The sequence below is a fragment of the Rattus norvegicus genome, chromosome 9 (assembly GCF_036323735.1).
Source record: "Rattus norvegicus strain BN/NHsdMcwi chromosome 9, GRCr8, whole genome shotgun sequence".
Classification (NCBI taxonomy): domain Eukaryota; kingdom Metazoa; phylum Chordata; class Mammalia; order Rodentia; family Muridae; genus Rattus; species Rattus norvegicus.
Genome location: NC_086027.1, coordinates 4,470,263 through 4,542,351, shown reverse-complemented (window position 1 = coordinate 4,542,351; position 72,089 = coordinate 4,470,263). Strand labels below are relative to the sequence as shown.

Here is a 72,089-nt window from a genome sequence, read left to right as displayed (position 1 = left end):
AGATTCAATGCAATCCCCATCAAAATACCAATCCAATTCTTCAAAGAGTTAGACAGAACAATTTGCAAATTCATCTGGAATAACAAAAAACCCAGGATAGCTAAAGCTATCTTCAACAATAAAAGGACTTCAGGGGGAATCACTATCCCTGAACTCAAGCAGTATTACAGAGCAATAGTGATAAAAACTGCATGGTATTGGTACAGAAACAGACAGATAGACCAATGGAATAGAATTGAAGACCCAGAAATGAACCCACACACCTATGGTCACTTGATTTTTGACAAAGGAGCCAAAACCATCCAATGGAAAAAAGATAGCATTTTCAGCAAATGGTGCTGGTTCAACTGGAGGGCAACATGTAGAAGAATGCAGATCGATCCATCCTTATCACCCTGTACAAAGCTTAAGTCCAAGTGGATCAAGGACCTCCACATCAAACCAGACACACTCAAACTAATAGAAGAAAAACTAGGGAAGCATCTGGAACACATGGGCACTGGAAAAAATTTCCTGAACAAAACACCAATGGCTTATGCTCTAAGATCAAGAATTGACAAATGGGATCTCATAAAACTGCAAAGCTTCTGTAAGGCAAAGGACACTGTGGTTAGGACAAAACGGCAACCAACAGATTGGGAAAAGATCTTTACCAATCCTACAACAGATAGAGGCCTTATATCCAAAATATACAAAGAACTCAAGAAGTTAGACCGCAGGGAAACAAATAACCCTATTAAAAATGGGGTTCAGAGCTAAACAAAGAATTCACAGCTGAGGAATGCCGAATGGCTGAGAAACACCTAAAGAAATGTTCAACATCTTTAGTCATAAGGGAAATGCAAATCAAAACAACCCTGAGATTTCACCTCACACCAGTGCGATTGGCTAAGATCAAAAACTCAGGTGACAGCAGATGCTGGCGAGGATGTGGAGAAAGAGGAACACTCCTCCATTGTTGGTGGGATTGCAGACTGGTAAAACCATTCTGGAAATCAGTCTGGAGGTTCCTCAGAAAATTGGACATTGAACTGCCTGAGGATCCAGCTATACCTCTCTTGGGCATATACCCAAAAGAATTTTATTGAGTATTTTTGCGTCGATATTCATAAGGGAAATTGGTCTGAAGTTCTCTTTCTTTGTTGTGTCTTTGTGTGGTTTAGGTATAAGAGTAATTGTGGCTTCGTAGAAGGAATTCGGTAGGGCTCCATCTGTTTCAATTTTGTGGAATAGTTTGGATAATATTGGTATGAGGTCTTCTATGAAGGTTTGATAGAATTCTGCACTAAACCCGCCTGACCTGGACTCTTTTTGGTTGGGAGACCTTTAATGACTGCTTCTATTTCCTTAGGAGTTATGGGGTTGTTTAACTGGTTTATCTGTTCCTGATTTAACTTCGATACCTGGTATCTGTCTAGGAAATTGTCCATTTCCTGAAGATTTTCAAATTTTGTTGAATATAGGTTTTTATAGTAAGATCTGATGATTTTTTGAATTTCCTCTGAATCTGTAGTTATGTCTCCCTTTTCATTTCTGATTTTGTTAATTTGGACGCACTCTCTGTGTCCTCTCGTTAGTCTGGCTATGGGTTTATCTATCTTGTTGATTTTCTCAAAGAACCAACTTTTGGTTCTGTTGATTCTTTCTATGGTCCTTTTTGTTTCTACTTGGTTGATTTCAGCTCTGAGTTTGATTATTTCCTGCCTTCTACTCCTCCTGGGTGTATTTGCTTCTTTTTGTTCTAGAGCTTTTAGGTGTGCTGTCAAGCTGCTGACATATGCTCTTTCCTGTTTCTTTCTGCAGGCACTCAGCGCTATGAGTTTTCCTCTTAGCACAGCTTTCATTGTGTCCCATAAGTTTGAGTATGTTGTATCTTCATTTTCATTAAATTCTAAAAAGTTTTTAATTTCTTTCTTTATTTCTTCCTTGACCAGGTTATCATTGAGTACAGCATTGTTCAATTTCCACGTATATGTGGGCATTCTTCCCTTATTGTTATTGAAGACCAGTTTTAGGCCGTGGTGGTCCGATAGCACGCATGGGATTATTTCTATCTTTCTGTACCTGTTGAGGCCCATTTTTTGACCAATTATATGGTCAGTTTTGGAGAAAGTACCATGAGGAGCTGAGAAGAAGGTATATCCTTTTGCTTTAGGATAGAATGTTCTATAAATATCCGTTAAGTCCATTTGGCTCATGACTTCTCTTAGTCTGTCGACATCACTGTTTAATTTCTGTTTCCATGATCTGTCCATTGATGAGAGTGGTGTGTTGAAATCTCCCACTATTATTGTGTGAGGTGCAATGTGTGCTTTGAGCTTTAGTAAGGTTTCTTTTACGTATGTAGGTGCCCTTGTATTTGGGGCATAGATATTTAGGATTGAGAGTTCATCTTGGTGGATTTTTCCTTTGATGAATATGAAGTGTCCTTCCTTATCTTTTTTGATGACTTTTAGTTGGAAATTGATTTTATTTGATATTAGAATGGCTACTCCAGCTTGCTTCTTCTGACCATTTGCTTGGAAAGTTGTTTTCCAGCCTTTCACTCTGAGGTAGTGTCTGTCTTTGTCTCTGAGGTGTGTTTCCTGTAGGCAGCAGAATGCAGGGTCCTCGTTGCGTATCCAGTTTGTTAATCTATGTCTTTTTATTGGGGAGTTGAGGCCATTGATATTGAGAGATATTAAGGAATAGTGATTATTGCTTCCCTTTATATTCATATTTGGATGTGAGGTTATGTTTGTGTGCTTTCATTCTCTTTGTTTTGTTGCCAAGACGATTAGTTTCTTGCTTCTTCTAGGGTATAGCTTGCCTCCTTATGTTGGGCTTTACCATTTATTATCCTTTGTAGTGCTGGATTTGTAGAAAGATATTGTGTAAATTTGGTTTTGTCATGGAATATCTTGGTTTCTCCATCAATGTTAATTGAGAGTTTTGCTGGATACAGTAACCTGGGCTGGCATTTGTGTTCTCTTAGGGTCTGGATGACATCAGTCCAGGATCTTCTGGCCTTCATAGTTTCTGGCGAGAAGTCTGGTGCACACACTGTATTCTTGAAAGGCATTAAGCCAGATTGGAGGACTGTATATCAAGAGTCTTGACTTGAAGATGTCCTGAGAATTTATATTCAGATCCTAGGCAGACCCCTCAGATGTGGTAAAATTTGGAGATTCTTAGCTAATCCACACAGCTGTACAGATAAGGCCTGCAGGCCTGCAGGAACCCATTAGAAGCCAGTTGGCTCCTTTCTCACCTACAAAACTGTAGTCAGAGTGACCTCAAAGATGTGGGATGTTGGTGCCCATCTAACAAACAAGCTGCAGACCCAGGAAGGCAAGGAGAAACCATACGAGAGCAATTTTCTATTCTCTAAGCCCAAGCTGAGAGGAAGCCTTAGGGGACAGAAAAATTGAGCGCTCCAGTATCCCAGGGTGTTACTGCCAATTCCTTCCTATTCACAACATTATCAAATTTCCAGATCTGAGTCAGGAGTTGAGATACTAGAGTGGGCATTTGTCTCACCTATAAATACCTGCCAATTACCTCTGTGGGAGAATACCCCTCTGGAAAAGCTGTCTAGTTTAGAGGCTTTAGAACACAGTGTAATGGCTGAGCGTGCGCTCCAGTGTCTTTGTATACTGCAGCAAGTTTCTTACCTTTCCCCACAGCACTGTGGATCAACTCTCAGGCCAGTGTTCTACCATGAAGCTAGTCTCAGCAGTCTCTTTGCATTTTATAAATTTTAAGATATAGTCTCACTAACTGGCCTTTAGATAACTGTATAACATAGGCAAGCCTTGAATTTGAAGTCCTCTGGACTCAGTCTCCCAAGTGCTTGGAATTACAAGCCTAGCCTACCAGCAACCTATCTCCTACATTCTATTTGTGTGTGTGTGTGTGTGTGTGTGTGTGTGTGTGTGTGTGTGTGTGTGTGAATTATTTCAACTGAGCTTAGGGATCACAAAAGGCAGGGAGCTAAGGGGAATCCAAGCAAGATCCTGATGATGACATATCTTTGCAAGGGTTGTCTCTCTACAGTCCAGTCCCACTATGTGTAATATGCGCCCAAGTGGCCATACTTTGTGTTGCTTTAACTGCCAAGGTGAACATACCCAAGCAATGTTGGTTCCTTCTGATAGTCACCCAACAGCAAGGAAACATTCCAGCAACTGTCAGTCAAAAAGTCTTCATGGTGTCAGTGAGCTTGGGACAAAGAGTATGGGGCTTAGTGGGTATTTCCTGGTTCCAAGATGTTAGTTATGCTGTCCAACTGAGCCTCAAAGAGGTGCCCACAAGGTGTGTCCTGATACTTGCTGATAGTTTCAGGGTGGCAAGAGGCCAGAACCCTAGCCTAAGGTAAGAGCTCAGATTATACAGCCAAGTTTGAATTAATCAGGATTAAGCTCCACGGATGCCAACTCTGGAATCTTTGTCACAAATAAGCATCTTCATGTGCACTTTAGAAACAAAAGAAAACACCCATTTTCTCAGATGGATCATCACTTGGCCTGATAGCTCTAGAAAAACACATTTTAGCGCAGTCACAAACCTACGTCCAGTTGATGCCTAAAAGAAACTGAGCTGGATCACTTGGGACTCCCAAGCCTGCCTCATCGGCATCTTCCTGCACTTTGTGTGTTCTTCGTGGGAGTTTCATTTGCCTGGGAAAGTCTCTGCTTGGAGCCAGCTCTGAAGCTGTCCTTACAGGAAGAGAAAATTAAGGTCATTTAACACATACTTGGGCCGAAAAGACACTTTTGCTTATTTCCAGAAAAAGAAAAAGTTTTAGACTCTGCTAAAACAGAAATAAATTTGATTTATATACCTCAAAATATGCTTTTATCTGAATCCCTTTTCTTATTTGCAGAGAGATTAAATTTTGGCTGAGGTGAGGAACAAGAAAGGGCTGAACCTTGAGACAACACTTCAGGGAGTGTACAACCCCGGGCTATCGAACAACAACTCAGAAAAAAAAAAATGGGTCCTTGACACTAACCCCTGGACTATTTTCTTTGGTTTACAGCTTACAGGTATTGCCCACTACAGTATGCCAGATGGGTGGGGATCTAGGTGGCAAGGGTTTTAAGAGCTTTAGATGTCCTGACTACGTGGGGATTTTAATGTATTTCCCTATGTCGTGGCTATTAACACAGAAATGAAGGCTTAAATAGCTGGAGTTACTGGGTGGAAATCAGGCCAAAATGGAAAGGAACTGAACTTTAGATGGTCTACAGGGCAATTTTTGGGATAAATGCTCTGAGCTACAGGCTGCCTGTGTATATGAAATTGCCTAGAGTGTGTTATCATATAAAGGAAACATGGGGCAGCAAATATGAAAATTGGGTAATTCAAGAGAACTCATTGCAATTGGGATGTGGAGGGACTAGAGATAAAGATGAAATCTTAAACATCGACCTTATTCACTGACGACAACAACATAAAACATGGTTTAATCACTGACAGATGAGAGTAAATGAAAAAATAAGAAATTGATTGATCAAAGTTATCCTACCAAGATATTTCCATGTCTTAGTCACATAAAACCCGTTTTTATGGACACCTGACTTTTATCTTATCCAAAGTGTCACACAGATTTTTACTGAGCTCTGTATTTTAAAATTACAACTCTTCATTTTGATCAGACTTTGTTGGATACATAAATTAGCCAACATGCATAGCGTCTTGCTGTTAAAGACAAGTTGTGTTAATGAAAACATAACCTGAAACCGAAGTCATATTTTTTGGAGGGAAAAGACATTGGTAGAAATGGCTGTCTTATTGATATTAAAAACAGTTGACATATTCTGCAAGGATGCTGAAATTTAACTTTTGTATGTTTTTTTATTATACCCAGAATATCAAAGATAACAGAATTTATTCATAGAATGGCAGACATGGAATTCAGTTTTCTGGTACAATTTTCTTCCCATATAAACTCATAAAAATGTGATGGGTAAACCATTAGGAATGTTTAGGCCGCCCTTGATGTATGCCCACACAGAGAGAACAGAGATTGCACATGTTTATGCCTTTTACATCTTTACACTATTAATAAGGAAACAGCATGATTACCAATCAGAAAAGACTCCAGAATGCTGCTTGTAAAGTGTGCTATTCTGAAGATTTATATCTGAGTCTAGGGAGCAATGTGAAGCATTGGTATTGTAAGGAGCTCAGTTCAAAACTCTCTGTATTTAGTAAAAGCCTGAGAGGGTGAAATATTGTTTTTTTTCCCTGTGTCAGAAGTACATATACTATAGTTAACTTTTGATCTGTGTGCTGGGAAGAATATTTGGAGCTGGCTACCAAATATTTGGTAACAAACTGAAAAGCAATTGTGAACATTTCTGAGAAATTGTCATATCATAATTGGAGGTGTGTCGTTATCTGTCTAGGGCCTGGATGGGTTATCTTCAAACTACCTTCCCTGGGGTGAGGTACTGTGTGTTAGCTTCTCTAGTACCCTCCACCCTATCAGTGCTAATCTGTCTTTTTATGCTCTGAGAGTGTTTCCCAGCCATATAAAAACATCAAATAAATCCTTAAGAGGAAATGTTTCATATTATCACGAGATGCTTCTACCATCCCCTAATAGTTGGTCTTTCAAAAGTAAATGACTAGTGAGAACATATTTTCTCACATATAACTATAGCCTGTATTCATTTTGAAAGTTTTCCAAGCAATCTTTACGTAGGGTTTTATAATCAGCTCCACCACCTCTCATCTAATATAAAGCTCAACACTGCAGTGTTAACCTACCTTCAACCAGAACATGTCTAAAATGACATATGCCAGCCATGACACATTCCGCTGCAAGTATCAGTGGTTAGGGTTTTGTCTCACTTGTCACAAAGTATGAAAGTAGAGAAGCCAAAACTGGTAGGGCAGATAAAAAGGGTGTTGGGACTCTGGCTTCTCCCATTTAAGCCCAGACCCTTTCTTAAACATGCAGCTTGCTTCTTTGTGTCGGTAAGATCCCTGTGAAACTCCAAGCATGAGAGACAATCAAGCATGAGGAAATGGGATGAGGGAAGAGTAAAGAGATGTCAGCCCTGCCCTAGCTTCGCTTGGATAGAAGGTCCTGGACCACCCAGAGCTGTGAGGACATCTGTGAAATTGTATGTGAACATAAAATCCAAAATTAAGTCAGATTTCATCTGAAAAAGAATATGTTAGGAAGGTAAGGAAGGAAGTTAATCACAAAGTTTATTTTCTAGTTTTCATTGTTTTCTTCGCATGCCTACAGCTCTGGCAACCACAGGACTCACTGGCTATGTCAGGTCATTGAAATTGAATCGCTAAGTTCAATGCCTCAGTCGCAGTGGTTATGTTTAGATGCTCAACAGCCATCCATGACAAGGGCTATATTTCATAAGGCTCACCCAGAACCTTCTGTAATGACACAAATGCCTTAGCCTTCAGTCCCATATGCCTTTGTCAAGGCTATTGTTTTTGCCTTTGTCTTTAACAGATAAAAATGCAAAGTGAAGATTCATCATGTCAACATACTTGGAGATGGTCATTTGATGATCAAATGCATCTTTGCTATAGTTTCTTCTAATGGCTAAGGTTAGAAAAACAGAGTTGAGAGAAGACTTAATAAGGGAAATGCCACACTACCACCCAAAAAACCCCCATAGACACCAGTGGGCAGTCTGTGGTAACATACTGTACATTCTGGTACAGTGTATAGTACATTCTATAATCAAAGCACCCAGGAAACTGAAACAGGTACATCGAGAGTTCAAGCCTGGACTATAGCGCACATCCTTTCCTCAAAAATAAAACAGACAAAAACTAATACTAATGACTTGCTCAATCTAAAGAGTCAATGAGCAAAGAGCATGAGACTAAGAAGAAGAAGAGTGTGGACAAAGATAGTAATTGCGGTTACTGGAATAGGCAGTGAGAGCCTAGCTCCACGGGCCCTCTGAGGAACACAAAGTGCCTGGCAGAATGATCTGTTCACAGTGCAGAAGGCTGGCATACTTGTGTACTAATTCCCACATTCTGTCAGCTGAGGCTTGCCTCTGGGGCATTAACCTACTTTCTACCTGGTCTCTAGGCGCTGGTGGAATGAGCTACCATAGCTTTAAGAAATCTCTCAGGCATGAAAATGGGTGAAATGCTGGTTTCCTGAAGCTCATAAGGGCAATTGCCAGGGTGCACAGTATATTCATCAAAGCTGCAGGAGATATGAGAGTCTAGGATATGTCACATAGCAAAACAAGATCCTTTACTGAGCCTCTCTACCCTGTGTCATTGACCAATTTTTTAAGGTGTGTAAAGGAATGTCACCCTACTCTATCCAATTACCAGAAAAGTTGTGACTTTACCAAAAGACACACAGCCCTTGTCAACTAGTATTATTCTTTAAAGTTCTCCTTCTCCACGACTGGGATCCAGTTCTTAAATCATTAGTTAAAATTAAAAGAGAAGCCACTAAATTGATGTCCTTTCAAAGTACATGTTATACCAGTGTCTTAGTCAGTGTTCTGTTGCTATGAAGAGACACTGTGACCATGGCAAATCTTATAAAAGAAAGTATTTAATTGAAGATGGCTTATAGTTCAGTTTAGGCCATTGTTATCATGGGAGTAGGCATGCTAACCTACAGGCAGACATGGTGCTGGAGAAGGAACTAACAATTTTTCATCTAGAACCTCTGGCAAGAGAGAAAGAGAAAGGGGGGAGGGAGGGAGGGGGGAGAGAGGGAGGGAAGGACAGGGAGAGAAAGGAGGAGGGAGAGAGAGAGAGAGAGAGAGAGAGAGAGAGAGAGAGAGAGAGAGAGAGAGAGAGATTGACCTGATATTGGGTTTCTGAAATTTCAAAGCCCACTTCAGTGACGTATTTCCTCCAACAAGGCTACACCTACACCAACAAGAACACACTTCCCAATAGTGCTATTCCCTATTGACCAAACAGTCAAATATATAAGCCTATAGGGGGTCATTCCTATTCAAACACATTCTCCTCCCTGGTGCCCATCGGCTTATAGACATATCATCACACAAAAATGCACCCAGTCTAACTTCAAAAGTCCCCGTAGTCTATCACAGTCTAAACACTGTTTAAAAGTTCAGTTTAAAGTCTCTGAGACTCATGCCAGTCTCTCAACTGTAAGCCCTGTCAAATAAAAATAGAAAAGCAGATCACGTCCTTCCAACATACAGTGTCATTGAATATACATAACCATTCCAAAAGGGAGGAAACACGGCAGACTGAGGAACTACTGAGCCAAAGCAAGGCCTAAAACCAGCTGAGCAAACCCTAAACTCTGTGTCTCCATGTCTGATGTCAAAGCACTCTTCAGACCTTTTCAGCTTTTTTAACTACAGAATACTTCTCTCTCTTGGGCTGGCTTCACTCCCTGCTATCAGCTCTCCATGGCAGGTAGCCCATGACTCTGGAATCCCCAACATATTGGTGTCTCCAGCAAAATCTAGGTTTGATCTTTACAGCCTCACACAATGGCCTCTCTGGGCCTCCATGCAGTAAAGCCCCTGCCACACACCTGACCTCAGAGGTTTTTCTTAGTCATGGAGGGAGATTCCATAACCCCTTTCTTGTATCCTTGACTCTAAGCACAGAATTGCATGACCAAAGCTGTGAAATTCTTCTTCTTGCTGGGGCTGAAACATAGTTCTTTGTTCAATTTCATTTTCATTACATTTCATATTTTTACCAGCTTTCTGTTTTCTGTTTATAGACAGGAGTCCTGCCATCCATCTGCCTCAGCCCAGAAATTCACCATTAAAGAGCTACATCATGGTATTAAGGCCTTGTAACCCTGGAGTGTTCTATGAAACCAACCCCCTTAGAAAACATACTCCCCATGCCTGTGCCCATCTTGACTGAGTGGAACTGACTTGAGATGCCCTCATAATATTGTACTATTATGGTAGAGCGTACCAAAGATCTAAGTTTATGATGGGACCTCACGGCCCGTCAGAAGGCATGGAGCTTCATGAGAACTCCTCACTTATCTCATTCCTCATCTCATCCTTCCCCAAGGGCAAGATTCCTAGCTGAAGACAGCAGAAAGAAAATCTCACTGTTTTCCTTGGAGCCAAGAAGGGATTTGAAAAAGACTACTAGTTTATCCATTGTTTCAATATTTAGTGGACATGTGCTAAGTGCTAGTTGTGTACTAACTTCAGGATACATGGTGATCACTAAGACAGACGAGGTTCAGTTCAAAGATAAGGGAAATTAATACTCAATTTCTAAACCAAAGATTGTTTTAAAAAATTTTATTGTGGGTGTGTGGTGTGGTGGCATGTGTGTGTGTGTGTGTGTGTGTGTGTGTGTGTGTGTGTGTGCATGTTCACATGTGTATGGGCTCACATATGTGTAAGTGTGCACGTGGAGCCCAGAGCTTAATATAGGGTATCATGTTCAATCATTCCCCACTTTACTTACTGAAACAGGCTCTCTCACTGAACCGGAGCTCACCAGTTTGGCTAGTATAGTGAGCCAGTTTGCCCTAGGATTCCCTGTCCCTACTTCTCAAACATGGGAATGGCAGGCAGGTCACCACAAAAGAAAAGTATGATGTATTTTGGCCTGTCTGAGGAAAGGAAAGAAGCTGTAAGGGAAACAAGGGAGAAAACAGAGGAAAGGTGGGATAAGGGAAGAAAGAACATCCTAGGACCAAGGGAATTTATCCGAATGCAGGTGGAGTGTAGTGTCCCAGTGAAGGATAAATTTGGAAATGAAGGCAGTAAGTGCTCATCCATCTTGGCTCTCAATTCCAGACTAAAATGCCACAATCTCAGTCTTCATTTGAACTTGGATGATTCCCAAGCGCCCCTCTTCTTATCAATAACAACAGTATTATGTGAGTCATATCCTGTGTGACTCATAAAGGGCTTTCACGCTGCATTACTATTAACAATACTATTAAAAATCAAGATAATATCATTTAGGGGCAATGCTAGGAGCTTTGAGTGGATTAGCTCAGTTAATTCTCAGCACAACATTTATAGCAAAAGAAATTATATCCTATTTCCAAACAAGGAAAGCCACGCTGAGGCAGGTTAGGGTCAACCAAAGGCTGCACAGCTAACATAGGCATACCTTATATCCCAAACTCAACTCCATGCTCTAAGCCACAGAGTCTTTGTGTGTGGTTCTGTATGGTCTGCATAGATGTCCATGTGTCTGTATGTATGGACATGTGTATAAATGTGCAAGTAGAGGCCAGTGAATGTTGACAGGGTTTCTCAATGAACCAAGAGTTCACCAGTTTGTAGCTGGCCAACTTTCCACAGGTTCCTCTGTCTTCACCAGCTTGCCACAGCATCCTCTGTCTCCGTTTGCCAAGCACTGGGATGACAGACAGCCACTACATTTCTTTATGGACGCTAGGGGTCTGAACACCAATGCCCATGCTTGTATAGCAATTTATCTACTAAGCCATCTCCTCAACCTAAACCATAGATTCTTAAACATGTTGGACTTAAAGTTTGCAACCTTATTTGTGGTCACAAAACCAAATGTGGGGATCACAAAGCATTTGGCAACTGTCAAGTTTCTGAATGCACCATGAACAAAAAATAATTAACTCAAAAATCACACATAGAATGATTTGTGGGATTTCTGCAATTTGCCTCTGCTGCATCGCACAACTTCAGTGCAACCTTGGCAATCAACACATATGGGTACCTTGTCTTGCACAAGTCATTGTACTGCAAACCACCAATGAGTGCTGCTTGAAACACCCTAGCTCAGACTCCAGACTATATACCATTAATGTGAATTATGGTGTTTTTTACTATACACACAAGATGTCCTATTCTTATAGAAAGGTGTGGTTTTATTATGGAAAACAAATTTTTAATATGTTCCTACCATGATCCATAGCACATGAATATCATACTTTTTTGAATTGGATTATGTTAGCATGCTTGGTTGATTTTTAAAATTGTTTAAATTTCTTACTTTAAGGACAGAATTTCTAACAATTTTAAAGTATTGGTAAACATATTTCTGCTCTTATATATTTTATGTTTCATACTTATATGCAGGGATATTCTCAGCAGTGGCAATTTCAAAATCAAAATCTCAATAAACTCTTAAAAACAATGATGTTTTGTGCCCTTGTCTTAGTTACTGTTTTATTGCTATGAGGAGATACCATGACCAAGGTAACCTGTAGAACAAGAGTTTATTATGACTGACGGTTTCAGAGGGTGAGTCCATGACTATCACCCAGGGCAAGGCAGCAGGCAGGCAAAGTACTGTAGCAATAGCTAAGAGTTTACATCTTTATTTGCAAGTTGGAGGCCAAGATAAAGCTAACTGGGAATGGCATGGGCTTTTCAAACTTCAAAGTCAACTCCACAGGGAACATCTCCTCCAACAAGGCCACACCTGCTGTTGCTTCCCATGTAATGTCCACTGGCAAGGAACCAAGCAATCAATGAGCCCAAGGAACTATTCTCATTCAAATCACCATTGCCCAACAGTATCAAATATTATCACTAGAGAGCTGGTCCATACATTTTAAATAGTTAATATCTGGGTCCACCCTGTTGCCTTTTTAAAATCGCAGCACTTAGGAAGCAAAGACTGATGAGTTTTAGGGCAGCTAGAGCTGTACAATAAGACCCTGCCTAAAATAAATTAATATCTATCTTTATGGATGAACTGAAATTTCCCAAGTCAGAGGAGCTTTCCTGAGAGATTCCAAGAGTCATTTAAGAAGTCCTTACTCTTTCCTCCCTCTTCTTGCATGCACCATGCAACCTCTCCTTCCTTTCTTTTCTTCTGTTCTTTCTTCTGTCCACTATAAATGTTTATATTTTTTTCCCTAGGGAAAAGGTTGATGCTTTTCAACAGATTCATGAGAAAATCTGTGAGTTAATTTTTTTCAGCGTTCAGTTGAGTCACCAAGAGTTTTAGAAATGAGACCTTCAAAGGCTGTGCAGCTCCTGCCTCTGCAGCCGAGGCATGGCCCAGGAACATGCGAGAAATACAAAGCTCTACCAGCTGAACTCAGTCCTCAAGTAGAGCCCAGTAGTCTGGGTTTTAACAAAGTTCTCTAGCTCTGAACTATGCTCCTGTTTGCGAACCAACAGATTGCCCTAGCAAAGTCAAAATATTGCCAACAAAACAGAACTGCTTGGTTCAGCATTTCAAAAAAGGAGAGCAATCTAAACAGACCCTTGAAGTCACCATCTTAACATGGCCCATGACTGTCAACCAGGGCTTTTAAAACTGAACATCTACGTTTACCCGAGATCTGAAATTAAAGGGCATTCCACATTTGGCTTTCTTGTGTCTGCACATTGAGCTCTCATTTAAAGCGTGCAGTCTGATTGTTAACAGCCATCCAGGGTAAACCCCTCTGCAGACGCCACGCTGTGAAACGTGTACTAGAGGCCACCATCTGGCCTGTTCTTTTTTAGTGACACAAGTGACAAAATGGTCAAACATAAAAATTCAAAGCTTCAGAACTAGAATTTTCCTCTAGCAAACCGGCTCTCACGTGTCTGCCCATCTCAGCCTGTCTACACTCATGTTTCTGGTCCAGAGCTGAAATGAGCTCCCTACCCTACCCTCAAACACACACACACACACACACACACACATACACACACACACACACACACACACCCTTCCTCACTCTCTCCTCTCAACCATTTGTTTGTTTCAGAACCATTTCATTCTGGCTCTGAAATCATTGTTATTTTGACAGGTAAAAGTGAGATCCTCAGAGCTCTTGGTTTTAGGGCTCTGGCTTTAAATGAAATCATGAGGATTTGAGAGAGTGCTATTATTTTCTTTTAGTATTTAGGACTGCTTGGGGAGAAATAGCCTTTTCTATACCCTCAGGCTATTTGAGGACCGCCCTGTCCTCAGCTTGGAGGATCTCATTCAAAACGATGCAGGAACCTACAGATGAACGCACAGCTAACCAGCTGCCCAGTTCAACCATAACTTCACAGCACTGTCTTCCAGCTCAAGGCCCCATGCAGGGTTTTTCATTGTCTACCCCACTCCTGTGGCAATTCCAGAAGTTTCACATAAACCTACCCTACACCTGCATAATTTAATAATTATTATATCAATATTTAATTACCCTCCACCTGCATAATTTAAATCAATTTTTTTTACTTGTTTTTGCCATTTGGAGCTCGGGGTGTTTGAAGCAGGTGTGTTAGTGTTGAATATGGCATTTCCTGGAAGAATCCCTCTATAGTATTCACAGGACCTCACTGCCTGCAAACAGAAAGGAAAGATTGCATTGTGGAACTGGCTCAGTTAGCCTTGGTCTGTCGAGGACCTTTTCTGTGCTTCATGCTATGTGCTTGTCTACGGCTCTCTGGAAAAAGCAGACTGCTCCACTTACATTCACTGTCCCGTAACCTCCTTCTTCATGTCTTTAGGCTCTTGAAATGCCATTTTCTCTAGAAGTGTACTAAAATTAGCATTTCCAACGAAAGTCCACTATAAGCAAGTTGCCTCTAATAGAAGGAATAATAATAGTAAATGGCACTCCATACTAAGTGTATGATATAGACTAACTCATAAGGAAAAACTTTATGAAAATTTAATATCATCCCCATTTTATAGAGGAGAAAACCAAGCCAAGAGAGGTGAGGCTTCTTGCCCTAAGTTGCCTGGTGATGCTAGGAATCAAACCCAAACAATATTGGTATAATGGTCTTAACCGTAATGCCGGCTGCTTCACTAAAGGGCTCGATGTGCTTCCTGGTCCACTCTCCCAGCATCTTCAGTTTAAATCTCCAAGGCAGTACCAAGGAACCCAAACAGACTTCAAGATCTGGTTCTCACCAGAACTGGATCCACCTATCAATCAGCTTAGTACCACTGACCAAAACTCCAAACTTCTGGGTTTTGTTTGTCAATACCTGGCCCTATTCTTGTTGTTGTTTGAAACCTCTCTCTAAACAAATTTAGGGGTAATACAAATAATATTCCCAAGTATTCCACCTGCTTTACCAAGTCACACACTCAGAAGGAGGCTTGACCTTGACCCATCCTGAGGAGGCCTCCCAGCAAGAGCCTTGTGATCCTGCTAGTAATGCCTGTAGGATTTGAAGGAGGAGAGAAGAGACCCAGAGGAGGGCAGCAGAAGCCAAAGAGAGAAAAGACAAGAACTAGGGAACACTCACATCACAGCCTGCCATGTGCACCTCATCGTGCCACCCAGGAGCCCTACATGTGACTTTGCCAGGAGAAGCAACTTAGTATTGGGGGGAAATGCTGACTCTAGGAAGTAATTTCTATGTTTAGAATAAGATGAGAAGGGACCCCCCTCTCATCTTTAAAATTTTTCTCATCTTTAAAAATTACAAGTTGAAATGAAATACAGCTCATTTATTAACATCTGAAACAAGAACGAATGTTGCCCACACACTAAGTACCTTCAAAGTTATGTATCAAATGAACAACAAAAATCTAATGTGTTTGACTTCCTTGACAAAAGCAAGGAAAACAAAGTTCTTTCACAGTCTGCAAGCGATACCACGTGAGCCTGTTATAAAGTCATCCCTGAGTTTTAAGGGGCACACATGCTTAAGCTCCATTAGCTTCCTGATAAAGCCATTTCTAACCAGACCGAAGAGAGATGCTGGGATATCTGAGTCAGACAAGCACAGCTTGCTGATCAGCACTGGACACCAACACACAGAGTTAAAAGAGGCCTTCTCTTTTTGCCTCTCAGAATGGGAGCTTTCCCTTTGTCTAGAAAGGTCTTCAGTCAGATAAATCCTCTTTCTTTCACCTGTCTCCAGTCAGATCCTAAGGCCAGCCTCACTCATCAGCTCCCTAATCCTCTGGGCAGCACCCTTTCTTGCCTGTACTGGGATCAGTTCTCTTCCTGAGACTCTGCACAGACTTGCTTCCCTGCTTGCAGTTAGAGAAGAGGCCAGAAACTTGCACCCCATATTTCACTCCCCAACTCTACAAGGCATGATCAAACCCCTAGGACAAATTGCTGAGGGCTCCAAGTCCCAATTTCCCAGTCTTTCAATGGGCTGGCTCAGTGGACATCTTCTCAGCCACACCCCAAAGCCCTAATGATAACTGACAGGAGATGAGAGATGAATGAAGCCGTGCTTTTGAAAAGCTTGGCACTCTTCAGTGGAGACACACTGCTTAATTACAAGAAAATGTATTCATGGGTCAAAGAGTCCCTCCCCGCCCCACCCCACCGCACCCCCATTTTTAATGAAAAAATTTTGGAAGTGCTACAAACTGAAGCTTGCGTATACATTCTGCACCTGTGGCAGGAGAAATGTTTATCTAAATAGAACACACTGAAGTGTGGTTAGAACAAGGGAAGAAATGAAAAGAGAGATTGCTATCAGCCTTGTTTACACTTAAAGGAGGGAGGATGTTAAGAGAGAGGGAGGGGGTGAGGAACCATAGAGGGAGGGGAAGGGGCAGTGTCATGGAAAGAAAACAGGAAACAGGAGTCGAGGTTTAAACTTAGACAATATTGTGAGCCACACAGCATCCTGGCCCAGCTTCACCCTGTCTTTCTGTTATCTGGACTGAATACACTCTACTTCACACGCCTGAGAGACTAGAGCTACCAAGGGCACAGCTTCAGTCATGGAGGGCACCAGAGCTAGTTTACCACAGGGATAGGAACACAGCCCCATTTCTGCTACCCTTGGAGAGGTCCTCCCACTGTGTTACCCTGACTGTGTATCCTAAACCAGGCTGGGACAGAAGCCTACTAATTACTAAGTTAATTGATTTCAAGTACATAAAGTGCTGGTGTTATTGGCATTTTCAAGTGTGAGATCTTCAAGGTCACCTTTAAGACAAATTATACTTCTTTCTGTAGTGATCGTGTTTATCATAATATACGTTAGTTCTTTCTTGACTTATAGAACACTGTGGTATGGGTCAGATATTTCTGCCTTCTAGGAGTTTATAGTCTTCCTTGAGGGAGCAGAACTTAGATTACCAAAGCTTGAGACATAATATAGGCCAGATGAGGACTTGGGGATGGTGATGAAGCGTCCAAGGACTAGCTGAAAGATGTTGGAAGGGACTACCCCAAGGTTGGGGTGGGTGGACTTACACCAGCCCACACTAGTGAATTCAGAGAGGAAAATAAAAATGTGTGACCAACATTCAGAGCTCCATAAAGCACAACATGGATGGGATATTTGGGCATTGGGACAGTGAGTTCACCAGTCTTGTTATTGCAGAAAATGGGATACATGGATAAGAAGAACTCAGGTCAGGACCAGGGATGGCAAAGTGGAATAGAGAGTTTATCCTTGAGTTAAGAAAAGTCATTGTGACTTTGTCTAGGGCACAATCAATGTCAGAATCAATGTAGTTATGGTGTTCTATCAAAAGGAAAAGCAGTAAAAAGACCTTCTCAGATTGGCAGTGTCCCTGAAGAGGTTAAATATGACTGTCTAATTTATTGTGTCACCAATGAACTTTTATCAATACAAATGGGGAAAGTGACTTCGGATACTTTCAGACCAAATATAAAAGCACCCTCCTGATTAGGAGTCATGGTCATTGAAAAGTAGGGTAAAGTCCAGTTCTATAGGCCCATCTTCTCCAACCCCTTCCCCCAGACAAGATTTGGATCCAAAGGAGAATCTAGAATTGGCAGAGAGTAATGAAAAATAATGTGTGGAAGGTGGGGGCGGAAGCCAGAATTAGCACTACTCTAAGTTGGCCCAGTCAACAGCCACCATGCTCCCCCAGCACCAACTGCTGTCTCCCAGTAGAGCTGAGAGGAAATCCACAGACACATGTGGCTGCTTGTTCCAGCCTGGTTGACAGTTCACCAGGGACAGCTGAAGTCCTTGCGCAACCACAACTGTCACTTGAAAAGAGGAGGAAGAGCACCTGGGGGCTCAGCCTTAAAATAAGGCCTCAGAACCCTCAGATAAACCCGCCTGTGTATAGCTTGTTGCTTCATAAATTTTTATTATTCTTGACATTGGACTTCCACATTTCTGCAGTATGGGAAGCAAACCTTTGAGTTGAGTGTGATTTACCACAACTGTTTCATCTTTGTTGTGTTTTGAGTACTGTGTGTGTACCTCTGTGTGTGTGTGTGTGTGTGTGTGTGTGTGTATGTGTGTGTGTGTGTGTGTGTGTGTGGATGCGAGTGCAAGTTTATAAGTGTAAGGTGCACAAAACCTTCGAGGGAAAACTAAATAAGTAGTTCATCTGTATCTGGAGCAGGAAAGTCTATCAATTAGAGTTTACTTTTGAACAAGTCAAGGTATCATTGGTTCCTCCCTTAAAATGCTCGTCTTCTTGCTCACCCACCTTTTGCTCACTTACGTGCCCCCTCTCTAGGAGCATTCTACTCTATATCAACCAAAATCTTGGTCTATGAAGTTCCTTTTCTGTCTTTCAGCCTAACCCAGCCCTTGCCCACATCATGCTAACCCATATGGCATGCCTCCATAGAGCAGCTAAATATATCTCCATAATGCCACCAAATTCCTACCCTCTGTCCAAGCTTTGCCAGACATAGAAAGAAAGAGAGAGAGAGAGAGAGAGAGAGAGAGAGAGAGAGAGAGAAGAAAAGAAAAGTTCCAGCTCTTAGGGAACTCATCCATTAGAAGAAATCTCCTAGGCACTAGCCTAGGAGAAAACCACCAGACACCTAATGGGATAGATGTGTCAAACATCTGCCTTTTTACTGAAAGGACTGCCTTACACATCTGATCTCACTAGTGTCAAGCTGTTGCTGAATAATCATTGAAAGACAAGCCAGGAACAAACAAACAGCAGGCTAGTCAGCAGCCTATGAAGTGACATTCCCTAAAGGTCTCACCTACCCAAGTTCAGAGTCAACTGGGTTCCCATACTTTAGAGTGTAAAATCGAAAACGAGAGCTGGAGAGATGGCTAAAGCAGTTAGGAGACTTGACTGCTCTTCCAGAGGTTCTGAGTTCAATTCCCAGCAACCACATGGTGGCTCACAACTATGCATAAAGGGATCCAATGCCCTCTTCTGGCATGTTTGAAAACAGCTACAATGTACTTATATACATAAAATAAATAAATAATTCTTTAAATAAAGTAATCTAAAATAGATAATACATTAGTAATACGACATGGTGGTAATCAGTGAGGGTCAAAAATAAATAATTGTGGGCTGGAGAGATGGCTCAGCAGTTAAGAGCACCCGACTACTCTTCCAGAGGTCCTGAGTTCAATTCCCAGCAACCACATGGTGGCTCACAACCATCTGTAAAGAGATCCGATGCCCTCTTCTGGTGTATCTGAAGACAGCTACAGTGTACTTATATATAATAAATGAATAAATCTTTAAAAAAAATAAAGAATTGTGATACCAGAGAGGGCAGCCTGGGGTAGCCAGCAGCAGCCTCAGAAAAGTGTCTGCTGTGTGCCATGTGGCAGCTACAGCCTTATTACTTACTATATTAGTTTTGTGTTTGACTGCTTGCTTATTTTCTTGTCTTATGGTTTTGTTTTTGTTTTTGTTTTTGTTTTGAGACATGGTCTCATGTAGCCCAGGCTGAGCTCAAACTTGTTGTGTACCTAAGGCTTACCCTTCCACTCCTACACTACATACAAAAACAGAGCTTGTAGGGATACTTTACATTCTAACCATGAAACAGAGCTTTCTAGATATGTAGGTCAACCAGACTCTGCATTTCTACAAGGTTCTACACTACAACTTGAGGAACACTTTATTTTACTTTATATTACTTATATTTGCAGTCTATAATTATTTCATCAACATTTTTCGACCTGCTATCTGTGTCACTCAACATGATTGTAGTTTCCATAAAGGCAAGGACTGTGCCTGAGCTTGGTGTCCTTACCTCTTTGTCTCCAGATCTTAAACATGCTAATCAAATGAGGAATTGTGCCTAAGTTCACACTTATTAAACAGTAGAGTCAGAATCCTTTACTAGGGACCATGGCATACACCAGCAATTCCAGCACCCATGAAGTCCTGTCTTTAAAAAAAATTGCTTCCCAGGATTCCAAAGGCCAGTAGGTGGCTACCTACTGCTATTTGAGGTCCTCATTCTTCAGTGTCTGGAGCTGTTGGAAGCTGAGGACTTTCAACTGAGACTCTCAAAACAATGTCAACTACATCAGAATGGGTGTGGGTTACTACTAAGGAGGAGCCCAGTCTGAGACCAAAAGGCATGTGACATGGGACAAGTGACCCCCTTCAGAAGAAACCAAGATCTCCTTGCCAAAGATCTGCCTGGTGCCATATTCAATAATATGCCTGCCATATTCAATAAGGGTCATTAATTTTTTTCTAAGAAGTTTAACGAGTCCTTGTTACCCCACAATTAAAGCAATCAAATGAGGAGGAGCCATCAGAACTTCCAAGGAGCCTGGTGTCAAGTCAGCATCTGTGATCCTAACACTTGGGAGGCCTAGGCAGGAGGAGGAAGAGTCCAAGGCCAACCTGGCAAACATAGGAAGACCTTGTTTGTAAATAAATGAACAAATAAATATTCCAAGAATAAGAAGTGATTTTAATATGAAGCATAAGAAAGTAGCCTACAGAAGTAGCCTACCATACAAAATTTTAAAGTCAATTTGTGGTATAACTTAAAAAATCACTAGGCACCCAGAATATATATAACAGATAATTAACAGAGCATAAGGCACCAGAAACAAATGTCTAAAAATCAAAACTGAAGTATAAAGAAGAATGAATGTTTTTCTCTTATTGAAGGATGAATAAGCATTTGCATTTTAGCCATAAAATGTGCAATACATTTTATGAAATCTAGCTGTGTTATCTCTGCATTAGGAAGTAGAAAAAGTCTCTTCAAATATTATCAAGGTTTTGGTGGGAGAAGTCTTTAGATCATTTAAAAATTGATCCTGTTCGATGAACCTAAAGGCAGAGCTCCTAAGCTGGGAGGTGGGGGTGGGAGGGGGAGGAACCCCAGTAAACGTAAGACTAAATCTCTATCCAGTGTTAATTTCACTGTCCATTAAGGAATGCATTACCTCAAGAGTCCATGGGACTTCATCAATCTTCTACCTTCAGCATGTCTGGGAGAATGCACAAGTATCTTGAGTTTCTTAAGGAGTGCATGTGCAGATGTGTGCACTGGCTGTGCCTGTGAGGGCGAGACCACCGTAGCAGGGGCTAGCCCACGCTGTGTGTACTGGCTGGTTTTGTGTGTCAACTGGAAACAATCTGGAGTTATCACAGAGAAAGGCATCTTGAGGAAATGACTCCATGAGGCCCAGCTTAAGGCATTTTCTCAATTAGTGATCAAGGGGTGAAGGGCCCCTTGTGGGTGGTGCCATCTCTGGGCTTGTAGTCTTGGGTTCTATAAGAGAGCAAGCTGAGAAAGCCAGGGGAAGCAAGCCAGTAGGTCACATCCCTCTGTGGCCTCTGCACCAGCTCCTGTTTCCTGTCCTGCTTGAGTTCCAGTCCTGACTTCCTTTGGTGATGAACAGCAATGTGGAAGTGTAAGCTGAATAAACCCTTTCCTCCCCAGCTTGCTTCTTGGTCATGATGTTTGTGCAGGAATAGAAGCCCTGACTAAGACACTGTGTCTTGTTTGAGAGCAGGGTTTCCTATGTGCTGCTGTGTGTGCCAGGCTGTATGGGCTTGAGCTTCAGGAAATTCTCACTTCACCATAGGAACGCTGGGGTGGCAGATACTACCACAGACAGCTTTATATGGATCTGAGGCAGTGAACCTAGCTCCTCACTCTTAGGCAACAAGCATTTTATCCATGGAGCCCTTCTCCCCAGCTCTGATGGTTAAACATATCAACTCAGTCTTACTGAAAAACACATAGAAAATTAAAACATACCCCTGAGAATGTCTGTGAAGAAATTCCAGCGATCACTAACTAAGGGGTGGGGGTGGGTCTCAATTTCAATGTGAATGACATCATACAGGCTGGGTACTTAGAAGAAAGAAAGAAATGGGGAGAGCCAGCCAACAATGTAGGAATTCTCCCTCTCCCCCTCCCTCTCCCCCTCCCTCTCCCCCTCCCCCTCCCCCTCCCGCTTCCCCTCCTCCCTCGCCTCTGCCTCTGCCTCTGCCTCTGCCTCTGCCTCTGCCTCTGCCTCTGCCTCTGCCTCTGCCTCTGCCTCTGCCTCCGCCTCCGCCTCCGCCTCCCTCTCCCTCTCCCTCTCCCTCTCCCTCTCCCTCTCCCTCTCCCTCTCCCTCTCCCTCTCCCTCTCCCTCTCCCTCTCCTGTCCTTTCCTCTCCCATACTCCTCTCCTTCCCAGGTACTATGAGGTACTCTTCTCCCCTCCGATACACCCTCCCTGCCATCCCGGCCATGATTGATTGCAGCAGTCTCTGAAGCTGTGAGCCAATGAATCCTTCCTCCCTCAAGTTACATCCTGCATTCTGTCACAGCGATGGGAAAACTTGAGCAACACAGCAGTACATGTGTCCAGAGATTAGAAGAAACATTGCCCGAAGCTTCAGTAGCAAAGAAAATTACATGGAGACCTCATGTAATAGTACCCCAAAGACAGATGCAGACAGGAAGACCTGCCTTCTCACTATTTGTCCGTGTCTCAGAAGAAAGCTCAGATCTGTAGAAAAGGATCCACCATGCCACGAAGTAATGCTGGCAATGACTAACAGCAAGCTAGAAATTACCAGCCACAGAGCAGGAAGAAGATGGGAAACTGCTCCAGATCACAAAAGTGAGCAGACATGGGTGATATAATTGAATCCTTCCTGGACAAGAAGCTTGGAAATCAAAATTCAGAGGTCAGAGAAGTACCAGAGACAGGCGTGCTGTCCCCATGAAGATTCAAGTACTCTTTGCGTATTCCTCCCAGAAAAGTAAAGACAACAGCCTCTATTTCTTCCTTTGATCCTCTAATCCTGAGAAAGGAGCCGCAGCTGACATTCCGGCATGGTTTAGTCAACTGGACACTTCTAGATCCCTAGAAAAGCTGGCTTTTCCTGAAGCGACATGAATATTCCAGGAAAACGTAACCTACAATGTGTTTCAGCAGAACCTCCCAGGTTTTTGAGGACTGCCCCAAAGAAAATCAGACTTAATGAGAATTTGTATGCAATAAGGAGAAGCAGGCACCTCTTTGGGTATTGGGTGGATACATTCTAAGTTTTACAAAAACAACTAGAAGCCTAACTGAGTTCCAAGGAATCCAGCTTGATGGTCATGTGGAGTATTCTCACACAAACGTACCCCCAAACAGAACTTGGCCAAAACTCTACCCATGTTAAAGCCCTCCTGAAAAATTGACCTCGAGAAAACAGCTGAGTGTTGCAACTAGAAGAAGCTCTGCTCATTTTGGTTGCTCTAAGCTGAACTCCAGCATTTGACTTAGGATAGCATATGAGTAAGACGGGCATCTCAGGCTGGGGTTGCAGTGCAGTGGGTGGAGAGCATGCCTAGTATGGGCAAAGCCCTGGGTTCGAGTCCAAGCACTGTACAAATCAGTGTGGGGGCATGTGCTATAATCCCAGCACTCAGGAGGAAGGGGCAGGAGTATTAGAGCATCCACCTGTATCAGTAAGGAGTCTCTCAGGAGACATCCATATCAGGATCCTGTCAGCAAGCACTTCTTGCCATCCACAATAGTGTCTGGGTTTGGTGTCTGTATATGGGATGGATCCTTTGGTGGGGCAGTCTCTGGATGGCCTTTGCTTTAGTCTCTGTTCCACACTATATCTCCGTATTTCCTCCCATGAATATTTTGTTCCCTCTTCTAAGAAGGACTGAAACATCCACATTTTGGTCTTCCTTCTTCTTGAGCTTTGTGTGGTCTGGACTCTATTTTGGGTATTCCAAGCTTCTGGGCTAATATCTATTTATCACTGAGTGCATAAGATGTGTGTTCTTTTGTGACTGGGTTACCTCACTCAGGGTGATATTTTCTAGTGCCATCCATTTGCCTAAGAATTTCATGAAGTCATTGTTTTTAATAACTGAGTGGTATATCACTGTAAAATGTACCACATTTTTGTATATATTCCTCTGTTGAAGGGCATCTGGGTTCTTTCCAGCTTCTGGCTATTATAAATAAGCCTACTATGAACATAGAGGAACACGTGTCCTTGTTATATGTTGGAACATCTTTTGAGTATATGCCCAGAAGTGGTGTAACTGAAGCATGTTTCCAAGGGCTGTGGCTGCTCATAGCCATGGGATCTCCAACTGCATGCCAGAGTAACGGAGAGACTTTGACAGCCCAGGTTATCACAGTGCCTGCTGTTGCCACTCAGCTCTCCTATATGTTTTTCCACTGGAGTTATGAGCTGCCTGTCCTTCTGTCCTGTGGTATTCAAAACAAACTTTCCTTCTGCAGTGTGCACAGAGTGAGGAGACAGCCTGTCAGCCTCTGCTCATTAACCTAAGGACCATGTGACCAGTGAGGTGGCCATCTTGTGATTTGGTCTGCATTATTTGTTGGAAAAATGCCACAAGAAGATCACACTGGGATTTAGAAGTTTCTGGCTAATACTTAGCCAGGTAGCCTTTTGTGGCCAGATTGGTCTACAAAGAGAAACAGCATTTTGGAAAAGTGAAATACCTTTGTAACCTAACATGCAATTGGTTCAATAAAGACTTCAAATTTCAAAAAAAAAAAAAAAAAAAAAAAAAGAAGTGGTGTAACTGGGTCCTCAGATAGTACTACGTCCAACTTTCTGAGGAACTGCCAGACAGATTTCCAAAATGGTTGTACCAACGTGCAATCCCCACTGACAACTGAGGAGTGTTTTTCTTTCTCCACATCCTCACCAGCATCTGCTGTCATCTGAGATTTTGATCTTAGCCATTCTGACTGGTGTGAGGTAGAATCTCAAAGTTGTTTTGCTTTGATTTGCATTTCCCTGATGACTAAGGATGTGGAACATTTCTTTAGGTATTTCATGACCATTTGATATTCCTCAGTTGAGAATTCTTTGTTTAACTCTGAATCTCATTTTTTAATAGGATTATTTGGCTCTCTAGAGTCTAACTTCTTGAGTTCTTTGTATATTTTGGATATTAGCCCTCTATCAGATATAGGATTGGTAAAGATCTTTTCCCAATTTGTTGGTTGCCATTTTGTCCTAATGACAGTGTCCTTTGCCTTACAGAAACTTTGCAGCTTTATGAACATAAGTTATTGGTGCCCTGTGTTCAAGGCTTTTACCCACTTTTCTTCTATTAGTTTCAGTGTATCTGGTTTTATGTGGAGGTCCTTGATTCACTTGGACTTGAACTTTAAACAAGGAGATAAGAATAGATCGATTTGCATTCTTCTACATGCTGACAACCAATTGAACCAGCACCATATGTGGAAAATACTCTTTTTTTCCATTGGATACTTTTAGTTACTTTGTCAAAGATCAAGTGACCATAGGTGTGTGGGTTCATTTCTGGGTCTTCAATTCTATTTCATTGATCTCCCTGCCTGTCTCTATACCAATACATGCAGTTTTCATCACTATTGCTCTGTGATACAGCTTGGGGTCAGGGATTGTGATTCCAGAGAAATTCTTTTATTGTTGAGAATAGTTTTCACTGTCCTGGGTTTTTTTTTATTATTCCCAAATGAATTTGCAAATTGCTCCTTCTAACTCTATGAAGAATTGAGTTGGAATCTTGATGGAGATTGCATCGAATCAATAGATTGTTTTCGGCAAAATGGCCACTTTTGCTATATTAATCCTGCCGATCCATGAGCATGGAGAATTTCCTTCTTCTGAGATCTTCTTCAATTTCTTTCTTCAGAGACTTGAAGTTCTTGCCATACAGATCTTTCACTTGCTTGCTTAGAGTCACACCAAGGTATTTTATATTATTTGTGACTATTATGAAGGGTGTCGTTTCCCTAATTTCTTGCTTATTCTGTTTATCCTTTAAGTAGCAGAAGGCTACTGATTGGTTTGAGTCAATGCTATATTCAGCTAAAGTTTCTCAGCTGTGGGAGTTCTCTGGTGGAATTTTTGGGGTCCCTATCATATCATCTTCAAATAGTGATATTTTGACTTCTTCCTTTCCAATTTGTATCCCTTTGACCTCTTTTTGTTGTCTAATTGCTCTGGCTAGAACTTCAAGAACTATATTGAATAGGTAGGGAGAGAGTAGGCAGCCTTGTCTAGTCCCTGATTTTAGTGGGATTGCTTCAAGTTTCTCTCCATTTAGTTTGACTTTGGCTACTGATTTGCTGTATATGGCTTTTAGTATGTTTAGTTATGGGCCTTGAATTCCTGATCTTTCCTGAGACTTTTACCATGAAGCAGTGTTGAATGTTGTCAAATGTTTTCTCAGCATCTAATGGGATGAGCATCTGGGCTTTTTTTTTTTTTTTGAGTTTGTTTATATACTGGATTATATTGATGGATTCCCATATATTGAACCATCCTGAAACCCTGGGATGAAGCCTACTTGATCATCATAGATGATCATTTTGATGTGTTCTTGGATTCTGTGTGTGAGGATTTTATTGTGGTATTTTTGCATTGATATTCATAAGAAAAATTGGTCTAAAGTTCTCTTTTTTTGTTGTGTATTTGTTTCGTTTAGGTATAAATGTAACTGTGGCTTCATAGAATGAATTTGGTAGTGTTCCTTCTGTTTCAATTTTGTGGAATAATTTAAGAGTATTGGTATTCGGTCTTCTTTGAAGGTCTGATAGAATTCTGTACTAAATCCATCTGGTCCTGGAATTTTTTGTTTGGGAGTCTTTTAATGACTGCTTCTATTTCTTTAGGGGTTATAAGACTGTTTACATGTTTTTCTTTGATCCTGATTTAACTTTAGTACCTGGTATCTGTCTAGAAATTTGTCCATTTCCTCCAGATTTTCCAGTTTTGTTGACTTTTGTAATAGTAGGCTTTTGTAAATGTAGGCTTTTGTAATAGTATGTGATGATTTTTTTAATTTCCACAGTTTATGTTGTTAGGTCCCCCTTTTCGTTTCTGATTTTGTTAATTTGGATACTGTCTCTGTGCCCTCTGGTTATTCTAGCTAAGCATTTATCTGTCTTACTGATTTTCTCAAAGAATCAGCTCCTACTTTTGTTGATTCTTTGTATAGTTCTTTTTTTTTCTACTTTGTTGATTTCAACCCTGAGTTTGATTGTTTCCTGCTGTCTACTGCTCTTGGGTGTATTTGTTTTTTGTTTTGTTTTGTTTGTTCTAGAGTTTTCAAGTATGCTGTTAGGCTGCTAATGTATGCTCTCTTCAATTTCTTTCTGGAGGCACTCAGAGCTATGAGTTTTCCTCTTAGCACTGCTTTCATTGTGTCCCATAAGTTTGGGTATGTTGTGCTTTCATTATCATTAAATTCTAAAAAGTCTTAAATTTCTTCCTTTATTTCTTCCCTGACCAAGTTATCATTGAGTAGAGCATTGTTCAGCTTCCATGTGTATGTGGACTTTCTGTTATTTTTATTGTAATTGAAGACCAGCCTTAGTCCAGGGTGATCTGATAGGATGCATGGGATTACTTCAGTCTTCTTGAATCCATTGAGGCCTGTTTTGTGACCAGTTATATGGTCAATTTTGGAGAAGTTACGATGAAGTTCTGAGAAGAAGGTATGTTCTTTTGTTTTAGGATGAGATGTTCTATAGATGTGTCAAATCCATTTGGTTCATAACTTCTGTTAGTTTCACTGTGTCTCTGTTCAGTTTCTGTTTCCATGATCTGTCCATTGATGAGAGTGGGATGTTGAAATCTCCCACTATTATTGTGTGAGGTACAAAGTGTGCTTTGAGCTTTAGTAAGGTTTCTTTTATGAATGTGGGTGTCCTTGCATTTGGAGCATAGATAATCATTATTGAGAGTTCATTCTGGTAAATTTTTCCTTATCTTTTTAAACAACTTTTGGTTGAAAGTCAATTTATTCAATATTAGAATGGCTATTCCAGGTTGTTTCTTGGGGCCATTTGCTTGGAAATTTTTTCCAGCCTGTTATTCTGAGGTAGTGTCTGTCTTCATCACTGAGGTGTGTTTCCTGTAGGCAACAAAATGCTGGGTCCTGTTTAAAGTATCCAGTGTGTTAGTCTATGTGGTATTATTGGGGAATTGAGTCCATTGATGTAGAGAGGTATTAAGTGAAAGTGATTGTTGTTTCCTGTTATTTTTGTTCTTAAAGGTGGAATTGTGTCTGTGTGGCTATATTCTTTTGGATTAGTTGAAAGATTACCTTCTTGCTTTTTCCATGTGGAGTTTCCCTCCTTTTGTTGTAATTTCTATCTATTATCGTTTGTGGGGCTGGATTTGTGGAAATATGTTATATAAATTTGGTTTTCTCCTAGAATATCTTGGTTTCTCCATCTATTGTAATTGAGAGTTTTATTGGATATAGCCTGGGTTGGCATTTGTGTTATCTTAGGGTCTGTATAACATCTGCCCAGGATCTTCTAGCTTTTGTAGTCTCTGTTGAGAAGTCTGGTGTAATTCTGATGGATCTGCCTTTGTATGTTACTTGATTTTTTTTCCCTTACGGCTTTAATATTCTCTCTTTGTTTAGTACATTTGGTGTTTTGACTATTATTTGACAGGAGGAATTGTTTTTGTAGTCCAAACTATTTGGTGTTCTGTGGGCTTCTTGTATGTTCATGGGCCTCTTTTTCTTTAGGTTAGGGAAGTTTTCTTCTATAATTTTGTTGAAGATATTTGCTGGCCCTATAAGTTGGGAATCTTATCTCTCTTCCATACCTATTATCCTTATGTGTCCTGGATTTCCTTGATGTTTTATTTTAGGAGCTTTTTGCATTTTGCACTTTCTTTGACTGTTGGGTCAATATTTTCTATGGTATCTTCTGCTCATGAGATTCTGTCTTCAATCTCTTGTATTCTTTTGTGACGCTTGCTTCTATGACTCCTAATCTCTTTCCTAGGTCTTCTATATCCAGGGTTGTCTCCCTTTATGATTTTTTTTATTGTTTCTATTTCCATTTTTAGATCCTGGATAGTTTTGTTCAATTCCTTCGCCTGTTTGGTTGTTTTCCTGTATTCTTTAAGGGATTTTTGTGTTTCCCCTTTCAGGGCTTCTACCTGTTTGCCTGTGTTCTCCTGCGCTTCTTTAAGGAGGTTATTTATGTCCATCTTAAAGTCCTCTAACATCATCATGAGTTGTGATTTTTAAATCAGAATCTTGCTTTTCCAGTATGTTGGGCTATCCAGGACTTTCTGTAGTGGGAGAGCTGGGTTTTAATGGTGCTAAGTACCCTTTGTTTCTGTTGCTTAGTTTCTTGCACTTGCCTCTCAACATATGGTTATCTCTGGTGTTAGTTGGCCTTGCTGTCTCTGACTGGAACCTGTCCCTCTTGTGAACCTGTGAGCCCTGTGATCTTAGGTATGTCAGCACTCCTGGAAGAACAATTCTGTCTGGGCAGGTTTCTGTGTGGAGAGCTGTGTCACAGAGCTAGTTCTAGGTCACTGATGGAAACCTGAAGGATTCTGTCCCTGTTTGCTCTGCAGTTTCTGTGCCCTGTGGTCTCTTGGCAGGTCCCCCTTTGGCCAGTTATTGTAGAAAAAGCATTGGTCTCTCCTGTGAATTTAGGAGTGACAGCACTCCTGGGAGATCAGCTCTCTCCAGGCTGGATTTGTGTAAAGAGCTGTACTACAGGATTAACTTTGTGGTGCAATTGGAGACCAGAAGGATCTCCCCTATGGTTTTTCTTAGCTTCATTCTCTAAAGATTCTTGATTTGTCTTACAGAAAATTTGATGGTTAGAGAAACGTGCTTAAGAAATCATAAGTGTTTGCCTATAACCTTGATACCCAGAAATAATTAGTCTTTCTGTCATGAGAGTCTCTGCCAGCTCACTGAGGGTACAGTTTCCTATGCCATGTTTTCCCAATCTTACCTTCAGATCAATGTTCTCCGTGTAATGAAAACTCCTTCCTGAAAATCCCTTTGAATGGCTGCATTGTCTTCCACTTCCACTAACCTGTAATAGGGATGAGGGTGGGACAAAATTCTATTCTTTCCAGGAGCTTCCTATAATGCCATTGTACAACAGCAGCAGTGTTATTAAAACATGCCACAAAAGGGTCAAGGTTCAAGCCACCAGCCTAGGTGTCCAGATTCCTAGGTGAATGTTTCTGTATGATTTCTCGGGAACTTCAAAAATCCTGGACTTTTCAGATTTATTTATTTTTATGTATATGAGTACACTGTCAGGGAGTACACCAGAAGAGGGCATCAGATCCCATTACAGACAGTTGTGAGCCACCATGTGTTTGCTGGGGATTGAACTCAGGACCTCTGGAAGAGTAGCCAGTGCCCTTGACTGCTGAGCCATCTCTCCAGCTCCAAGAACTTTCCAAAAGCAAATGATTTGAATTTTCCAATTTTTACAAGAGCCCTCTCATTTCCCCCTCAGAAAAGTCTTGTTTTAGAAAATATCAGAAAATATGGGATTGTGGACAAACATGGCCTTCCTGCCAATCATTAATAAAGCCATTAACTTTTTCTTTAAGTGTTCTGAGAAATCAAAAAGTAATTAGGGAAGGGTGTCTATCAATAGACAGACAGGTGCTCTGCAAATCCTGGACACCCAGGAGCAGATCCATCTCTGCTGTAGCTCTTGTAGCAGTCAGACGTCATGTTAATTTTTTTCAGTTTTTTTAGTCGTCTCTGTCTGGGCATCTGTGCCATAACTCCTGTGTTTGCTATTAAACTTTGCTGTGCTTCGGTTTGGGGTCCCGTCTCCTTCCACCAGCCACGGAGACCAAACAGAAAATACCTTGAAATGCAAACAGTACTGAGTTATCACAACTGTTGCTTTTTATTAGCTGTAAAGACAAAAGGCTCTATTTATGCAGAGCAGATAGGACATAAATAATAATAAAATGCTAAAACTGTAAAACCTCTTACATAATATTAGTTTAATTCTAATAAACAGTAGGTTTAGGTCTTGGCTCCACAAGAGCAAACATGGTATATTTTGTTTCCATCCAATATTTATACCCAAAAAACATTTTATACAGGAAATAAAATAGTGATAAAAAATTACAGTCTTTGAATATTGGGCTTTGACTAGTCCCCTGCTGCCCTTCCTCGTATGTTTCAGTAAAATACAGTACATCTTGCTGTTTTATTCCACTCTTTGTGGTCCATGCAAAATGCTATCTTCCAGCTGCCCAGCATAAATGAAGAACCAGAGAGACACCAACAGATTAGGCCGGGTCTGGACTTTGCCTATTACTGCTAAATTATGATTGTATTGCAATTATTTTTAGATGTTGTGATTATTTGCACACATTGTCATTGTTTCTGCAAAATTCTAGGGGTGATGCTAGTCAGAGAGAGGGCCGCAAAGCGGCTCCTCCAGTCTCAGGCACAGTTAGGTGCTCAGCTTTTTTTTTTTTTTCTGAAGAAGCAACTTTTTCTCCTGAAATTATTGAAATCCACTGGCGAGGGAAACACAGATAACCAGGTTTGCTGTAGCTTTGATCAAGGTTCATCATTACACTGTTTTTAGAAGGCTCTTTGACCTAACGAATTTTGTCACAAACCAAAGAGAGGAATATTATTTTGTCATAAACAAGACAGTGTGGGACAGGAACACAAGCCACATTTCACTGTGGCATAAATTAGAGCCGGGCAAACCAGCTGCAACGCACAGGAGTTAAAGAAAGCAGAACAGCACAGGGTGTGACATTATAGTAACACGGAGGGCTGCGACATGGCTCAGGTAGTAAGGCGTTTTTCCCGTAGGATTTGAAGGATCAGTGTTGAGATTCACAGCACAGATATCAAAAGCCAGATCTTCAGGGAAAGCAGAGACAGGAAGTACCCTGGGTTTTCTGGCCAGCAAGTATGGGGAAATTAATGTGTTCAAGAGAAAATCTATCTACACAAGTTAACATGGAGAATATTGAGGAAGATTCCTGAAGTCAAACCCAAGATGGCTGTCCCCTTCAAGCACCTGCACGTGCAGAAACACAAACACAATTGTATAGAACACACACACACACACACACACACACATTAAGGCATGAAAATATGTTTGCTACATTTAAATATTGCCTTTAAAGTTAACTGATAAAACAGAATGAATAGCACCTGGAAAATGAAAGAATTAGGTTTCAACCAGAATCCTAGACTGCGTAAAACAAGTCTGATATAGATAGATAGATAGATAGATAGATAGATAGATAGATAGATAGATAGATAGATAGATAGATTAGAAAACCAGAACGATTATGTGTGAATCCCTGAGGCTGAGCCCACTGCACAACTCCAGAGGAAGCCCTTTCTGTTGATAATACAGTGGATGGGGCCATAATTAAATCTCACTAATTTTGTGCCTCCTGTTCTGAAATGTGTAATTGTAAAAGAAGACAGAGCAAAACTCACTTTTCAAGAAACTAATGCATAATAGTTTGTTACATTGATACATTATAATGTAATAACGTCACTGGGCCAAAGTGAACTGACAGGTATATATTAAGTCTGGTATGATGAAGTCTAATGGTTTTACAAGTGGGAAATTCCATTTCTGCATTAGAGGAGCCTCCCCACAGTTGAAATGCGGGGAGAATTTTGCTTATGCAAGCAACTTTCAAAAGCTTCAGAAACATTCGTTGCGAATAGAATCTGGTCATGCCCGGTCATTTTCCGGGCATAAAGGTGGCTGCATCCTCTAGCCCTGGCCACTGTTAAAGTAGAAGGTAACAAAATGGCAATCTCTTTAAAAACATAGCTCACTTCTGCTACCCTCTCATCTCACATGGGGGTGGACATATTCCGTCACAGGGAGAATCTCATCTTTAGCATGATGTTCTAATGCTAACTTGGATGTTAGCCAGAGTGGGCACATTTGGCAAGTTTGCATTTGGGCTACATGGTGAAAATTCCCGAATCTAAAATAACAGGGTTGGTAGAACCAGGTCTCTTGTTTCTCTCGGTCCAGGCCCGCTTCCTGCCCTCCCTACCCTACAGGCCTCCTGCAATGGCCAGGAGAGAGACTTGTGGCTCATCTGACATTTTGAAACTCCCAACTCCTCTTGTTTTCCTAGCTACCCCAACTAACATCCAACCTCCAGCCACGAAAGGAAAACATCGTTTTTCCCTCTTTGTGACCATAACTAAAGCATCGATTTTGCCACCTGCTAGAGCTATCCAAACATTGAACCCTGTCACATCTGATGGACGTAACAGCCAGTGCTCCCCACGCACTGACACATGTTGGAGATGGGCTCCCGGCTATGCCTGTAACCACCTCTGCTTCCTCAACCTGTACGCACTTGCCTGGAAATTCCAGGGGCAGCTCCCGGTTTGCTTCTTCAGGGACCAATCGGCTTACCAAATCAGGCAGGCCACACCCTTTCTCGTACGTCTTCACCTTTGCTTACTGCCAAATTCACACTGTTGTACGCACGGCGAGGAAAACACGTGAACACGCCACACAGATTTGAACGCTCAGCTTGTGTTGAAAGTAAGACTTCCCCCACAGCTCAGAGAAGCTGCCACTGGCATATTCGAGGCACAAGGAATTGCTGGGATTCTCAGGGTTAAGGTACAAGCAAATGATGAGTATTCTCCATATATATCACATCAGATTTATGATCTGGATGTATAGTAGGGGTGGCTGGGAAGCCCAGACCTTTATTTATAGCCAGGGTTTTTTCTTCTGCTTCTGCTCCATACCCGTCCCTTTGGATCAAAGGGAGAATTCCAAGCAGACTGAAAAAAAAAACAATGGTAAATGTTTGCATTACTGACAGTCACACTGGTGCCATGGGTGGATTCAAAGTGGACTGGGCTCTATAAACAAAATAAAAAGATGGTTTCCAAATGAAAATATGTTTTAAAAAAACCATACTAGGGGATGATGCTTCAGAGACGCAGTCTGGTTAGTTGTAAAATGACTTTAAATTGGGCCTTAAAAAGGATTGCTAAATCTTGACACATATATGAGCAGCTTATTATCATGCAATTGTGCAGTAGTCGCTTGATCTAGTTACTGATTCGTCACATATGAATAAATGATTAATTACCAGAAAGGCTAAAACAGAGGAGAGAGCAGAGAGAGAAGAGAGCTGAAGCTCGCCCTGCAAGAGGGGCTTAAACACGTTTATTGCCCTTTAAGTGCATTTCATTAAGGCCAATTAAGGACTTTCATGTCTTATTAGAAAAATGAAGTAGATTTATGATGTTTTCGTAGGTTGTAAATGCCGGGGCTAGCAGATACAAAACCGAGCTGAAATGTGGTAGTTAAGAGCTAAGAAAATATATACAAATGCTCAGAGAAAGCAAATATTTAATGACAGTTCCACACAAAGGCGATCTTTAAATAAAAGAAAGGACACCATTTTTATTCTCTCTCGTCTATCACTATAAACTCAGGAATTTTCAAAATAGAAGAGTTTTTTTCCTGGGTAGTTTCGGAACCTACTTTGGGGTGAGAGGAGAAAGACTGAGGCCAACCTTTAAATGTCCTCACGGCCCCTCTGAAAAGCCAAAGCGCATGCGTGGAAAAGTACACTTCCCGTCACAGTGAGAAATACGTTCTTTAAACGTATTTTAAAGAGTGGGACATCTCTTCAGCTCCGACAGGCATTAATAATCCACAGCAAGCAAACTTCACTGGTGAGCACATGAGCCATGAGCTTCCCTCCCCACTTTGCTCATCCAATCAGCCCATGGCAGAATGCTTGATGCACATCCTGGATCTCCTTCTTCCGATTTCAAGGAAAAAATACCACTGATCGTCCTTTCCATACCATTTTAACCATGGGGTCTATTCTCTTACTTAGAGCCATTCCTTTACACACACACACACACACACACACACACACACACACACACACTTCCTCAAGTCATGCAGTTTTTCAAATGCAAGAGCTTTCGTTTGCAGACATCTGGTAACGCACACATTTTACCTTGCACATCATGATGTGCGACTGTTTATCATCTGTCCTCTTGGATAAATAATTTAAAACCATGTGAAACTTCTTCAAGAAAATATCAGCGAAGAGATACAGTCACAACTTCTTAAGCTCAAATTTCTCCTACTATCAAAAAAAAAGAATATTGGCAAGTGAGTAGATTATGTGTTGTCATTTTTTTTTCCAAAAGATGTGTTACACAGCACAGGAAAGATGTCCAAACCTTACTAACAGCTCTGCAGTGTGCACACAACTATTAAGTAAACGTGGCATTTTGCTTGTTGAAAACTTATTTACTGCCATGAAAAGACTGAACATGGAGTTTCTGGGCTTCTTCAGGAGCAAATTCTTCTGCTGAACAACCTTAAAATGGGGTTCCTGCAGGATCCAGGGCAGGAAAGCAAACTAACCATGGCGTTACCAGAGAAGACGAAACGGCGCGGAATGTGTTTATGAAAGGGAGAGGTTGGGACACCAAAGGGAACTCCTACGGGCTTGTTGTCGTCAAAAACTAAGGGCAAGCACACAGACAGACAGAATATTAATTCCAATGTCCTCAATGTGACTCTATTTTGTTCTGTGAATTTGATTTTCCAAATAATGACCTGGATGGAGACCTAACGCAACCAGCCACGAGTCTGACCAGACTCTGCAAAGAATTTTATTGAACTGAAACGTGGTGAACATCTGTCCTTAGTGATTTATCCCAAACAGCAGATATGTTATAAAATGAGCGCATTGCATCTGCAGCTATAAAAGAGAGACAGAACAGCCTTCTAGTTAATATCTAATCAAACTTCAAGACGCCTTATGAGGCACAAGGGTTGTGCCGACTCATTCCCAAGCACCTTTCTCTAGAATACTGGATGGGCCGTCAGACGTTCTAAAATGCTGAATTAAATGTGGGCTGCTGGGTTTGTTATTTTTCCACATCAACAGATGTCCCTTGATTTGGGTTTTCACAACATAAAATATAAACCAGGCCAGGGTGCACATTCTTATTATTGGATGAGTGACTGCTATCTAGTGGAAACTTCGCTAGGTCAGGACTGGACAAATAGCTATCTTGTCAGGCACAATAGACTATTCTGGGAGAACTGCTGCTGAAAATGAGGGTGGGGGTTGGTCGAGTTCCAATGTTTACAAAGAACCCTAGAATACAGGTTCCTTTCCACACAGGAATTTTAGCCAGCATCAATGAAAATGACTCCCACACAGTCCGATGTCTGCACATTGCAACTCACACACCAAGTTTCCACAAACAGTGCGCTCTGAGATTGTCCAATAAAACCACACATGTTTATTGCACTTAGTCAATAATCTATAGTTAAAGAGTCCATTAAATCAGGGAATCGAACTTGTAAATGATGCATTGGTAATTCCTTCTAGACCCATGTCAAGGGAAAAACAAGTCTGAATTATTAGCAGTTAGAGCAAAATGAGGTGTTACTGTGTGGGAGAGAAATGGATTCTGTTGGGTTGTAGACCTACATCTGTTGAATCCACAGAGAGAAAGGACAGTAGTGAACTGCCAGTGCCCGTCATTCTTCCATGCTGTTGATGCTTTGAGAGGCTATAGGTGCAATGTCACAGAGCATGTCACGTGAGGCTTGGCAGTGCCACCTTTGTGGTACACAGTTTTAGGCCAGCGTGGTGACTTTGAGGAGGCAAATCTGAATCAATACTCAGGTGTTCGAAGGTAACTACAAGTTCTCAGGTGCTAAAAGCCATGGATACTGACTTCTAACTTTCAGACATTGCTGTGGCACTAGTTTTTAAAATTGGTAAGAAAAAAAATGTTTTCTTTTTGTGTAGTATGGATTGAATGAGCCTATCCTCTACTCTCAAGCTCCATCTCCACCCTTGGGAAATAGTAAAAGCTCCAGAGGTTTGTTTTTTGCCAGGTTCCTGGCTTAACCAGAAAACTAGAATGTTCTTGAATAATAGACACAAGACCCTGTGGCAGTGGTCGGCTGAGAGGAGTATTTATTCTCTAAGCACCTAACTCCCTTTTCCAGACCCTGTTAGCCTGTCTCTGCCGCTCCTCTAATATGACCCTTGACTTGTAGGCTCTTAGCCCATTCTTCACATTTCTTAACATTCTCATAGGTCTCAGTTCAGAGAATAATGAACTAGAAAGAAATCAGAAATAAGAGATGCTCTACTTGGAAACTGCGAGCCGCTTAAAAATTGATTATACCACAATATTCTGTATATTTGATGATCTTATGTTTAACCCATTGTACCGGAACTCAGAAAACTGACTCAGGGATGTGACAAGTCCTGCCATCATTTGGTTTTATAAATAAAGTTTTATTGGAACACAGTCCCAGTCATTCATTTACAGATGAGTGTCCATTTCAAAAGGCACAGTGTTTGCAGTCCTTTACAGAACACCTGTACTAGCCTCTCCTAGCCCTTAAGACTTTCAGGTGGGTTGGTGAGTGACTGAAGTTTCATTCAAGGATGACTGATCCTGCCAGTGTGCTTTGCATCTGCTAATATTGTCTGCATGAGTTATCGACAGCCCATTTTCAAGGGGAAGGGGTGACCAGAGATCTAAATATTTAGTGAGCTCTTTCTCCAACATGTTTATTTTGTCAGCCACCTCAGGAATACATTTTTTGAGGAATGATATGTGAAGACTGCATTTCAGCTTAAGTTTTCTAAAACAATTTGTCCAGACAGATAAACCTGAAGTCTTCCCTGAACTTGATTCCCTGAACAGACATCTAGTCTCCATATACTTTGTCTGAAACCTGAGTCCCAAGAGTCTCAAGGATATGTTTTACTTCCTTAGCAGCAAAAAAGGACGAAACAATGAGATTAAAAACACAGGTCTCTATGTCAGTGGGCGCTATCCTTGCTCCAGACTATAGGAAAACCTAACACCAGTGAGTATACATTTAGATTTTCATTCTGTGCAGTATACTACGCCATGCATTTGTACTTTAACACTCACAGTAACCCCACAAGACAGGTCACTGCTCTCCCATTTTATAGGTGAGCAAACAGGATTAAAGCGGTATAGGAATGTACTTGACCTCATGAAGTAAGAAACAGCGTGACCAGAAATCAAATCAGGTTTATATGAGGTGGAGGACTTTTTTTTTTTAGACTCGTGAAGCTGGAGAGATGATCATTGGGAGAAATTACTTTTCCAGATGTAGAAATTGAGAAAAAAAGATCATTAAAAAAATTATTCATTTGGATAGGATGACAGAGTCAGGATTGGGTGTGAGACATTCAAATCCCAATGGATCATTTCAACACTGCTGCACGGGCAAAGCACCTTCTATCAACTGTAGTTCACCTCGTCATGTGTGTGTGTGTGTGTGTGTGTGTGTGTGTGTGTGTGTTGTGTGTGTATGTATGTATGTATGTATGTATGTATGTATGTATGTATGTATGTATGTGTGTGTGTCTGAGTGTGTGTGTATCTGAGTGTGTGTGTGTCTGAGTGTGTGTGTGTCTGAGTATGTGTGTGTGTGTGTTAGTGGTTTGTTTTTGTGAAACTCACAATGTTTCTTCTCATTGCAAAAAACAAAGGTTTGTGTTTGAAACACAAGCTTTTGTGTTTCATTTTACATCTTCCTCAAGCCGGAAGAGTGCTCCCATGCTGTGAGCTTCCTTTCTAACAATAGCTAGAAAACCCTGCTTTGTAGCTGCACGGGCACAACATCTGAGCGGACACCCGGGGAGGAATGTGTCATAAAGGGACATTTCTCATAATCAAGGATAATTCAAAAGGGAAACAGTGACCGAACGGCTATGAGAGCAACAGAAGCCTAATCCCGAGCCCAGCTCTGCAGACGGGGCACAGGCTGCTGCAAAGCCAGGGCAGATGCCAGGGATGGGGCCAGCCACAAACAGAACAGAAGTCCAGTCCAGAGCTTGGCATCTGGGTTCTTCAGCTGCCAGCCTTGCCTCGCGAGTAGCCCCAGTGTCTGGCTCCCGTGCAGAGAACAACAGAGGAGAGGCTAAAGAGGTCCATGCTCTGTCCTGCCAGCAACAGGATGAGGCCGTGCCAAGAGAAGGCTGCAGCGCCGCGCCACTGCCAATGTGCCTTGGAACGGCTTAGATATTTTCTAAAGGGACAACAGAATTCCTGCAAAAGGAGAAGACTGGGGCCAACCCAGAGAACCATTCCTCCCATTCCCTTTTATTTTAAAACAAATGAAAGCACTATTCTTATCCACGATCTTTTCCTCTTTCACAGGTCTAACGTGGCCAGGTTTCTTTCCATTTCACTCCGGCGCATCAATACCAACCCAACCCAACGGTTCCTTTCATGTGTGTTTACTAAACTTCTGTCTTTGAGCTCCTTTTTTCTTTCTTTCTTTCTTTTTTTTTTAAACTTCAACGTTATTATTTGCTTTTAAACCATTTCCAAAAGGCATCGCCAATAGAATAAGCAGAGAACGTTGTGGGTGCAGAAAGTTGGAGGGAGGTTGAAACACTATCTTGGTAATAAGCTACCGAGCAGCCCTGGGGGTTGCATTCAAAGACTCGGGGTTCTATTTGTAAAGTATCTCCCTGCAGCTCTCCGACTAGGAAAAATGTGGGAAAATGAAGGCTACTTGTGAAAGGTCATACGCTTTTTGTTTCCTTGGCTGATAGGTGTTTTGAAATACTAAGGACTGAACCCAGGGCTTCATGAACCCTAGACAAGCACACTGCTACGGGGCACAACCCCTCTGTTACCAGGAAAATTGGGGTTCTCTTTTTGGTTCTTTTATTAACAAAATAATTTTAAACTCAAGAGCCATCGTATTAGACTTGGAAAGAAGAACAGGGTGGGCAAACCGTAAATCAGCAGCTGCCCCGAGAAGGCAATGGAAAGAGGAAGAGAGAAGGTCCTGCCTTTTGAGCTCGGGTCCAGGAAAGCAGGAGGGCGAAAAGAAGCAAAGAGAAGGAACTCAGTAAGCAGCTAAAGAAGGAAGGGTGCAGAGCTGCAGAAAGACAGAATGGTGCTTTAGTTTTTGGTCAGTTTCTGAAAATGACACAGAAAGAAGAAAAAGTAAAAGTTGCTTTTAAAAAAATATTAGAACTCAGAAAAGCAGGTAGACTCAGTGGTAAGCAATTGAGTGGAGAGGGGCTTCTAAGCATAAGTATGTTTTCAAATTAAGGCATAGCTAACTCCTCCCATCTTCCTGACATGTCTTCAGGTGTCCTGCCCAACGGATTAATTCTTAAGGGAGGAGACAATTTCACGTAATGTATCTAATCCAGTGGTTCCTAACCTTCCTAATGCTGTGGCCCCTTAGTATAGTTCCTCACATTGCTGTGGCCCCTAACCATAAAATTATTTCGTTGCTACAACATAACTGTAATTTTGCTACTGTTATGACTCATAATGTAAATATCCGTGTTTTCTGACAGTCATAGGCAACCCCTGTAGACTGGTCGTTCAGTCCCCCCCCCCCCCAATGGCTGAGAGCCAATGCTCTAATCTTTGGAGTAAATCAGAATATCAGCTCTTTACCCTAAACCAGAGGTCACGCTTAGCATCCATCCTTTTAACCGGGACCACGTAGTTTTCCCTTAATGGCCTTCACCTTTTCCTAAAGAAGGACAGTTGTGAAACTTCCCTTCCAGTGTTACCTGGGAGATGGGAGGTAGGACCCAAAGGAAGATGGACTCAAGGCTGCTAATCCCTGAGCAATGCTTCGAAACGTCAGAAGTTCTTTACCCTCTGCCTCTTCCCAGTGAACGGAGAAAGGGGAACAACAAAACCAGAGGAATATCTAGAGAGCCCTGACAGAGTCCTCGAGGAACTAGTGCTTAGGCGTGTCCGCCTGGTAAACGCAAGTACAGCAGATTCTCAGAAAGACACAGAGCACTGCAGCCATGCCGGGAGCTTCACCCTGGGATTTAGAGAATGCACAGGTTTAAGAATATGTGAGGAAAGCTTCAGGGTAAACATGAAAGTTGGTTTATTAGCTAATGTAATGAGGACCTCATTGTCCTACCTAAAAATCCAGACTAGTAGATATGAATTTATGTCAAGTTTTAAAATCTTAAATCATTCTTAACCTCTTGTGTCTTAGTACAGTTTTATGTAATTATTTGAGAATACACAAGATGGCTTGAGTTAATGAGTTACACCATTTTCCTTCGCCAACACTATGTCCTCCTGAACCTTCTTCTCCAGTCCCTTGCATCGCCATGCTATCCCTGGAACTATCCCACTTTCCTAGGTTCCCTCCAACATTGTTGTTGAGGCTTAGCCTAAGAAGTGAAAGACTTTCTTCAGGGAATTTTCTTCTCCAGTTCCTCTCTGCTATAAAAGCTCCATCACAGAGCTCAGCATTTGATTAGATCACCTTGTAATATCATGGGTCTTATGAAAGTAAGACTTATGCAGTATGGTACCCTTAGAGGAAGTTATCAGGACTTTCAGTTTTATCTTCCATAAAATCTGACCCAGCCTGGACACTTGACAACAGCCTGAAATTTTAGAAATGATTATTTGTTTTCCAAACTACAGTTACTCTCCACATAGAATTTATTTCTGTATGTGTTATTAAAATATGTTATACCACTGTCAAAACCAGTGGGTTTTTTTTGGGGGGGGGGTTGGTGTTAATTTTATCCATGGAGTGCCAACTATGTATGAGAAGTAAAGACTTCCAAAAAGAGGAACATCAGCACAAAGACTAACTCTTCGACTTGGTCCCATGTACTTACTACAGGAAAAAAACTGGACTCTGAACTATGCCCGAGTATTACTTCATAGATCACTTACAAGGTTTTTTTTTTTTTTTTCAGAGCTGGGGACCGAACCCAGGGCCTTGCACTTGCTAGGCAAGCGCTCTACCACTGAGCTAAATCCCCAACCCCTTACAAGGTTGTTTTTTAAAATATTTATTTTTTATGTGTGTGTGTATGTATGTGTGTGTGTCTGTGTGTGTGCGTGTGTGTGTGTGTGTGTGTGTGTGTGTGTGAGAGAGAGAGAGAGACATATATGTCAAAGGACAACTTGACAGAGTTTTGAAGGAACTGATTCTCTTCTACCATGTGAGTCCAGGAATTGAATTCAGGTCATCAAGTTTGACAGCAAACACCTTTGCCCATGGGACCATCTCACTGGCCCTCACAAGAGGTTCTATTTTTTAGTGACATACTAAGTCCCTTGAAATAGCCTCTTTGAGCAAAGATGCTGTACATGCTTTTTAAAGGATCCCCAAAGCCACAGTTGAGTAGAAAGTGAATTTTACTATCAAGAAAAAAATGAAGACTTTGACATTAACCGCTCGCTCAATGCTTACCTTTTCTCTGCGCCCCTTAAATGTTCAAGGGGAGTTTACTTTCTTTTGTTCTGTTTAGTTTTCCTTTACTAACAACGTCATATTAAAAGATGAAGCCACTCTCCAAATTTCAGAGCTACCAATTGGATCAAAGAGAATGAAATGGACACCAACAGAAATTGATTTAAGGACTTTCAGCAAGACAAGAGAAAGAAAATGTGTTCAGAGAAGACAGAGCATCAATGTCATTTTGTGTCAGATGTCAGCATGTCAAAAATAATTGTGTTTTGTCGCACTGTAGAAATAAAATCTCCTCTACTTTTCCTCATAAATACACATATTACATACAGAACCAGCTTCCTACAATATTCATTCTTAAAGGTAATATTTTCTTACCTAGAGTAATTTGAGTTCCTGATGTTAAAAACATATTAAAAAATTTAACTGTCCACAGTTATTCAACTAATTGCTAGGCTCAAAGGAGGCTTTTAGCTGGGGAAAAGGGGTCTCTCTCTTTTTCTTACCCAATACTTTCCTAAGCCCAGTCCTAACCTTAACACTGGCTGCTACTCAGTTGAGACATCTGCTTTATAATAGTCAAAGAAAAGACACCACTTTAAAGCACACACTGTGCTTATGCTAAGGTCTCACCACTCAGGCTTCATGCAGCCCGTTGTGCTTTGACAAGACATTTGTCTGACGTTGAATACACACAACAAAATAGCAACTCTAAGGGCCAATTTTGGAAACGCTGTTGATGCCTATACCCTGTGCCATGGGCACCCTCTCTGCCTCGCTCATTATTCCAGTCCTTACAATGAGTTTTCCAGTGAAAAACAACAATGATAAAAATGTATCCACATACTTTCACCAAGAAAACAAAATAGGGCTTTAATAAAGAAAAGTTGACTATTTCTCCAGCTGGCCCAGTATAGACTTTAGCTTTCTATGTATACTGGGAAATCAAGCTCTAGGAAAGATAAGGACAATCACACCTCTGCCAAAAATTAATATAGATTTTAATGGTATACTAAACTCATAGTTTTATACACATTGGCGATGGAATGGCTTCCACTGTTATTTCAAATCTGTGTACACAGGAGGGGAAACTTGTCTGCTGTGAATCTTCTGCTGTTCAATGCCCTGCTGGATTCTTTGGCTGCTAGTACCATTGTTCCATGAGTAGATGATGACCTCGGCAGGAACTGAAAACCAACAGGGATAAACTACATTAAAACATAAGGTGCTTCAACATTGTGTTCCAAAGGACATGTGTGCTGTAAAAGGTCAGCAAACGGAGCCACGCCTCTGCTGAACCTTCTGAAAGGCTGGTGGGAACGTCACAGACGGGGCAGAGGTTAGAATGCTGCAGGATACAGAATACAATTTATCCTGAGCTAACATTATCCCTACAGGGGACAATTCTACCCATATCTATATCTGAACTAATATCCTTGTTACTTAAAGGTAAAAACTTTTGAATGTATTCACTTAACAGCCCATTAGCTCCCACCAACCAAAAAGCCAAGGGATTTGTCACCGAGCATCTGAGACTCATAGCGAAGATTTCCTCATTTTGCTTTCACCTACCTACATGATGTTCCCCATCAGTTTATCTGAAAAGTACCTTAACTTATGGCTTTATATTTTTCTGTCTCTATGAAAATTTCACCAAACTGTTATCATGCTGGAAATGGACTTAATGTGGGTTCGTTTAAAATGTGTTCCCTGCCATGGGTCACTTCTGACTCCAGGACAAACTCTTATTCCCTTTGAGGTGAGAGCTGTTCTTTTATATCTACAGTGCATATTATTTTAAGAAAACAGCCCACTCCAGAAATTGCTAATTTAAAATAAAATCCTCTATGCTTTGTAAAGCACCTGGTCTGCCATATTAAAGAGAGAAACTTCCCATTCAGCTGAAGGTTCACTGAGTACCTATCATAGGCAGGTTTGGGTGACAACAGGACAAAAAAAGAAGGAAGGATGGTGGAAGGACACTGCAAAAAATACCACAGTCTTTTTGAAAAACTTTAATTGAGAATCCAGGCATCAGACACCCCTCAGTTACATACACAAAACATAGGACATTTAGAAATGACCCTGAAATCTATCCTGGTAAGTTGTCAACCTATGGTGCCAAGTAGCCAGTGAGTAGCTATATGGTGCTCTTCTAGAAAGCACTTTCACTGAAACGCAAAAAGTTTAATACCCTCAACTAGGTCTGATAGACACCATAAGTTAGAGTGGGTTTCATAGCAAGTTCTCAGCAAAGACAAGAAGCAGAAGCAATTCCCCAAAGGAAGTCCTCTCACACGGGGAAGTTAAATAAACCAGACTCAAGTTCCCGGAACAGAATATGTATGAGCATGTCTAATAATAGATCAACCCTCACGTGTGATCTTAGAAACTGGGAAAGTGTTTCCCCATTAAAGAGTTTTAATATTATAAAATGCATACATTAGGAAATTAACCACTAATCATCATTTTTAATTTCTTCTTAAAAGAGTGAGATTATTAACGGGAGTGTGCTGAGAGCATTATATAAACTTCTAGAGAAAATACTACCCTATATGACCCACAAAGAAGAGTTGGATGAAGAGAATACACTTACACAAAATGGGGAGCCATCTTCAGAATCATAGAGGTGTGATAGGACACCTGAGAAGTCCAGGGGTCGCATCAGCTGGTATACAGAAAGGAAGCTGAGTCCAGTTCTGCACAGGTGGGGCAGAGGATCAGGGGACTTCTTGGGTTCTACCCCCAAGATAAAACAGCCGTCACAAACCTCAAAGACAGTTGCAGGTTTGGGAGAGACAATGCTTTCTCTGTGGCTGCCTCAGCATTAGAGGGAATCCTATCCCGCTCCTGTATGACAGAGAAGGGGCCAGACACTATCTTGAGACAGAGCCGTTTGTTTGAAATTAAGCTATCTTGAGGGCCTGATTGTAGAAAACAACTGTAAGCAATGAGCATAAATATGTGATCTGCCAAGCCCCAGAGAGACAGCCTCAGAAGGCGGCTATGGAGAGCAGGAAGGCCACACGCTGACAAGATAAAAGTGAAGTGTACAAAGACAGGCAGCTATCCCAGCGCTTCCTGTTCCTGTGATTAAAACCTGACCATTAGAAACTTGGGAAAGAGTCTATTTGATTTATACTTCCAAGTCACATCTAATCACTGAAGAAAGTCAGGGCAGAAACCAAACAGAGAAACACAGCTTGATAGCTTACTCCCTGGCTCACTTTAACGGTGCAGGCTCACCTGCTTAGGAATGGTACCACCCATAATGGACTGGGACCTTCTACATCAAGACACTCCTTCACAGACACCACCACAGGCAGTGTGATCTGGGAAATTCGTTACTTGAGACTCCTTTAGATAACTCTATATTAAGCTGATGTTGAAGATAATTAAGACAGTAGCCCTGCCCTTGGTGACTGGTGGGATCTGAGAGTAGATAATATAAAACATCAAAGAAGGCATAGATAATTTATTCAAGAATATTACAGCAGAAAATCTCAAATGTAAATAAAGAAATGGATGTCCAAATACAAGGCATTTAGAATCTAAAATGGACATGGCCCAAGAAAAGCATCCCTGTGACACAATCTAATCAAGATGTCAGGAGTAAACAAAGGAAAATACTGAAAGATATAAGAAGGAACTAGTTTACATACATGGGCAAACACATCAAACCTCTCATTAGCAATCCTAAAAAATAAGAAACCATGTTGTGATATACCCTGAAGGTAAATAGATAACAACTAGGAGTCTTACAGCCACTTGAGCTAGCATTTAAAATTGACAGAGAAATGAGAACGTTTTGAAACAAACATCAAGTTAGCAATACAGGAGATTCTTAAAAGAATAATCTACATATAGGAGGAAGACAGTCTCAGTCATGAGAACACTGGAAAGTGTAAATTTCATGAGAAGAATAAACTAACAAAGGAAACCTAGGAAGAATTCATTATGGCCAACACATGAGTAAACTCATGGTACCAAAAGGAGAGACAGAAAAGAACAAGCAACAATCTAATTAATGAGGAGAAATGATAAAAACAATAGGAATTAATAACCATCTTGATAAAATATTTAAATGTGAATGACCTTAAATAACCACAAACCAGCTAAATATATTTAAAAAACTAGATCCAACAGTCTCTTGCCTTTAAGAAACACATCTCACTAGTAAAGACATCTAAAGACTGGTAGTCTAAGGTAGAAGTCAATCTATCATGTTTGTGGCAACTTAAAACTATGTGAGATATAAAACTATATGAGATATAACTATTCTCATACCTGATAAAGTATACTGAATTCCTAAATTAATCAAAAGAGATAAAGCTATTACATGTCAGTAAAGAAAGTCCATCAAAAAGATATATCAATTATAAATATATATGCACTGAATATTTGGGCTCTACATTTCATAAAACAAACACTAATGGGAACAAAAGGTCAGATAGATCCTTATATAACAGTAATAGGTGACTTTAGCATTTCACTTTTACCTTTAGCATATGTCATAAAAATTAAAATTCAAGGAGCAAAACACAGAGTTAAAATGCATTACATATCTAATGGGTCTAGCAAATATTATCCAACAAAAATGGAATATAAATTAAATCAGTAGCTCATGCACCTTAAAATAAATCACATTCTAGATTACAAAGCAAACCTTAATAAATACAAAAAATTGAAATATTTTCTCCTGTCTTATTATATCATGATGGAATAAAACTAGAGATCACTAGAAAGAGAAACTTCAGAAATTACACAAAGACTTAGAAACTGAACAATATCAATTGTAATAACCGGAGAGTCACTAAAGAAATCAGGAAAGAAATTTAAAACTTCATAGAATCAATGAAAATAAAAATACAACTTACTATACCTTTGAGACATAGATAAGCCAAAAGAGTAAAGTGTATACTCATATGAAAAATCCAGAAAGACCACAAGTACTTTATCCTAATGACACAACTCAAGGTTTCAGAAAAATGAGAGTAACTCAAACCTGAAAGCAACAGGTAGCAAGAGAAAACACCAATCAAAGTCGAAATTCATAAAATGGAGACAAAAGAATAACACTGATTCTTTGAAATTTATTTTATTTAATTATTTAATTTTTTAATTTTTTAATTTAATTTAATTTAATTTAATTATTTAATTATTTAATTAATAAAGTTACAAAGCCCTAACAAAAACTAATCAAAGAAAGAGAGAAGGCCCAAAATTAGAATAAAAGGAAAAAGGATACTATGTCTGTCTGTCTGTCTGTCTGTCTTTCTTTCTTTCTTTCTTTATTCCTTCCTTCCTTCCTTTTTTATTTCCATTACATCCAGCTCACTGCCCCACTTCCTGTTAACACCTCCCACCATACTTCCTCCATTCTCTTCTCCTCTGAGCAGGTGGGAGCACTCTGGGTATCCCCCCAGCCTGGTAATTCAAGTCCCTGTTAGGCTGGGTGCTTCCTTTCCCACTGAGGCCAGACAAGGCAGTGCAGTTAGAAGAACATACCCCACATACAGGTAACAGCTTTTGGGTTAGCCCCTGCCCCAATTGTTCAGTGGGGACCCACATGAAGACCAAGCTGCACATCTACATATGAAGGGAGAGGCCTAGGTCCAGCCCTTGTATATTCTTTGGTTGTTGGTTCAGTCTCTAAGAGCCCCAAGTGTTCAGGCTAGTTGATTCTGTTGGAGTTCTTATGGATTTCGTATCCCCCAAGGGACTGCAATCCTTCCTCCTATTCTTCCATAAGAGTCCCCAAGCTCCAACCACGCTAGGCTGTGAGTATCTGCATCAGTCTGAGTCAGCTGGTGGGTGGAGCCTCTCAAAGGTTAGAAATGCTAGACTCATGTCTGCAAGCAGAACAAAGTATCATTGATAGTGTCAGGGATTGGTGCTTGCCCATGGGATGGGTCACAAGTTGGGCAGGTTATTGGTTGGCCATTCCCTCAGTCTCTACTCTATTCCCAATCCCTGAGTTTCTTGTAGATAGGATAAGTTTTGGGTTTCCACCTTTTCCTGGAGATGTCATCTAACCCCAAATCCTCCCACTCCCTGTCAGTTGCAGATTTTCATTCATTCTCATGGCCAGGAGGCCATTCTACCTGCACCTCCCCATACTTGACCTTAAATCCCCTCCCAGTTCCCTCCCTCCATCTGTCTTCCATGACCATTTCATTCTGCCTTCCAAGTGAGACTGAAGCATCCTTGTTTGTGCCCTTCTTTCTGTCTAGCTTCCTTGGGTCTGTGGAGTGAAGCATGGGCATCCTGTATTGTATAATTAATATCCACTTATAAGGACATGCATGTATCATGAATGTCCTTTGGGACTGAGTTACCTCACTCAGGATGATATTCTCAAGGTCCATCCTTTTGCCTGCAAAATTCATGATGTCTTTGTTTTTCATAGCTGAATAGATGCTACGTACTTCAATGAAATACAGAGACTTAATTAAGATTAATTTAAAACATATCCAAGGCATTGGGAAACCTAGAAGAAAGGGATAAATTCCCAGGCACATGTAGCTTATCAAAACAAAATTAAGAGGTATAAACAACTTAAAGCAACAAGATTGAAATAATAATAACCTCCCCCAAGATAAAAACCCAAGAGTAGACCATTTCACTGCTACCTCTTTTAAGATTTAACTGCACTCGTGGCTCAGGTCCCCCAGGTTCTTGGTTCTTGGGTTTGCTCTCTAGTGATGACTCTTTCTCCATCTCTTTGCTGACTCCTCCCCCACTCCTAATTATTGGACTGGTCTAGTTCCTGTCCTTGGTCCTTTCCATTCATGGATCAATATCCACTCTATGGGTTCTAATACTACTTCCAGCTAGTCATTCCCGGTGTGCATGCCTCCCCACACTAAAGTACAGTTGCCTAGCCTACTCAATGCTATGATCTGTGTGTCTGCTTCAGCAACGACCTATGCTCTAGAAGAATGGTGGAAACTCCACTCTTGTTATTGTTATCATTTATGTCTCTCATTCTTGTTACCCAAGCCCATATTGTTAGTAAACCTTGCAGTTCAATGTTAGAGTACTTCCTTACCTCCTCCACTGCAGCCACTTTTCCTATTATACAGATGACCTTTTAACATGTCCTATAATTTACTTATTTGGCACGCCTATTATTTACATGACTGTCTATATCTTTAAGAATGCAAGCTCCATGTGGCAGAACTCTTGTTCATTTCATATATATCTTAAGCTCCTACAATAATGTCTGGCTCATGAAGGTATTCAGTAAACATTGTTCTTACTGATTTATTTGATAAGCGGATATTGAATATTTAAATTCACTAGGCATTGGACATATATGAATAAATCATGCCTCTCTCCTCATTGAGTTCATATTATAGAGAAGAAGAAGGGAAAATTAATAAGCAAACTAACAAATAAGACACTTTAAGGTGGAAATCAGTATCTGAGGGGTGACGTCGAAGCTTGGAGGGATGTTTTTAGATAGGACAGTCTAAGAAGTCTTCTTCTTCGATCTAACAGTGGGTGGAAATGTAGATGGCATTTCAGGAAAGGGAGTTAGATCCATAAAAGATCTAAGGCAGGGACGTGTTTAGTTATTTAAGGGAAGAAAGAAAATAGGAATGATGGAAGCTGCTCTGGAGGACAGAGAGGACAAATGTGGGTGAGTGGCCACAGCCAGATCATATGGCGTGTATGCTGTGGTAAAGTGCTTGAGTGCTACCCTGTGTATGACAATATGATTGATGGGAGATGTAGAGAATGGCCTAAGGAAGGAAAACAGAAAGGAAACTTGAGGGTCATTGAGAATATATAGTGATCGTCTGGAGGTGGCGTTGCATGCCTTTCATCCCAGCACTTGAGGGGCAGAGGCAGGCAGAGCTCCGAATTCAAGAACAGCCTAGTCTACAGAGTTACAGGACAGCTAAGGCTACACAGAGAAACCCTGTTTCAAGGGGAAAAATATTGAAAGATGACAGACTTTTACTTTTGGGAGCAATATGGTGGTTTAGACATTTAGAGGAAAGGCATGATCTATCTCAAGAAGAATTCCCAGTGGACAAATTATAATAAACATGCAGTTAAGTACAATGATGGGCTTGCTTTTAAAAAGAAAAATCACTGAGACCAAAATAATTAATCGAGACTTGAAATCAGAACACTAAAGAAAGTTAGAAGTCAGGATTATCCTGAAGACGGAAGTCAGAGCAGAATATGATAGTTACAGGAGGTGCCGGCATTCACCAAGTGAAAGCCAGGCCACAGGTCAGCACAAAGTGGCTGTAGTGAGATCAGAACCCTATGGAACAAGGAGACCTTCAGTGAGGCCAGGGAATTGTGACCCTGGCCCTCCCTAGCAGGAGAGCCAGGGAAGAAGAACCACTTGTGTGTCCCAATAGGGCTAATCACAGAACAGACTCAATCCGACTGTTAGAGCCTGCCAGGGATAAATATCAGTCTCCCTAAAGTTCCTAACAAAAGGCTTTCAAATGAATCTATTTGCTACAGAGCTGGGAGATCCACAAGAACAAACAGTAAAGAGCATAAAGTAAAAACTAAAAAAATAAAATAAAATAAAATAAATCGAAAGACAGATCCATTTAGAAATATTTAAAGAAATTTTGTAAAATGACAAAATAGAGTAGAATCAACCTAAAGACAACACTTACAGACCATTATAGAGTTCGGAGTCTTGGTGAGGATATTCATTTTGATGCTATAGTTGGATACTTAAAGGTTGATCATATACAAAAAGGAAATTTAATTTATAGCGTCACAGAAAATATTAGAAAAAGAAGAAATTAAACTCAGTGAAGAAAAGCCAAATTTAGGTGGAATATGAGAAGAATTTAAAAATAGAATAAGAATATTTAATAGTAACATAACAAGGTAGTAAGATATTAACAATGAATCAAAGCATTGAAACCAAATGGTGGTGGTGTCGAGCTCTCTCAGTGTTCACAAAAGAAACACCCATGTGCACAGAAAACAAAATATGAAAAATAAACACAGATAGAAAGTTAATCTGTTCAGATTCCAACCAAAGAAACAATAACCATATCGCTACCAAATTACACAGTCCTGAAAGCAGCACATCTTAGAATATTTGTAACATACTGTAAAGGAGAAGGAATCCTTCATTTATTTGTTTATTTGTTTGTTTCTTCATGCATTTATTTATTAGTTTTATATGAGTACACTGTAGCTGTCTTCAGACACACCAGAAGAGGGCATCAAATCCCATTACAGATGGTTGTGAGCCACCTTGTGATTTCTGGGAACTGAACTCAAGACCTCTGGAAGGGCAGTGCTCTTAACTACTGAGCCATGTCTCCAGCCTGGAGAGGGAATTCTAAAGTTCATTAGCAAATGAAATAACTTTGAAATACAGAGAACTGCAAGAATAATTACTAAATTCTTCATTTGGTTGGAAGATTTATTCACCTAAGTAATTAAAAAAACTTAGTAAACATATTGTTTTTACTTTAAAAATCACACACACACACATACCACACACTCACACACCACAAAACATCACACACACTCACACACCACACACACATCACACACACCACACACACCCAGACACACCAGACAAACACCACACACTCACACACCACACACACACACAGATACACACACACACACACCACACAAACATCACACACACACCACACACACACACGATCACACACACACATGATCACATACACACAGACACACACACACACACACCACACAAACATCACACACACACCACACAAACATCACACACACCACACAAACATCACACACACACCACACACACACACGATCACACACACATGATCACATACACACAGACACAAACAGATACACACACACCACACAAACATCACACACACCACACAAACATCACACACACACCACACACACACACGATCACACACACACACACAATCACACACACACATGATCACAGACACACAGACACACACAGATACACACACACACACACACACACACACACACTTAATTTGCTGTGATTAGAGAACAGGGTTTGATAGGGATTGTTTTTTGTGCTGCCCCAAGACAAGTGAATTCCCACATACACCGGGTTTTGTTGTAGAAACCTTGCTCCCCCAAATTAATTGGTCAATAAAAGGCCAAAGCATGTGATTGGACAGTAAATAGAGGTAGGCAGGTTTTCAGTTACCTTTGCTGTGAGTAACAGATAGAGAGGAAAGGAGAAGATAGAGAAGAGGAAGGAGGAAGCAGCCATAAGAGGAGACAGACCATGAGCGCATGCCCAGGAGAAACAGTAAGAAACGAGTGTGGGGTGTAAGTCAGAATAGCTCCAAAAACCTGCCCAATCTAGGTGTACAGCATGTAAATAAATACCTGGATTCTGTTTCTTTTATGCATGCTAGCTAGAATTTATCATTCCTTTGTCTTGTCTCAAACACAAAGCATTTATAGAAACAGATCAAATGTTGACCACAAATCACCATTGACTTTCAAAGCATCTGCAGCCACTAAAGTACAATTTAGTTTAAACAATAACAAAAGAGGGTACAATTCTTTAAAAATTATGCCTTCACACTTAAACAGACTTTCTGAACTGCTCAAAGAAAGTCAAGTATATACTGTAAAATACAATTAAATGAACTGCATAGCCAACTTTAAAGTTTATAAGAGAAAACTAGAAATGACGAAATTTAATATTACACAAATTTAATATCACAAGCATCTGAATTAAAAGTACTTTTTTAAATTAAGAGAATAAACAGTTGTAGGAAAAGTTTAATATAAATTTATCATTAGGAATTAAGCTTATGGTCTGTAATGTGCACTGTGGGTAAGCGCTCCTGTTGCCAAACCAGAAGACGTAAGTTTCTATCCACGGTGCCCATGTGATATAAAGAAAGAACTGATTCTGTAAGCCGTCCTCTGACCTCCACATGTGAGCCCACACATACACATAATAAATAAGTAAATAAAATATAATTATACACTAATCAATAATGGTAAGTGAAATACAATAAAAAGGACAATAAGAAGGCTTGTTAAAACTAGTAAAACAGATAAATCTGTGAAAAGATTGGTCAAAAAGAGTACAGCCAATCAACACTACATGTGGAAATGAAGTTATAAAGTCATATGCAGAAAATAAATAGAAATACCCTGAACAACATTAAGCCAATAATTTAAAACTTAAATGAAATGAAAAAATTTCATTAAGTACACAAGACTTTATAGCCCAACTATTATACAGAGACTTCGAAACAGGAGACATTTCTCAACTCATTTGTCTGAAAGTGTCATAGCCACAGTATTGACATCATGCAATATGCTCAAAGAAAAGAAAATACAAGCCAGTCCCACTCAAAAATACAGACTCGAACCCCTGAACAAAATGCTAACAAACTGAATCCAGATTTTTAGTTTTTAATGTGGCATATCTTGAACAAGTCAGATGCATCCCAGTAATAACAACCTAGAAAATACTCTTATAATTCATCACAATAAAGAAATAAAAGATCTTTAAAAGTATATAATCGGCTTAATAGATGGTAAAGATTTCATGAAAAATTAAAATCTCCTCATAATGAAAATTAATAACAAACTAGACAATGGTAGTAATATTATTAGGTAGAAAAAGTGCCCACTGAAGATCAAAAACAACAAACAGCATATAAAATATTAGAAGTATTGTCTTTAAAATCAGAAAAAAAGTATTTTATGATGGTTATAACAAGGAAGAAAATATTAAGTTGTTTTTTAATTTAATGAAGGATACAAGCTTAGAAATCAAGAAAAGAAGCTACAATAGCTAGCATGTGATGATTTTTTTAAATACAGGAAACTCGAGGAACTATACAAACAAATTTCTTTGTTTTTTTACTGTATCAATTGACCCATAAAAATTGTACATATTTATAGGATACCGTGTTTTTCATGATACATGTGTACTATGTGTAATGATCAAATCAGGGTAATTAGCACTGCCAGCGTCTTAAACATTTATCATTTCTTACAAATTATTTTTAAAGCAAGATTTAATCAAGCTAAAACCTTAATATCCAAAAGCTAATTACATTTGTATAAGCAAGCAACAAACATAAAATGCAATTTTTGAAGGCCATATATATATGTATATATATATATGAAATATTAACAAATGAAACATATATCTTATGTTTTATTGAAAGTAATGTAATACAAAAGAGTCGATAGAAATGTGGATAAAATAAAACAATGTAATTATCACAGTTGGGGCTGAAACCATCACCCTATTCTTTATATATTTGTATGCTTGAAAAAATTCACAATAAAAAGACTTTTAAGGGGTGGGGATTTAGCTCAGTGGTAGAGCGCTTGCCTATCAAACACAAGGCCCTGGGTTCGGTCCCCAGCTCCAAAAAAAAGAAAAAGAAAAAAAAAAGACTTTTAAGATAAAGCTACCACTACAAATATTTAAAAAATATATGAGTTAAATTTTTTATACCCTGGAATGAGAAGAATTTTTATAAATGTGCAAATCTGAAACAACCGGGAAATACCGTGATGACAAACACCAAGGTCAAACCGTGAAGGAAGCTGCTGAGCCCAGCATGGGCCTGGTGGGGACAGAATAACAGGGTTCCTGCCCCTGAGACAAGGCCCCAGTGTGAGCCTCCACTGGCTTTGATGGCTGCTCTGGGTGCAGGACTTGTTCCTGTCATGATGTACACATTTTATGGACCCACTGGCAGTGGAGGACTCTCCTTCCGAGGAATGCCCTCCCTGTTAACATTGATGACTCTGTGACAATAAGAAACAACGCAAGTCCAGGAGTTGAGGATGTGGCTATGTTTCAGCAAAATGGTAAATGCTGGGACCTTCAGGACAGTCCTTAAGGCTGCAGGGGAAAGCTCTAAATACATGAATTAAAAAATATCTCATTTCTCAACTATGCAAAAAATAAGGCTGTGATATGAATTTTATGAGGGGCTTCACGAATCTAAAGAAACAAAAGCAGCTGCACTGTGAGCCAACTTGTTAGAAAATTACTAAGGAAGGAGTTAAAGAGATTAGGGAGTGGGGATCACAGGAGATCGCAGCCAGCTAAGTTTTGTTTGTTTGTTTGTTTGTTTGTTTGTTTGTTTATGCTTACAAAGACAGATTCCGGAGTTCAAGGTCAGCCTGGGACACAGCAAGTCCACCAAGTCCAGGCCCAGGTATGGTGGAAATGGTAATTTCAGGGCAGGGTCCCACTCAACTAGGTTATCGTCTGTGCTTAATAAAGGCAGACGGATCTTTGAATTACTTTGCAGTGTAAAGTGGGGGCGGGGGGGAATGTGTGTTTGTTGTCTCCTAAGAATCAAAGGGCTGGGGTCTTAGGATACTGAGTCATAAGATACTCAAAAGGAAAACCTGGAGTAAATGACTGGATTGACATGTAAAATAAAAGACTGGACCTGTATTTTGTAGATGAGCTGACCAGGGAAAATTTTAGGATAAAAGCGAAGACTGCTTGGAAGATACGCACAAGCAAGCAGGACGTGGACAGAGAGATCTCTTAGAATAGCAAGCGAGTTGAACACAGACAAATCTCCAGAGAGAGAGAGAGAGCACTATATAGAGAGAAGCAGACTGGAAAAGCTGTATCAAACAGAACACAGGTCATCAGCTTAGACCCACGATTTGAGCTCGAGCCGTTCTTTTCACTGCTCCCAGACAGACAAACCTCTCAGAGCCGGTCTCAAGCTGAGACTAGTTCTTGGCAGGAAGCATTAGAACTCATGGCAAAAAAGGGACGGATCTACCAGAAGAGCTCCCAGCGTGGAAGCAGACAGTAATATAGTCTGAACATAAAAACAAACACAGGCACAAACACAGAAACAAACACAGGCACAAACACAGAAAACACAAACAAACACAGGCACAAACACAGAAAACATAGAAACAAAAGTGCCCAGTTTTACTCACAGTAAAAGCCGTGAAAGCATTTGCCCCGCAGATCCAAACCTCTGAGAAAAGCCCGGATCCTGATAAGAAGATCTGAGAATAGATATTTTAAATACTTTCCTACAGTTCTGAAAAAAGTACTTAAGTATGGTTTCAATGGGATCGGAGAGGCAAAGGAAGGCCTGGCGGAGCTCACTACAGGAGGATGGACGGTTGTGGTGGCAATCGGAAACTGGAGAAGACCCACAGCTAGTGACCTCACATTCAAAAGTCTCCACAACCTCCCAAAACAGCCAACCCAGGCTGGAGGCAGACATTCAAGCAACGATCCTGAGGGAGGACAATATGGCTGACTCATATCACAACACAGGACTATGGGAAAAACAGCAGTCTCTCGGAGAGTGGTGGGAACTCACAAACCTGGATCCCCAATGAAAACAGATTTAGCAATATTTTGCAAAAGTTCACAAGTCTCCGTGATTTAGCAGAGAACTCTGGTTGAGTACAGATTGTATGGCTCGAAGTTACTCATTGTGGCGGTGCCCCGCGTAACAAGCTTGTAAAATAACCCAAATACACGGGGCCTGGGTAAACCACAACAGACAGATGCAGTTCAATAAAATTAAACCAGGTCAAAAAACAACCCACATTACTGGGGGCCTGGCTAAACCATGACAGAGCTACATAGCACAATAACATTAATCTGAGTAAAAAATTAATCTGTAAAAATAAATAGGTCTAAATATTGTCATATAATTATCTCCAAATATTATTCCTAAACAAATAAAAAAGCAATATACAGACATCTATGATCTATTGGATGTAATTTCTAAATCTTTACTGCTTTTTTACAAACTGTAACACCAATGTGCGAAAGAGGAGAGGGTGAATGAAATTTATATAGGTTAGAGTCTTGAAAGAAACAACCAATTGAAAAAGTTTCCGTTAAATGACAAGTGAGGTAGGACAAGGGAAGAACAGAAGTAGACACTGAGCTTCAGAGAATGAATCGTGTCACCAGCTTGACTTTGCAATCCTGGAAATTAAAAAAAAAAAAAAAAAAACAAGAGGAGGAAAAAGAAAGGAAGAAGAACAAAAGAAAGAAAGAGGAGAGGGAGGAGGGGAGGGAAGAGAAGAGGAAGAGAAAAATGAAGCCCAAGGGAAAGAATAATGATTGTTAAGAATTAAAACAGCAGTAGAGGCGGCTTCATTCCTGTGCTTACGCCTCCTCAGCACCAGGAGGCAGCACTTGAAACAGGAGTGTGAGAATACAGTCAATATAAGGAAGGACTGTTCTTGGGCAAAGAAACCCCCCAATTACAACCCAATCCCTAAGTCAGGTAAGACACAGTCCACGGATGGTCATCTTACAGTGATAAACTTGACTTTCAGTTTGAGTGGGCTAATCAGGAATGCATTATGGGATTTAAACTATGTCACAGCTATGAACAGCTAGCACAGGATACAGCTATAGCAATTATTTAAGCAACAATGCTATAGCTTAGACAATGACCTCAATGACTTCGCAGTCTGTAAGTCCACATTTAAAAGTTGTTTCCTGGGATTCGAAAGATGACTCTGCTTAAGAACAATTGTTGCTCTTGCAGAGGACCCCAGTTCAACTCCCAGCACCCACATAGTCTCTCACAACCATCCATAACTCCAGTTCTAGAGGATCCAGTGGGTGCCTGTAGATGGATTTACATGCAGACAAAACATTCATAAACATAAAATAAAATTAATCTTAAATTTTAACTGTTTTGTTTGTTGGAGTAAAATGTTAGGGTGATTCATAATTTTTCCAGAGAACTACCTAAATTTTCATGAGTCCCTTCAAGAAAATTCCTGTATTTCAAAGATTCCTTCTCTGCTGTTGATCTTGCAGAAGAAAATGCATGACTATATTTGAAACTTGTTAACATCTTTGGTAGCTCAGTGGGAAAGCTCACCATTCTAAGCATGGCAGTGTTGGAACTGTAACCTAACGTTTTCTTAACGTCTAAACATGTGCATGCATGTACATAAAGACAAGCTGGTAGGCAAGGCCTGGGAGGGATGCTCGGGTCTTAGTTGTTACCACCAGCTAGCCATGTCTCATCTGTTCTAAGATGGACAAATCTCTTATTTAGAAAGTAGAGGTCTAGTGTATAGCTTTGTACTTAATTGTACTTTGTACCGAAATTGATTTTTTTTCAAAAATTATCATCTATTTTGTGAATTGTACTAGTCATCTTGTATCTGGCAAATTATAAACTCACATAAGTTATTACAGTTTATATTCTGATAGATGGCAAAAGTGTACAGATTTCTATATTTTAATGAGAAAATTTTTCTCTTTCATTTATCTGGCATTTTAAAAAACTTCTAAGAACTATTAAACAAATTCAGAAAAGTTGTAAGATATAAAATCAACACAAAAAAGTTTACATTGCTATATGCAAATGGCAAGTTATTGGAAATCACGAAATCATAAATAGTTATATGAAGATAAAGTAAAAAACAATCAGAAACAATCAGAAATGAAAACTATCTTATGGATACCACAAAACTCTGGTGAAAGAAACAGAAGCATTCATGCAACAGAACAATGAGTACTTTTCAAGTGCACACATCACTCAAAGAAATTTACAGATTCAATGCAAGTGCCATCAGAATATTAAGGTCAATTCACACAACTAGAAAATCACCTACACACAAACACACACATACACACACACACACACACACACACCGAACAGCCAAAGCCATCAAGCTGGTTTTTCCTTGAGACAGAAAGAAAAGAAAAGAGGAGAATTCCACCATCTGATTTCCATAGTGATCAAACAGTGTGACATAATTATCATAGAGAGACACATGAACCAACAGAGCAAATAGGAAGCTTCAGGTAAATCCACACATCTATAGCCAGTGGTTTACACAAGGTAAAGGAGAAAGAAGAGAGAAGAGTCTTTTCCAATACCCAGGAAAACTGAGAATTTAAATGTAGAATGAAGTTAAACCAGTACCTCTCAAGAGTTACAAATATTCACCTATCAAAGACCTAAGTGCAACACTTGAATCTACAAAAGAGCTTGAAGGGAACACACGAGAGAGAGAGAGAGAGAGAGAGAGAGAGAGAGAGAGAGAGAGAGAGAGAGGACTTTAGTGCTTTGGAATGTGCAAAGACTTCTTTGGAAACACAGGAAACCAAAGCAGAAACAGTGGAATGGAATTACTCCAAGTAGAAATGCTTTTGAACAACGTAAAGGAATCAAAGCAGATAAGCAACCTATAGAATGGAAGAAAATGTTTGCCAACTATACATTCAACAACAGTTCATTACAAAGTATGTATGGCACTCCTAAGAGGCAAAGCCAAAATGACAGCAAGTAAATAAGCTCTCAAATCATCCAGTTATGTGGGAAATAAGTCCACATATGAAATTGTTTTCTTTAATTTTTTAACATTTGGTGTGTGTGTGTGTGTGTGTGTGTGTGTGTGTGTGTGTGTGTGTGTGTGTGTGTGTTCTGTAAGTACCACTGTGTGTCATGTGAGGAACAGCATGTTTGAGACAGTTCTTCCTTTGCCAATGCAGAGTCTGGGGCTAGAACTCAGGTGATCAGACTCAGCAGCAAATGCCTTTACCCAGAATGGAGCCTCGCCAGCCCTAGGGCATGTCTCAAGAGAAAGTCATAGAAATGACCAAGCTTGAAATAAATACTTAGTATCACTGACCATGAGGGAAATACTTAATGAGATATTAGCTCACAGCTGTTAGAATAGCTATTGACAAAAAGACAGAGGATGACAAGAACTAGCTGGTGCGTAGAGAAAAGGGAAGCCACCCACAGTGTTAGTGAAGGCACACATTGGAATCAGGGAGAGCCATATGAGGAGGTCCTTAAGAAGTAACAAGTAAAGTTGCTTTAGGATCTAGTAATCTCGCTGTGTTACATGCAAAAGAGAAGAGGTTGGTATGATTTTTAAAAGACACGTATGTGTGATCCTACATGTATTTCAGCAGTATTATAAGAAGGGAAAATGTCAGCTGATAAAAATGCGGTACTCATATGCAACAAAATACTTTATTTAGCCCCAACAAAAATGGAAGCCTGTTCTTTGCTACAGCATGGAGAGACCCAGAGATGACTATGTTAAGTGAAATTAGCCAGGTTTCCAGAGAGTATAGCACACAATCTTATTGGTTTGTAGATCCTAACAAAATTGGTGCTTTAGAGCTTGAGAACAGAATGGAGCTACTGGAATCTAGGAACAGAAAAAGGTGGAAGGGATGGGGAAAGGCGGATTGGCAAGTAATAAGTGACAGCAAGACACACTGAGACCACAATTACTAAAAATGTACCATATATTTCAATAACCCAGAGGAAAGAATTTGGAAAATATCAAAGAATAATACTTGGGAAGATAAAGGTGTTGAACATGATTTAAACAGAAACAAGTTTGTGCATGCACATATCAAACCATCATGAGGTCTCGTTAATAGTAAAAACATATGCCTTCATATGTCAGTTAAAGTTGCTTTTTAATGTAGCTAAAGTGATGAAAATTGAAGTAAGACATAGATAAGGGTCATTCAAAGTAAAGAACGGAGATAGAGGGAGGAAGATAAGGGAAGGAAAATGAAGGTAAGCACCCCAGGAGAAGGTCCTGGGTTGCAACTTTTAAAAAATAGTTCATTGGTTATTTTATTTATTTACATTTCAAATGTTATCCTCCTTCCCGGTTTCCCTTCCAAAAAACCCCTATCCAATCCCCCTCCCCCCTGCTTCTATAAGGTTTTCCCCCACCCACCCATCCATGCCCACCTTACCACCCTAGCATTCCTCTATGCTGAGGAAAGGAGCCTCCACAGGGCCAAGGGCTTCCCCTCCCACTGATGCTGGATAAAGGCCATTCCTTGCTACATATACAGCTGGAGCCATGGGTCCTTCCATGGGTACTCTTTGGTTGGCGGTTTAGTCCCTGGGAGCTCTGGGGCATCTGGTTGGTTGATATTGTTGTTCTTCCTATGGAGTTGCAAACCCCTTCAGCTCCTTCAGTCCTTCCCCTGACTCCCTGTGCTCAGTCCGATAGTTGGCTGCAAGCATCCTCATCTCTATCAGTCAGACAGAGCCTCTCAGGAGACATCCATATCAGTAAGCAAGCACTTCTTGGCATCAGCAATAGTGACTGGGTTTGGTGTCAGTAGATGGGATGGATCCCCTGGTGGGGCAGTATCTAGATGGCCTTTCCTTCAGTCTTTGCTCTACTCTTTGTCCTTGTATTGCCTTTAGACAGGAGAAATTCTGGATTAAAATTTTGGGAAGGGTGGGTGGCCCCATTCCTCAACTGGGACCATGCCTAACCTCTGGGTAAGGTCTCAACAGGTTCTCTCTCCCCTTTGTTGAATATTTCAGTTAATCTCATCCCCATTGGGTCCTGAGAGCCTCCTGCTTTCCTGGCATCTGGGACTTTCTATTGGCTATCCCCAGTTCCCCACCCCCATTGCTGCACACCTTGGTTCAATTTCCTGACCCTCTGTACATCTCCCCCGTCTTCTCCCACACCTGATCCTCACCCTTCTTTTTTCCTCTTCCCCTTCTCTCTTCCTCCCAAATCCCACCCACCCTTGATTATTTTTCTCCCTTCTAAGTAGGACTGAAGCATCCACACTTTGGTCTTCCTTCTTCTTGAGCTTCCTATGGTTTACAAGTTGTCTCATGGGTATTCTAAACTTTTGGGTTAACATCCACTTATCAGTGATTGCATACCATGTGTGTTCCTTTGTGACTGTGTTACCTTACTCAGGATGATATTTTCTAGTTCCATCCATTTGCCTGCAAATTTCATGAAGTCATTGCTTTTAATGGCTGAGTAGTACTCCATTGTGTGGATGCACCACATTTTCTGTATCCATTCCTCTGTTGAAGGGCATCTGGGTTCTTTCCAGCTTCTGGCTATTATAAATAAGGCTGCTATGAACATAGTGGAGCACGTGTCTGTGTCTTTGTTATATGTTGGAGCAACTTTTGGGTATATTTCCAGGAGAGGTATAACTGGGTCCTCATATAACTATGTCCAACTTTCTGAGGAACCACCAGACTGATCTCCAGACTGGTTGTACCAGCTTGCAATCCCACCACATCCTCAACACATCTGCTGTCACCTGAGTTTTTGATCTTAGTCACTCTGACTGGTGTGAGGTGGAATCTCAGGGCCATTTTGATCTGCGTTTCCCTGATGACTAAAGATGTTGAACATTTCTTTAGGTGCTTCTCGGCCATTCCCTCCACTCTGCTAGATCCTGTGTGCTTAAGACAGTAGCCTCTCACAGAAGTAAAGAACAGAGGGAGAATTAGTTTCTGAAGTGTGCCTCCCAAGGGCTTTTTTGGCTTGTTTATTCCCCCAGGGTTCTCAACAAACTTCCTACCTCTTTTCAGGCCAGGAATACCTAGTGACGCCAGCCTAAGGACCCCTTCTCTCAATAATGTATTTAAACGCACAAAAGAGAAAAGTATAAGATTACAAAGGAGCCAGCTGCCCTGGAATACACTTCTACCCCCAGGCTACCCCGAGAGAGTAGCCCCCCACTCCTGGCAAGGTTGTAAGGATCACAAAGGTGATGGTTGGCCAGGGAGCAGACAGTCAACTGCTTCCCAGATAGAGGAATAGACTAATTCAGGAAAACTCGATTGAGAAGTGAAGTGGCTGATTGTCTATTTCCCAATAAAGTACTGTAATCAAAAATACTCAGTGCTGTACTTGAACAGTGTTTCATTTATCAAATGTTGCCAGAGCATCCAATCCATTCCTTAATTTCTGTTTACTCTTTCATCCTCTCCCCCACGCACCCCTGATTCATTCCAACCTTTGATCTAAGTCTTAGATGTTGACAAAGGATTTGGCTTATCCTGCCTCGCTGCACAAGATTCCACCACCTCCCTATTAATGAAGCAAACAGTACTAGAAAGGGATCTAATGTAAGTAATTCTCCCTGTGAACAGTAACTGTGACATTAGCAGCTCTGTAGATTGCTTGATTGCATGCCTAATCACTCATGGTAATTCAGCCACTGGGCTTGATGTGGGGGCAATGCCTCTGGGCATGCCCAGCCTGACACCCGTCATAACTTACTGTCTCATAGAGCATACCTGACGACATAGAACTATGTGCTTTCACAGAATGAGGTCTATCGGCATCTCTTCGTTTGCTAGATTCTTAATAAAAGGCAAGGGTTTAAAATAGCTCCAGACTCCAGAGATGGAAATATCTTAGTGTCTACATTCTCCTCTCAATTAAAAATAACAAAATAAAACGAAAACCAAAACCACCTTTTTTCACCCCAAAGAACGTTGTGTTCCTTGTGTCATAAATATAAATATGATATAAAACCTTCCTCTTCCAGATGAATTGAATGCACTCATATTCTCTCTCTCTCTCTCTCTCTCTCTCTCTCTCTCTCCCTCTCCCTCTCCCTCTCCCTCTCTCTCTCTCTCTCCCTCTCTCTCTCTCCTTTACTTGGTTCCCCCCTTCTCCCTTTATATCTCAGAATAGAAAGAGAAATAAAAAATTTTAAATATCGGATCCTTCCTTTTGACTCTACTGCTAACACAATAAGCCAGCGCCGTAAACTGAATCACCAGAGTCTGCTGTTCCGACTGCTCTCTTTGCTGTATTACTTCATGGATATTAGAAGCCTTAGGGATATTGGAATATGAATAAAGATTTTTTTTAAATCAGCTGGGTTTTTTTTTCTTGGTTCTGTTTCTAAAAATAATGCAGTTTGCAAAAACAGAAGGTTTGGTTTATAACACAAACAAAATTGTTACATTCTGAATGGGTTGTAAGTACCTGATTCTTTGCCTTTTTACTCATCCCTGAAAAAAAAAAATCTGCAAATCCATTTGCTAACCAGCTGTACCTCTGCGCGAAACAGATAACAACCTGGGCAAGCCAGGGTTTGCTGTGAATCGGTGCTGATAGGCCCGAATCTCACGGCTTTTTTTAAATGCTAATGACAAGAAACATTTCCGAAGCCAAAACGCTCTTGTAGATCTGTCTTCCTCTATTATGACTGATATTTGCTTGTAAGTACATAGAACACTTGTTCCCTGTCCCTTATCTGTGGAGTTGCAGCATGCTGACCTACATACCACTCAGCACAATGCCATGCACAAACATCTTCTATATAATTTTTCATTTTCGACTTAAAAACAGTAGAGGCAAAATAGGATTGCTGCAAATCTAACAAAGAGATGGCATTATTTCCAAATAAAAATGTGCATTTTTCCAAAGAATTTATTTGTCTAGCAGCATGAAGTTCATACACAACATTGCTAGGGAAAGGGGTGTTGCATTGCGATTAGGAAGGAGACTGCGGGAGAAAAACAAAACCCATCTTTTCCACTACCGAAGAATAATTAAATAAACTTGGTTTTTGCTACGATTAAAAACCTGGTGTTTTGAAATCATGTTTCTGCAGTGTCAGAGAAAGAGGCAGATACGGAAATGCTGAATACCTACAGTAACAAAGGGCTTCGGTGAGAAAGTGCCGCCCGTGGGAACGGAAGGGACATCTACCGTCACATCACCTGTATCAGAATGCTCTGAGCCGCAGTATATTCTTGTCTTTCTTGCTATTCCATCCGCCAATTGGTCGGTCCTGTCTACAGACGAGATACTGGGATTTGCACCAGACTTGCTCATAACAGCACCTCAGACCTCCAGTTCATGCTTATCGGGTGACCTGGCCTTCTTAGTGCCCAGCAAGACCATTGTAATTGCAAATACAGCCAAGTCACTTGAAAAAGAAGACTGAATTTCTAGAATGGGGGCACAAACAGACCAGGGGAGGCACCAGCAAGGGCAAAGGGCAAATAGGGTGGCTGGCCAGATTGAAAACTCCTCATTAACTTGGAAGACAGCTGGAAGGCTGCAGTCTTCCTTCACTCTACAAACCAGGGGCGAGGGTGCACCTCGGTTTAATTTTTAATGATCTGCTGTCTTTGTGTTTCAGATCTGATGTGACCAAAAAAAGAAAGGAAGAAAGAGAGAAAGAGAGAAAGAGAAAGAGAAAGAGAGAAAGAGAGAAAGAGAGAAAGAGAGAAAGAGAGAAAGAGAGAAAGAGAGAAAGAGAGAAAGAGAGAAAGAGAGAAAGAAAGAAAGAAAGAAAGAAAGAAAGAAAGAAAGAAAGAAAGAAAGAAAGAAAGAAAGGAAGAAAGAAAATCTCTAAGTAGGAAAAGAAATGGCTTGGATAGTTGTCCAAATGACTTTGTTCCTTGTACTTTAAGGAACTTATTTTGTTGCTTAATTGTTTTGAGGGGTCTCTCCCGAGTAAGAAAGCTGCCACAGATACTGGCCCACCACCGCCAGAATGTCACAGTAAGGGTGGATTCTACTTCTGGAACCTTGTTTTATGGCTCTCTGAAAGCAACTCTTTACAGACCAACAAGAAGGGGCCCAGTCTTAGCTCTACCTCAGACCAGCTGTATGGCTTCCAGGCAAGTCTCCCTACTTCTCCAAACCTGGGGCCTGATCTGGGGCCTAGAGTATTTAAGTGACAAGTTTTCTCCTGAATGCAAAGTTCCACAGTGGCTCCCTTGTCCTTTGGTGGCACTTCCTGCCGTTTGGAAGATGTTCAAGGCCCTTCGAATATGTCTTTGGGCATCCCCACGCACAGGCTCAAGTGATGCCTCGATTCCTCACGTGTAGGTGTTGCTTTCTGCTGCCACTGGAACTCTGTAGGGCCCGCTTATTAATGGTCTCTGCTAATGCAACTTCCAGAAAGCATGCTGTCATTAGATTTTCTGCAGTTTCAACCCAGCAAATGCATACAATATGTGATAAAGTACTCTGAATAGATTTAGGAACGTAGCAAGTGTGGCTTTCATCTACATGAGCAACCTAAACCCATTTAAAGTTAACATCTGATTCTCCTATATTTATGTCATTCAGAAATACACTTCCAGTCCAGGAGAGTTCCCAAAGCTCAAGCAAACTATTAACTTTGGGTCAAAGCATAAACGTTACCAGTGCATGGTAGCCACAATTTGCTAGTTACTCTCAACATTTTTCCAAACATGACCCTAGCCTTTTCTTTACTTTTTTTATTCCTCTGAGATTTTATAAACCAATTCTCTGCATCTTTCATTGTTTAATCTTAAACCAAGGGAAAGACTGGTGGCTTTATGAAGTTGCAGTACCTAGTAAATAGTATCAAATTAACATTATAAGCTTCATAGACTAAGCAATCTGCACTTTGAGCTACTTTTTAAATGTTGAACTAAAAATACGAGTCAAACATCCTGTCCTTTCTTGGAAGTTTTATTTATGAAATGTACCCAAATGAAGATTCTGCTTCTTTCTCATCGTGGTTGCTTTTAACTAAACAGCATACTATTTAATTCAGTTTGAGATTCCGCTAGGTGTCATCAGTAAAGTCATTTTTATACTTAGTATTGCTGCCCCGTAAAAGCCAAGAAGAAGACAGTAAGATGAGCTTACCTACACAGAACACACAGATTATGAAAGGCAAGCATAGGCTAAAATTTCTAAAGTAATATAGGAGAAGGTGAATTTTAAATGCTGTGCTCTGGTGGCTTCTTAGGCTTTCGCAGAGAGTTAGCCACCTGCACCTTATGTGTACACACACACACACACACACACACACACACACACACACAGGAGCACAGTTATATAGTTGATGACTAAAGATGACCTTAAGTGCATCATTAGGGGATGGTTTGTGAAAGGGATTCGAAGTTGAAAAAAACAGATGACTGATTTCTATCCAAATAGCATAATTTTTGCTAAGCTCAATAAAATTCATGAGAGAAATAAAATACTCATAAAGAAATCACACCAATTTCAGAAGTTCCTGTATCTGGCTTGTAGACTGGGTGAAACTGGTAAAATAATGTCAATAACATATTTCAGGTCTAATTTTTAAAACGAAAAGAAGAACTAAAAAAGTAATTCTTTTAATATCTCTTCATATCCTCTCTGGACAACTTGGGAATTGTCTTCTCACATTTTCTTTTGGAAGCTAAATATGAGAGTTACTGCATTTTACTTTGAAGATCCAACTAGTCCAGTTACTCCAATTACTTATGTAATTCCGTTTGACCAAGAAGTAGTAGAAAGGGGCTATGAAGGCCTGTCTGAGCCAGGTTTGGCAAACATGGCCTATGTGCCTTTAAAGAGGATGTGCTTTGGTCCAAAGCACAACTCCAGGTAAGCTCTGAACCCTGCTCATCCCACAGACAGACTCAGGAAGTTTTATCCTAGGGTCCATTCATCAATAACCAGATTGACCAGGCATCCAATTTGCTTTGGATATCACTATTCTCTATTGCTGCTCCAAAATAATTATTGACAGCTCTTTTTACACTTTCCAAAAGGCCCTGATGAGGGTTGATTCGTGACACCGGCTCCCTAACTACAACACAATCTGTGTCAGAACAAATCTGAACAAATCTGGTACCAGAACTGCCCAGTGATGCTGTAATGTCTTTCTAGGATTACTAACCTTCCACTTTTCTTTTATTTATTTATTTATTTATTTATTTATTTATTTATTTATTTATTTATTTTGCAGTGGATATAGTCTTTTAAAGTAAATGGGCTAAGTAGCTACTCTCTGACTCTTGAGTGAGGCCTGGAAAAACTGTGCTGCTCCTCCATTAGCATCCATTGGAATTTCTAAGACTTCCCAGACCAGTGAAGCTGCTGCCGACTTCCACAGAAAGACTTGTCTCTGCCACAAACTTCATGAGAACAGAAAAATTTATCTTCCTCAGCTGCCTCTCTCAGTGCTTGCTGCACTCAGCCTTGTTTGGAAGAAGCACTCAATAAATATTTGGTGGGATGCCTGGAGCAGCCAGTCAAAGCACCTGGATGGCTGGCCTAATGTTTCACTTTTCACCCAGCGATTTATCATCATGGATCTAAGGAAACCCAGAAAACAGACAAATGTCAGGTTCAGGCAGATTTGTAGAGAGAAGTGTTCAAGTGCTTAGGGAAGCAGGGAGCATCCAGTCTGCATTTTCCCCTTCTAGAAATTTCTCAATCTATCTTCATGTTCTTTTCTAAGGCAATTAATAGGTTATTTCTGCAAACCAGATAGTCTACAGGTAGGAGCCAGATCAGCCTCATCCAAAAAAAAAAAAAAAAAAAAAAAGAAGAAGAAGAAGAAAGGTCTATTAATAAAACAACAAAAGCAGTTGCTTCTGGGTGCTGAAGAAATGGCTAAGGGGAGTTTGGTGATCTTCCAGAGGACCCAAGTTTAGTTTCCAGGACCACACATTTTTCCAGAGGGAACTGACTATACCTGTAGTTCCAAGGGACCTAACACCGTCTTCTGGCATTCAGGGGCACACACATATATTCAGTATATTACCACACAGACACAGACTTAGACACACAAATAAAATTAATCATAATAGTCATTTCACATGCGCTTTAGAAAAACCACCAAGTGGTTGCAGAATGTACAGAGTTGTGGGGAGGGCACAATGGAGGAGTTTTAAACAACCCTCTGTTCACTTACCTTCTAAAAAGGAAAAAAAAAGGACTGAGATGTATCTATAATCTATTAGCAAGAACGACAGCATTTGAATAAATCCAACTCCAGTGAGCTAACGCTTGTTGTTAACATTTCCCATCTGTGACAGTTCACATCGTGACTTCAGCACAGCATACAATCTCTCCTCAGATCACCTCAGCAGTCTACATAAACCACGGTGCATGCCTCACAGAGGTGTCAATTCTGTGACATCATAGCTGCCATGCAACCTGCGTTGCCCTTAAGGGGCCCTTAAGACTATCTGGGTATCGTTGGAAGTCAATAAGAAAACAAAGTGGATCTCAAGCAGGACAGAAGCAGCCTAAGACCTGGGCCTCGGAACGGACCCCACAGCCTACACCTGTGCCTGGGAAATTCTGATTAGGGAGCACTGCTTTTTATGAAAGTCATTTCCACCAGAAGTATGGAACAAAGAGAGACTTTCATTTACAAAACAAAGTTTAATGGCGCTGTGTCTGTGGGGTTTTTATTTATGATGCACCTGGTGTTGTGTTTAACCATCTGTGGAACAGAGTCACCTGCGCCAACGCCTAAGCTCTTGTCCTCTATGTATGAACCAGCCCTGGCTCCCTTTGGCAATGTAGGCTTCTGTCTGTGAGCCCCAGGAGAGAGGAAGAGGCTGCCCGCCTTCAGGTCTGCCTCCTGCTTCTGCTCGCCCTGTTCTAAAGCGCTCCGTACGGTTTTGTACTCATAATTCAGCGCCACTCACCACCTCTACCCCCACCAGTGTCAAGCACACGCTCAAGTAGTCTGGGATATCGAATCTGGCTCAGACTCTTTCTGGTCACGGCAAGGCTGCTGGGTATCTTTTTTTTTCAAATTCTAAACTCATCCAGGATCATTTCCTTCCCCCTTTCTCTTCTAACCTGGGACTATACAACCTGAGCCCATAAGTGTGCTCTACTCTACCGGTCGTCCGGTTCGCCTGGTGGAGAACAGAAGCTGCACACAGGACTGGGAATCCAGAAACCTGGGTCCCAGGCTAGCCCAGCCATGTCCCAGCTGCCGTTTCTTTGAAAGCAGTGCTCACCTGCGCTCCTCAGCACAACTTGCGCCATCACCCAGCCCTGAGGGTCTCTGGACCGAGTCTAACCTCTCCTGTCATTTACTTGAATGTAGAGGCCTATTCCTGATGCAGAAAAGAAAATCCTGAGCTGCACAACCTACAAATCTCCATCTAAGCTGCAGTCTGTCTGCAGACCAAATACAATGTTCTCTTACGATTAGGTGCACTTGTTTAGAAAGCCAGCCCAACTAAAACACTCGGCAACAGATGCATGCGTAGTTCTCTGCTCAAGAGGAGATAGTACCATTATCTACACTACACTTCTGTTGTTAAGATGGGATCGGGGATGACCCACGGTCAATTTAAGTTCATAAAGTCTCGGGAACATGAAATCATAAGTGAGATTCACTTCTGATTAAATAGACTAGTGCTAAAAAGGAAAGCACGATCGTTTCTTTTTTTTCATATTTTGTAAATCCATCTCAATCTCTCATACCAGGAAGTCTGAAATTTAAAAATTAGAATACGGGCCTACAAGAGGACTCAGTGGATAAAGGTGTGGCTGCCAAGCCTAACAACCTGTGTTTGAACACGCATAGTGAGGACAAAACTTCTACACACGCGCGCGCACGCGCGTGCACACACACACACACACACACACACACACCTACGCACACACATCTCATCACAGCATGTGCATACACACTTCTACCCTAAAAGTATTAATTAAATAAATTAAATAAAATTAAATAAATGTAATAAAAAATAAAGTTGGAATTACAGGTGTGACCTTCTTCCTTACAATTTGAAGCTGCCTCTTCCTCAAGGCTACCTGGCTACAGCCTCAGCTCAGTCCGAGGCAGGGTTGACTTTACTAGGAGATGCTGAATTGCTGGGGTGTCCATGGAAGCCAGTTCACTAGGCAGTAAAGGATGCAGCTTACTATTCCTTGTATCTTTCTCCATCCTCAGGGAACCAGCTTCCAGGAGAGAAGCTTGCTGTGCTGCCTTAGCCCTTCACTCAGCATAGGCTGGACATTTCCTGCTTAGGTAGAAAGCAAGGCCTTGGTCTATGCACTGCAGGTTCTCTCCACATACGGTATCCTTTTCTTTGTCTCTGGAGCTGTTAGTTAGGCTCCAAGTATCCACAAAAACACACTTAGCTGAAGTGCGTAGGGCGGGAGATAGGGGTATGGGGGGAGGGGGCGGGGGCAGAGAGAGGTACACAGATGTATAGTTAGTTTTTATGTCCTGTAGGGATCCCCTTGAAACGTGTTTAAAATGTCAGTCAAGACATCTGGTCAGCTGTCCTAGTCCATATTGGGGTTTCTCGGCTACTGTTATCCCCCAATATGCTTTAAGCATTGCCAATATGCTTTCTCCACAGAAGCAGCAGTGCGTTCCCTCTGGTTTCTCAGTTCGTCCCCAACACTACTGTTTATAGAGTCACGTACTGAGCAGAATGAAACCCGCACCACTCCTGTGTCCTGGCTGATGAAACAGGTCAGACAATCCTTGTGCAATCAGGGATGGAACCGATTGGCTTAGGTTGGGTCCATCTTGCAGACTGCAAAAGAATCAGCTGTCACCAGTGCCATGCGGCAGATGGACAGTTTGCATCCGATTTCCAGTCAGGCGCCAAACCCTTTAGAAGCTTTGGCAGCCAGAGCGCCATCAGGCAGCAGCCTTTGATGGCCTGCAGATGGCTGCGGCAGCCATCTTGCCTCTGCATCCTGAGAGGCCCTTGTCTTACTTTCAGGCAGCATTCACTCTGGCCTAGGCCTACTGTGTCCTACAGAGAGGGGGACCACTGGTCCAAGAGGTTCTCACCACCAGCCAGAACTTGCAAACTCAGCTTCCACTTCTACAGGAAGCTGCTAAAACTGGAAGCTCTTTAAAGAGAGAGCAACTGCCCAAGCCCACCCATGTTGGTCTGATCCTCCTACCTCAGACTTTCCACCCTTCCTCAGACAATAAACTGATTTTTTTATTCTGTGGAATACTCGGGTCTTTTGATGGGCCACACCTCGACTATACAGACTTCAGTGTAATTGGTATGAGAAGTTGGTTGTTCCTTCAAAGCTAAATAAAACGGGGATCAGGGGTGAGAGAGCAAGGGTAGGGCAAAGGGTGGAGAGTACTGGGGCTCCTATCTCTTGCTTGAGACATCCTGAAGGAAACCCTGCCTGTTTTCTCCTGCCCAGGTCAAAGGTTATCTCAACCAATCTTACCCCCAACCCCCATCACGATCCAAATTATTACCAAGCCTTCAATCCAGACTAACTGGGCTTGCAACTTGGAGGATTATACTTTCAAAGTCCATTTTTAAACCTCTTGGAATCCTACTTCATCTGGGTCTGACTTGCCCTGAGCCCTCCATAGAAAAAAGCATCATCTTCATGGTAGGACAACTAATCTTGTATCATGAATAGCCCAGAGAAATCTGTCAGAAAGCTGAGCCTGGAGGGGTTCCAAACAGAGCCTCTGCACATTTGGTAGGAGCAGTTAGGAATTCTGACTGGCACTATTAG

At 41.0% G+C, this 72,089-nt stretch overlaps 1 long non-coding RNA gene and 1 other non-coding gene across 2 annotated transcripts; one reads left to right on the top strand and one right to left on the bottom strand.

Moving 5' to 3' along the window:
* The first annotated feature begins 24,082 nt into the window (after positions 1–24,082).
* On the top strand, positions 24,083–24,211 carry LOC120094889 (small nucleolar RNA SNORA44). The gene has a single exon (XR_005489583.1). It is a non-coding gene; the product is annotated as a small nucleolar RNA SNORA44 (small nucleolar RNA).
* Positions 24,212–43,060: 18,849 nt separating this feature from the next.
* Positions 43,061–68,700, bottom strand: LOC134480258 (uncharacterized). Its single transcript, XR_010054640.1, has 2 exons — positions 68,518–68,700; positions 43,061–43,267 (listed from the first exon to the last, which is right to left on the bottom strand). It is a non-coding gene; the product is annotated as an uncharacterized LOC134480258 (long non-coding RNA).
* Between the last annotated feature and the right edge of the window lie 3,389 nt (positions 68,701–72,089).